The sequence below is a fragment of the Staurois parvus genome, unplaced genomic scaffold, assembly GCF_062004578.1.
Source record: "Staurois parvus isolate SC_StPar_1 unplaced genomic scaffold, SC_StPar_1.0 ptg002108l, whole genome shotgun sequence".
Lineage (NCBI taxonomy): Eukaryota > Metazoa > Chordata > Amphibia > Anura > Ranidae > Staurois > Staurois parvus.
Genome location: NW_028319904.1, coordinates 87,774 through 159,862, shown reverse-complemented (window position 1 = coordinate 159,862; position 72,089 = coordinate 87,774). Strand labels below are relative to the sequence as shown.

Genomic DNA, 72,089 nt, shown 5'->3' with positions numbered 1-72,089 from the left:
CCGGCCCATCTAAACCCGCGGTGTGACGCGTGTAACAAGGCCACACCCAGCTGCACCCTACACAGCGATTGTCCAGCTAATGGACTACAATTGGTGCATGCAGCCTGAATGTGCTTGTTACTGGGTCGGGTTAATTACGCAACTAACCCTCTACCTGCCACCACCACTTTTGTCGGAGAATAAGAAACTCCCTTTATCAAATATACACGATAATGATTGAAATAATGATCTATACAACACGGTCCTCAGGCCCGTTATACAGAGATTATAACAAACAGTAGCATCTCTTCAAAGGCAGGAATTCGTGAATTGCAAGTAAGCGCTTAGGAGCAGTTTAACACTTTCAGAAAGAGAGATTTATTACTAAGAGTCAAACAGGTGCAATAAAATATTTACAAAAAGATGTAACTAAGATATATATATATACTTATACAGGAAACAGCATAGCCCAGCAAAGAGATAACAGAGAGAAGTTAAAGGGTTAAGTTACTTGCCGTTTTCAGCCTTAAGGTAATCAGATCCAAGTTGCAGAGCGGGAAGGATATTTGATCTCCTTCTGTTACGATGTTAAAATTGGGAGATGTGTTTAGCTTAGCTTTTTAGGCTTGCCAGCCTGTCTTTTAAAGTCCCCCTGCAAGGTGGGGTGGCTCTGAGTACTGGTCAATACCCTGTTTTGGGAGGGATGTCGGGCGGACTCTGAATTAAAACCAACAGCTTCATAATCCATGATATGAAACATAGGTGACAACTGGATCTTTTAAAACTGTTATCCACTTTGTGCTTCTGGGGAATGCCTTGAACTCTTGAGAAGGCCCTGTTATCTTTCCCCGAGGTGCGAAGTTACACAGGTTTTGGGACAGAGAGTCTGCTGTCTCTATGGGGGGGCTTTGTAGTTCTGAGCCCCCCTGCTGTTCCAGCCTGGCAGCAACTTTTAACACTTACACATCTGTCCCTGTGCCTCTCAGGAAGGGAGGGGGTAGGGAATGAAGGATTGAGGAATACTTCCAATAAAAAAGGGGAACTCCGCGTCCATCTCTAATAAGCAAGTTTGCTACAATAATAATTACATATAACAGCCATATTTAATGGGATGAAAACAAGAAGGTCACGATGCTAGAACAATAAACTGCTACCTGCCTATATTCTAAACAGAGACTAGTGCAGGGATAAATGTACCAGCTGCTAAATATATTGATACATAGGTATTACAAAACCAGAACACAATAGAATTAACCATAAAAACTAACTCCTATGCTCTACCCATATACAAAATATATATAAAAATTATATTGTATATAAAAAATGCAAAATACATAAAATATCATATAAAAACTTTAAAACGTTTAAAATCAAATCTAAAACATATACCAAAAAAATATATATGAATAAAATGTACAAGTCAATCATGCTAAATGTGTAAATTAATATTTATTATTACTATAATAAATGTAATTAAAATCATAGTAAATGTCAATGTGGAACGATAGCCTGATGTACAGTAGATGGGTTTATATGAGCCTGTATGCTAACAATTTAATTTAATAATAACTTATGAAGCAGTTGAGTTGAAATTATACATTCAGTCCATGTGATCTAAGAGTATTGAAGGTGAAGATCCATTTTGATTCTTGTTGGCTAAGCATTCTGATCTTATGACTTCCTTGCCAGTTTTTCTTAACTCTCAATCTCCCCAAACTGGGAGATGGATCCTTATTGTGAAATCTGGTAAAGTGTTTGGATAGGTTATGTGTGTTGTATCCTTTTTATAATTATCTGTATATGTTCTTTGATTCTGACTTTCAAGGGCCTTTTGGTTCTGTCCACATATTGGTAAACCACATGCACATCCCAGAATATAAACCATTTCTTTAGTATGGCAGACAATTATTAATTGGATACATCATTCCTGTACTGGTGGACATGAATTCTGTTTTTTTGATATTGTAATTGATTGTTAATTGATATTATAATGTTAAAATAAAAATGATATACAGGCAGCACCAGTAAACATAAAACATAAAATATCATGCAAAATCAATGCTGCGCCAATGGTACCTCAATATTGCATATGAACTATAACAGGCAATTTCTTGCATGTGCCCTGTGTCGCAAACGCGCGAATCCGAGATGGACGCGGTTTAGCCATTTTGGTTTCAGACTCCATCTTGCTAAGGGTATCCATTTCTCTTCTACCCCTCCCTCTCACTGAGAGGGACATTTTGGCCAGTGTGTGTGTGTACTGTTTATGGGTCACTGGCCGGCCAAGCTAGGTGCCGAGCAGTCTGTGAAGCTGTACCCTTTATCACCTAGGCAAGATAAGGCCAGTGTTCCCAAGAGAGCTGGAGTCCCACTGTCCTGAGAACCTGTGTAATTTCAGCCTCGAAAAAAGAGATAAGGCAGCTTTCCCAGGGATTGAAAAAGGTTTTAGCCTCATAAAACCTAGCAGCATAGGTGACAGAATTAAATGAACACTCCTCAAATCAATTTTTATCCTATGTCTCATATCTTGGAATATGGAAGACTTACACAAAAACCGAGCACCTCGTCAGATGGCCAATGAGCAGATGAACAGTTTGACGGGTCACTCATTTATCTCGGGCCATCAGGGAAGCCGGAACATAGAACTCACGAACCGTGCCACATATAATTTCATAATTCATATCTAAATAATCCTCAGGCTTATCTGCATGATAATATACCCGCGGGAGGACTGTCGCTTGTGCAGATGGAAAGTTATAGACCAGAATATGAATTAGGAAAGATGTTGGTTCCAGTTTAGGGTTCCACCTGACGATCCCTCCCTAAACAGGGGATTGTTCTTTCACTTCAGAACCACCCCCTGCTGGGAAAATTTAAAACAGGCTCCCAAGCCTAAGGAAGTTAAGTTAAAGACATCTCCCATTCTTAACATCAATATACCACCTGGGGAGACCTGTGCCTTTCCCTCTGAAACATAATCTGCTTCCATTCAAGGCTTAAATGGCAAGTAACTTAACCCTTTAACTTCTCCCTGTTATCTCTTTGCTGTGCTGTGCTGTTTTATATATATGTATATATATATATCTTAGTTATATCTCCTCTGTAAATATTTTTATTGCACCTGTTTGACCCTTTTAGTAATAAATCTTCCTTTCTGAAAGTGTTGAACTGTTTCTATAGCCCTTAATTGCAATTTACGAATTCCTGCCTTTGAAGAGACGCTACTGTTTGTTTAAACCTCTGTATAACCGGCCTGCGGACCATTTTATACAGACGATTATTTTAATCATTATAGTGTTATAACTGATAATGCGAGTTTCCTCTTTCTCTGTACAAAAAGGAGGTGGTGGCAGTGTAAAGGGGGTTAATTGCATAATTAACCTGACCCAGTAACAATCACTCAGGTCGCAGATACATAGATTGTAGTCCATTAGCTGGAAAATCTTTGTGCAGGGTGCGGCTGGGCGTGGTATTTGTTACGCACGTCACATCACGGTTTGGATCGGCCAGTCCTTCGGTCACGAGTTTGGTAAGAAGGTCTGGGGTCTGACGCCGCGATCATGACATATTGTTGGCAGCGTACGTGGGATAATTGCATTAAGAGCTTCAGTGCAGTGTTAAAAATTGGCTCTGCACTGAAGGATTGTAACCTTTGTGGAAACAGTCCTTAGAAATAAGCGGTGCATATTTTTTTATATATATATATATATATATAGAGAGAGACATATAGCAACAGCTCCTTCCTTTTCCTACTTTCTATTCTATCTTTGCTTGCAATCATGCCTGGTGAAGCAGAATACAAGAAAATGAGCAAAGGTCATTTGAGTGCGGAATGTGCCTCACGAGGATTGGACATCGGTCGCAAAAATGGTGAAGATTTGATTAGTGATCTATTGGAGTATGATATCCGAGCAGATCAGAACTCAGGGAACTTGAACATGAAGAGGTTCCCGCTACCCACATTCCCAGTGACTCAGAGACGGCCTCGCAGGATGGGCAAACAGAGACTGACAGTGGAAGTGGTATCGTCACACCACCGCCTGAGCGGGCCAGCAGAGTGTCTGTAACCAGCAGAGAATCTCCTCAGATGCAGGAAGCCCTGAAACACCTCATGGAGACAGATCTTGAGGCATACCTGCGGTTCCTTGAACGCCAGGCTGACAGAGAAACTGCAGAACGCCGAGCAGTGGCTGACAGAGAAACTGCGGAACGCCAAGCAGCGGCTGACAGAGAGGAGCGCCAGGCGCAGAGGGAAGCTGATCGTTGGCACGAGTGGAATAAGCCACACTTCACTTAATAGTGGCAAAATTAACATTGTATCCAGTATATAAATTTTGCCACTGTTAATTTTGCCACTATTAAGTGAAGTGTGGTTTATTCCACACCGCTGTGAGTGGTTAATTCAAAGCCGCGATGCAGAGTGCGGGCGGTATATCTCGGGCTGACCTGACGTCTGCATTCAGACTGCCCCGTGAGGACGTCGTGGTGACGAAATGCGTAGGGCGTGGCCAGCTGAATGCAGACGTTGTGACACTTCTCCTGTGTCTGTCGGAGATGATCTGCGGTGAGCGGTGCAAGTGAAATTATACCCATGCTTGTGATGCTGGTGTCGGCTTAGACACCTTGTTTGAGAGAGAGGTGTGGAGAGCTATTTCATGATTATCTGGAATCAATCTGTAACAGAGTGGTGTTTTTTCATCCTAAAAGAGCCAATACTGCAGAATATTGCACCCTATATCTGGATTTGGAATACCCATCGCTCCCAGAGCAATAGCGCTGTTGCTGGTCTATGAATTGATCAGCATATAGCTCTAGTGAGTCACCCAACTTTATTTGGTGGTGGATTGCACATGGTGGTTTAAAATTTACATTTTGGGACTTTGGACTTTCACATATTGATTAATTGAACACTTGATTTATTTAATTATTTATTTTGTGAAATGTTTTGTTTGATTTTATATTGATTTATGCACAGTTTATTGGAGTTTTTTTGTCTTCAGCGCATTCCTATAGTTGAATTTATTTTGACCAAGATTATATTTTAATTTTTGGGTTTGGAGTTGCTGCTATATTAAGTAAGGGTGTGGCGCTTTTCTAAACAACATTCTACCTATTGACACATACTTACTGTCATTTGAAAAAACGTGCCGTCAGTACCATGTGCTCCCAACTCAATGGGCTCGTTACCTGACACCAGGGCTACGAGGCAAGGCCCTGGACGCAGTTGTTGAATTGCCAGAGGGGCAGGACAATGATTACGAACTTTTAAAAGATGCCATCATCCGGAAGTACCAGATGATTCCGGAAGTGTACCTCAAGCGGTTCAGGTCCATGCAGAAGGGACCTGAGGACTCTTACACGGATGTGGTGAGTTGCTTATGCACCACATTCCGACAGTGGACTAAGGGACTGAAAGCTGACTCCTACGAGTCTTTGGAAGGTCTCATGATACGAGATCAACTTTTGCACATTTGCCCGGCAGACGTCAGACAGTTCTTCTTGGAGAGAGAGCCAGCATCTACTAAAGCTGCAGCAGATCTGGCAGATACCTTCGTCCACACGCGGGTGTCTGACCCTCGCAAGGCTCCTCCAAACGGCTGGAAAGGGGGGAAATCACCCTTAGCAACCTCTCCTACATCGGTGAGTCAAGCTTCTCCTCCGCCCACACCTGCAGCCCCTGGAGCCAAGCCATTCCTGACTGACAACCGCAGATGTTTCACCTTTTGGAAAAGCAGACATCTCAGGACGCAGTGTCCTGAGCAGAAGCAGATGACATCATCTGGCCAGCCGGCCAGCAACTCTTCTTCTGTGCTGTTCATTCGCAGGAAGATGCGGGTAACCCCCGCCAACTTGCAGCAAGTCACCATGGGCAACCGGTCCATAACTGGTTTCCGGGACACCGGGGCAGAAGTCACCTTGATCCGTCCAGAGCTAATTGAGCCAAGGAACCTTATCCCAGGATAGTTCGTTACCCTCACCGGAGTTGGAGGGACCCGTTCACGCATACCCTGTGCAAAGGTATTCCTAGATTGGGGTGCGGGAAGGGGGATGCAGGAGGTGGTGGTCTCGGAGGAAATTCCCACACTTGTTTTGTTGGGTGCTGACCTAGGCACTCTTGTTTCTTATTATGCCCCTGCCGAGAATACCCGGAAGGGCCCCCTGGAACTCTCTGGACATGCCAAGGTACTGTGAGCAGATATTTGAGTAATGTCTGGGCCACCTGTGAATGGACAGAGGGAGGGGGCTGGGAAGGGAGTGGGGCTACAGGATTCTCCATTAGCTGGAGAACGAGAAGAAATCCCCTTGCCTGGGGAGGTATTGAACTCATGTGTCATTGATATTCTAAACGTGACTGTTGAGCATGGTAATGATGACAATGGGGATAATAATGTCAGCAACTTTGATGGTAATGTCAGTAATGTCACTGATAATGTCACTAATGTTGATGAGAATATTGGTAGTGCTAACGATGATTATGATATTCATGATGAAACAAATGAGGCATGTTCAGTGTTGGGGGTCACCTACAACGCTGTGAAGGGGGCAAAGATACAATCTCTGGGGGCTGAGCAAAGGGAGGGTCTGGATAGGCCTGTCCCTTGCCCAGGCTCAAAAGATTATGCCTTGATAAGTGCCCAACCGTTGGCCTTGCATAGGACTGGGCAGCCGGCTGAGACTTGTAGTTCCACACATCAGGCAGCACTGAAAAGCGATTCCCAAAGGAACATCAGAGGTCAGCTAGCTGTGAGTTGCCCTGCTAAGGCGGGTACACAACAGCCGACTGGGACTTGTAGTTCCACGCATCAGGCAGCACTGAAAAGCAATTCCCAAAGGAACTTCAGAGGTCAGCTAGCTGTGAGTTGGCCTGCTAAGGAGGGTACACAACAGCCGGCTGGGACTTGTAGTTCCACGCATCAGGCAGCACTGAAAAGCGATTCCCAAAAGTAACTTCAGCGGTCAGCTAGCTCTGGGTTGCCGCACTGAGGAGGGTAAACAGCATCCGTCTGGGACTTGTAGTCCCACGCATAAGGCGGCCCTGCCTATGGAAGATGGTGTCTGGACTCAGGAGGTGCAGGCTGAATGGGCCAAAGAGACCGACACAATGACGCAGTCAGGAATCCAGGGGTCAGCCAGAGTCTGGTCATCCCTGGTAGTCTCGATCCCCAAACAGAATCAGATGACCAGGCTTTCTGAGGACCTTGGAAAACTGAGCACCAGCCTTGTGGTTGTGGCCTTCCCCATGCCCAGGAGCCATGAGGTCATGGAGCATCTGGAGGGTGCCCGCTGTTTTACCATCATAGACCTGAGCCAGGGGTATGGGCCACCTTCTCTAACCCAGCAGGCTCAAGACGAGCCAGCCTTCACTAACCCATGTGGCTTGCCTGAATCCACGGGAGAGCTTGTTGGGGTTGAGAACACACCAACCGCCTCTCCAGGGGTCAGGAATGACCTGCAATGCGAAGTGGAACTGAGTGCAGTTGCCCACTTTAGGGGCCTTGCGGTGTTCGGCCCTGTCTGGGAAGAGCAACTCGGGCCCTTGTCACTAGTCAGTAACCAACTGCCCATGCCTAGTCTGACAGTAGAGAAGGGTAACTGTCAGAGAGGCATGTCAGTGGTTCAGTTGTGGAACACACTGGTAGGAAGAGACCCCCAGAGGCCTGGGCATGGGGAGACTGAGGCAGTTGTGGCCTGGTCTGCTCCCCAGGCCAAAAAACAAGTGACATCAGTTGTGGGCACCGCTGGCTACAGTAGGACGCCTGGGTGCAACTATCATGGCCCAGCTGGCCCTGTGACTGACCTAGCAGACAGGAAACTGGAGGAACTGGTGTTCTGGATGCTAGCAGGTAACGAGGACTGTCCATCTTGGATGAGGGTACCTGTGGACACCACTGGGAGGCGAGTTCCAGAATTCACCTGTCCGGTTCCAGTGCACACAGGCGCTACTGCCTTCAGGCCAGATGTACTCCTAGGCCTGAGGAAGAAGGTGGGAGAGGGAAATTTCTTTCTCTACCTCGACAAGAAGCTACATATTAATATGTTAGCAGGTGACACCCCTCGGCTGAAGTGCTTTGGGAACAGGTGGGCACCCCGGAAGTGGCCACGGCATTCGGACAGCCACAGCCGACTGGTGCCCACCCGTGACCACCCACTTGGTCGGCACAGCAGTGTTCCCGGGGAGAACAGATTCCTGTTCAGACGGACCTTGGTTCTCCCGCAGTGCAGCGGTACCAGGTCGACCCACGGTGAACCTCTGGGCAGAGGTCGGTTGCGTCAGGAGGGAACTTGTAGTTCCCTCCCATGCAACTACCTGAGGGGGAGGTGTCGCAAATGCACGTATCCGAGATGGCCGCGGTTCAGCCATTTTGGTTTCAGACTCCATCTTGCTAAGGGTATCCATTTCTCTCCTACCCCTCCCTCTCACTAAGAGGGACATTTTGGCCAGTGTGTGTGTGTGTGTGTGTACTGTTTATGGGTCACTGGCCTGCTAAGCTAGGTGCCGAGCGGTCTGTGAAGCTGTAATCTTTATCACCTAGGCAAGATAAGACCAGTGTTCTCAAGAGAGCTGGAGTCCCACTGTCCTGAGAACCTGTGTAATTTCACACCTCGAAAAAAGAGATAAGGCAGCTTTCCCAGGGATTGAAAGAGGTTTTAGCCTCATAAAACCTAGCAGCGTAGGTGAGAGAATTAAGTGAACACTCCTCAAATCAATTTTTATCCTATGTCTCATATCTTGGAATATGGAAGACTTACACAAAAACCGGGCACCTCGTCAGATGGCCAATTAGCAGACGAACAGTTTGATGGGTCACTCATTTATCTCGGGCCATCAGGGAAGCATAGAACTCGCGAACCGTGCCATATAATTTCATAATTCATATCTAAATAATCCTGCATGATAATATACCCGTGGGAGGACTATCGCTTGTGCAGATGCAAAGTTATAGACCAGAATATGAATTAGAAAAGATGTTGGTTCCAGTTTAGGGTTCCACCTGACGATCCCTCCCTAAACAGGGGATTGTTCTTTCACTTCAGAACCACCCCCTGCTGGGAAACTTTAAAACAGGCTGCCAAGCCTAAGGAAGTTAAGTTAAAGACATCTCCCATTCTTAACATCAATATAGCACCTGGCCTTTCGCTCTGAAACGTAATCTGCTTCCATTCAAGGCTTAAATGGCAAGTAACTTAACCCTTTAACTTCTCCCTGTTATCTCTTTGCTGTGCTGTTTTCTGTGTATATATATATATATATATATATATATATATATATCTTAGTTACATCTTCTCTGTAAATATTTGTATTGCACCTGTTTGACCCTTTTATTAATAAATCTTCCTTTCTGAAAGTGTTGAACTGTTTCTATAGCCCTTAATTGCAATTTACAAATTCCTGCCTTTGAAGAGACGCTACTGTTTGTTTAAACCTCTGTATAACCGGCCTGCGGACCGTTTTATACAGACGATTATTTTAATCATTATAGTGTTATAACTGATAACGCGAGTTTCCTCTTTCTCTATACAAAAAGAAGGTGCTGGCAGTGTAAAGGGGGTTAATTGCGTAATTAACCTGACCCAGTAACAATCGCTCAGGTCACAGGTACATAGATAGTAGTCGATTAGCTGGAAAATCTTTGTGCAGGGTGCGGCTGGGCGTGGTATTTGTTACGCATGTCACATCGCGGTTTGGATTGGCCAGTCCTTCGGTCACGAGTTTGGTGAGAAGGTCTGGGGTCTGACGCCGTGATCGTGACACCCTGCATTAAAAAAAAGGTATGGTTTTTGGTTTGCTGGCAGCCCATTTAAAATTGACGTATATTGAAGCATGTATGGCCTTTGACCTCCTTCACACGGGTTGTGCGTAACTGTAGGCCCGTGGGTAGCACAGGTGTTTCACGCATACTCATACAGGCAGTCCCATTCATGTCAATTGGGATGCAGCAGCTCCAGAATCTGTGTGGGGCCTTGCACCCACAAATATGTCACATTGGGAGCAGTGGCTGTGTCTATGCATCCACTGCATCTCAAATGATAGCAATGTGACTGCCTGACCAGGGATACAAGGAACGTGGTCCTCCACGGGCCCATGGTTACTTATGCCTCATGTGAATGAGACCTAATTCAACACAACCAGGCTGATGACACCATTTTCTCTGTTACGGTTGTAGACTGTAGAACAAATACAATGGTGTCCTTATTCCACTCCAAGGCTGTTCACTGGAAAGTGTTATCTTCACAAGGGAATCCTGCCACTGCTGTGGTTGATCCCTTGAACAAATGGCTTCTGTGATGGGTCACAGTTGTGATAGGCAGCTGGAGTTTTCATTTCCATCTTTGGCACGGTCAGATATACAGAAGCCACTTTGGTTAAAGTGCTGGACTGTGGAACGCATGTCTAAGAAATGTCTGACCTGCATGGCTTTTGAGGGACATTGTCTCTTCTAAATTAACTCTGGATGCCATTATCAAGTGCCCTACTGGTGGCAAGAGTACCTTCTTCCTCAGAGGAAGAAGCAAGAAGAACAGATTGTCCTTCCTTCCTTCCTGTTTCTTTCAGAAATAATGATTCTCTTTTTGTCATCCTGGATTATCCCCATAAGACTGGTTTCTCATTCCACTTTCTTTTGGCGGCTCAGACAGATCAACATCATAAGGATCAAGTTCCTGTCAAGGCACTCTCTACTGTTTATTATTATTATTATTATTATACAGTATTTATAAAGCGCCAATAGTTCGCTCAGCGCTGTACATTACAATGGGGGACAGAACATGTGACAGAACAACAACAATACAATGCAAAACATGAGGGGATCGAGGGCCCTGCTCTTTCGAGCTTACAATCCAAGAGGGAGGGGATGGTGGCACAGGAGGAGATAGCTGTGGGGGATGGGGTGGTAGGAAGAGTGGAGGAGGTTGGCAAGTTAGCAGGGGGTGGGGTAGGCTTCCATGAAGAGGTGGGTTTTCAGGGTGCGCCTAAAGGAGAGGAGAGTAGGTGATAATCTGATGGGTTGGGGCAGGGAGTTCCAGAGGATGGGTGACACCCTGGAGAAGTCCTGGAGGCGGGCATGGGAGGAGGAGACCAGGGAACTAGAGAGAAGGAGGTCTTGTGAGGAGCGGAGTGTGCGTGTTGGGTGGTACTTGGATATTAGGTCAGTGATGTAGTTCAGGGCAGTATGGTGGACGGCTTTGTACGTCAGTGTTAGGATTTTGAATTTGATCCGTTGCGCAATCGGAAGCCAGTGGAGGGATTGGCAGAGGGGGGTGGCGGAAATGGAGCGGTTGGAAAGGTGAATGAGTCTGGCAGCCGTATTCAGGATCGACTGAAGCGGGGATAGCCAGCGGTGAGGCAGGCCAGTAAGGAGGGAGTTGCAGTAATCGAGTCGTGATATGATGAGGGAGTGGATGAGCTGTTTAGTGGTTTCTGGGGTTAGGAACGTGCGGATTTTGGCGATGTTGCCGAGGTGGAGTCTGCACGAGCTTGTTAAAGATTGGACTTGGGGCTGGAAGGATAGGTTGGAGTCCAGAATGACACCAAGTACTCTGGCCTGCGGGGCAGGTTTGATGGTGTCGTTGTTGGATGTGATGGAGAAGTCAATGGGGGGTGGTGTCCGGGCTGGGGGGAAGACAAGAAACTTGGTTTTGGAGAGGTTCAGTTTAAGGAAGTAGAGCGACATCCAGTCTGATATGTCGCTCAGTAGGTGTGTGATTCGGGCGGAGACTGAGGTGGTGAGGTGGGGGGTTGAGAGATAGATTTGTGTGTCGTCGGCATATAGGTGGTAGTTGAAGCCGTGAGAGTGTATGAGTTGGCCAAGGGAGGAGGTGTAGATGGAAAAGAGAAGGGGCCCGAGGACGGAGCCTTGAGGGACCCCAACAGAGAGGGGGAGTGAGGGGGAGGTGGTAGCATTATAGGTAACGCTGGAAGAGCGTTGTGACAGGTAGGATGAGAGCCAGGAGAGAGCAGAATCTCTGAGGCCAAGGGAGTGTAGTTTTTTGAGGAGGAGGGGGTGGTCGACTGTGTTGAAGGCCGCAGAGAGGCCTGTTTACCTGTTTACCTGATTTGCAAGGCTGCCACCTAATCTTCTGTTGACGCATTCTCTAACTTCTACCAGGTGGATTTGGCTGCCTCATCTGAAGCCAGTTCATGGCATAGGATCCTTCAGAAGGATCTCTGAGCTGCCTCTCAATCTGTTGATTTTTCTGGGGCCTTTTAGCTTTTGTTTTCTTTAATTGCCCACCCCTCAGTTGGACTGCATTTCATTGTACCGAAGATGAAAGACTTCAATTGTCCCTCCAATGGAGAAGAAAGAAGGATTTTTGCACTTGAAATAAAATTATTTTCTTGGAGTCCATTGAGGGACACAGATCCCACTCCCCTGTGTTAATGATTGCGCTATCTGAGCTGCTTTGATACACTGAGGCACAGCGGGTAGAAAGGGTTATCTTGGGCTAGCCTACAGTTTTTTGTTTGCCAGTGTCCAATCCTCCTACGTGGCAGTATATCCTAAAATTGATAGACTTCCTGTGTCCCTCAATATAATCCAAGAAAATTATTTTATGGCAAATACAAAATTACCATTTTTTTCCCAAATACCTAGGTAGGTACCTTCCCTTTTTGCACATACTTTTTAGCAGGTGATATTTACAGAGGGAGGAGGTCTGGACATTAAGATCTCATTTACACTTGCTTCAACTTTAACACACATCAAAGCACCTACTGCTTCAACATGCTTTGTTTGATGTTTTTCATGCTTCTGTGATGCTTTACTGAAGCATGTGAAATGCCTTGCGTGTTGATTTTCTACTTGTTCCAAAGGGACCCAGAAGAACCTTGACTCAGTAGTGCCACAACTCAGCAGACCCCCAGCTCATTAGTACTCCCATTCAGCAGATCCCTAGCTTATTAGTACCCTAGTTCAGCAGATGTCCTGTTCAGTAGTACGCCCAGCTTTGAGGATGCCCACCTCAGTATTACCCCTAGCTTTGCTGTTTCTCCGCTCAACAGTAATTCCCAGATCTGTGGATCCCCTCAATAGTAACCCCCAGCAACATGTGTGTGGCGGTGCTCACCCTTTCACCGCACTCTTCCAGGGATCAGTGTACGGATCGGAAATGGGGCGGGCGGAGTGGAGGACCACACAGGAAACCTTGTGGCTCCCTGGACTCTAGCCCGGGCCGTATTAGTCCAGTCTCTAACCCTGGATGTTGTGATTCCCATTGTTACTGAAAAAGCAGCTATATGCTGCGAAACATGTAGAAATACATCACCTGTGAAAAGCCTTCTCGTGCATCGTTGCAGCATTTATTCTATGGCATCTGCTGATATATCAAGTAAAATGTTTGTGATAAATCATTTATGAATATCTAACGCATGGATATGGCTTTACAGTTTATATGGGAATCCACGTAAACGTGATTGACTTCATGTTGTTTTTAATAGAAAATATCTTTTTGTATTAAAAAGTGTTGTTTTGATTTTAAATATATAAGGGGTGCGGCGCTCAAGCAACAATCAAAACAATAAAGTATAATAAAATATGATAAAATATAGATAAAAACTAGATAAAATCCATAAAGTGACTTGTGACAAAGTGCCAACATATAAAAAGTGACTTCAGTGATGTCATATGTTACTATGAAAGTGACTCCTGGTGATCACTAATGATGAAAATAAATAGTCCAAATGCGAGTATGGGAGATCGAAATATCTCAAACAATAGGTGCTCTGTTCAAGTCAAATGATGAGGTGACCGGTATATATGGTAAAGCTCTGCACTCACCAGATGCACAGTTAATCTGCGCATGTAGAGACAATGCTCCTGTGGGGGACGCTCCAGGCTCCCGTAATAGATCGGTCTGGTCACTTATTCCTCTTACTTCTCTCCTCAGCTGGTAGTATGGCCTTACTTCCTCCTTACCAGGGCTCTGTGGGGTGTTGATGACTCACAAAGAGCCCAGAAAAAAGGAGGCCAATAGTGTAATACTGTTTGAGGGGTTTTTATAAATCTTAGGGACTATGCATAGTACAGGTAATCTAGGAGCTGTGGGGCACAAAAACTCTTTTTCTTTTCTTTTTTGTTTAGAATGTGATCATGATATCCTCTGGAGATAAGTGTCTTCAGTGATTTTTTATATTGTACTAGGGGGTTTTTACTCAACAAATGATAAGTTTCATTATCACTGAGTATAATATATACTTCCCGTATGTAATCACTCTTGTCCATCACCACAACACCCCCTCCTTTATCCGCTGGGCGAATTACCTTCTTTATCCTTTTTATCAAGGAGGGACTTAATTGCTTCTCTGGAGCGGTCATGATTGTTATGCACTCTCATGCCTGTCAGATCCCTGAGTACAGTTTCTTTAAAAACATTTATATAATTTAGGGATTGAGGAGGAGGGTTAAATAATGAAGCATTCTTCAAGGTAGAGTAGAGTGCATTGTTTGGGGTATTGCGTTCTATAGGGTTATTATAGAAATATTTTTCCAGAGATACTTGTCGTATAAATTTATGTATGTCAACGTATGTTTGAAATTTATTAAATTTATTAATGGGTGTGAACTTGAGTCCCTTGTCTAATTAATCTCCTGGGATGATAAATTTGTACTGCTCAGATTGAAAATCCCCTTTCCCTCTACATCTTTCATTTCTTGGGGTTTGTTGACCCTCTTGCCTCCTCTCTTTCCTCTGGTTGGGCACTTCTTTTGCGCACGCGACCCTCTCCTAAAAATGGACCGGTGTTTGATTATAATGGTGTTGTTCCCCTCGATAGTGATTAGAATCTCTGTGGGGGGATGGGACATAATTGTTATTGTAGTGTTGCTGTGTTTGGGGTCTATAACCAGGATTACCCAGTTATTCGATCTATGAGGTGTTTGGGGTTTATAACCAGAATTACCCCAATTATTCGATCTGTAAGGTGTACCACCATTACTCCTGGATGGGAACATATGTTTACCATGTTTATAACTATTAGATGAGTAGTTTTTAGTATAAATAGACGCTGCTTTCAGTCACACGCTGAAGCACACCCCCTATGATTATGTGCAGTTAGCACAAAACGCGTCAGTGAAGGAGCAACAGCGTTGTGACAATACGCCGCCGGCACCACGTGGGTCCCGGCGGCCATTTTACTCATCATCACACGGTCAGTGTAACTATCTTTTTCCTTGTACTACTGCCTTTGTATGGAATAAAAGCACATATGCTCAAACAGTATTACACTATTGGCCTCCTTTTTTCTGGGCTCTTTGTGAGTCATCAACAACCCACAGAGCCCTGGTGAGGAGGAAGTAAGGCCATACTACCAGCTGAGGAGAACAGTAAGAGGAATACCTGACCAGACCAATCTATTACGGGAGCCTGGAGCGTCCCCCACAGGAGCATTGTCTCTACATGCGCAGATTAACTGTGCATCTGGTGAGTGCAGAGCTTTACCATATATACCGGTCACCTCACCATTTGACTTGAACAGAGCACCTATTGTTTGAGATATTTCGATCTCCCATACTCACATTTGGACTATTTATTTTCATCATTAGTGATCACCAGGAGTCACTTTCATAGTAACATATGACATCACTGAAGTCACTTTTTATATGTTGGCACTTTGTCACAAGTCACTTTATGGATTTTATCTAGTTTTTATCTATAGTTTATTATACTTTATTGTTTTGATTGTTGCTTGAGCACCGCACCCCTTATATATTTATGTTCTGAAAGGTTGTTTGGTATCCTTTGGTGCATTGGCTGCTCTTTTTTGATCTATAGCGCTCGCTTTTACCTTGTTTTGATTGTTTTGATTTTGTTCACCAGCACAAAGAAAATCCTATTCCCTCAAGTATTACATTTTCTCTTTTGTTCATTGACGAACACAGCTCTTCAGATTGTTGACCATAGGGTTATATCACTACCTAAAGGAGAAGGACACCAGGCAGACACAAGATACCAGGCAGAAAAGAACTCAGCACCACCTATGGGCAGTTACTTAATAATTTTAATAAATAAATAAAATCCCTCAATCCTCATACACTAAATAATGATGGATCCATTCTATTATAAAAATAATAATAAAATTAGAAATAAAAAAATAGATCCAGATATAATTATAATTGAAATGGTAAAAACCTCTCATGAATAAACTAAAAAACTCTCCACTCAAAAATATATTAAAAATTAGAAATAAAATAATTCAGATCCAGGTCTACATTTAACCCATAGGGTCTCAAGGTCCTAAGCTCGAATATCCAAAAAGTCTCATTTTGGGAGAGGGCTTTTGGTTTATCTCCACCCCTCCAGTGGGCTTCCATCCTGTCTATCCCACAAAACTTCAACGTACTCGGGTCGCAATCATGACAATCCCTAAAGTGCCTTGAGAGACAGTGATGATCCTTTTTCCCTTTTTTTATGTTAGTTATATGTTCCCCTAATCTGATATGTAGGGACCTTGACGTTCTTCCTACATACTGAAATTTATAGGAACATTCCAGTAAATATTTCACATATTTAGTGGAGCATGTAATGAATTTCTTGATTTTAAAATTTGCCCCTGTATTACTAGATGTAAATTCAGATATAGATCTCTTAGTCATATTGGTGGCCTTGCACGTAGTGCATTTTTTACAGGGGTAAAACCCTATAAAATCAAACATACAGTCATGGCCGAAATTGTTGGCACCCTTGATATTTCTCCAGGAAATCATGTATTTCTCACGAAACGTATTGCATTAACACATGTTTTGCTATACACATGTTTATTCCCTTTGTGTGTATTGGGACAAAACAAAAAAAGGGAGGAAAGAAAGCAAATTCGACATAATGTCACACAAACCTCCAAAAATGGGCTGGACAAAAGTATTGGCACCCTTTCACAACTGCGGATAAATAAGAATGTTACAAGCATGTGATGCTCCTGTAAACTCACCTGGGGCAAGTAACAGGTGTGGGCAATATAGAAATCACACCTGAAAGCAGATAAAAAGGAGAGACGTTCACTTAACCTTTGCATTGTGTGTCTGTCTGTGCCACACTAAGCATGGACAACAGAAAGAGGAGACGAGAACTGTCTGAGGACCTGAGAACCAAAATTGTGGCAAAATATCAACAATCTCAAGGTTACAAGTCCATCTCCAGAGAACTAGATTTGCCTTTGTCCACAGTGCGCAACATTATCAAGAAGTTTGCAACCCATGGCACTGTAGCTAATCTCCCTGGTCGTGGACGGATGAGGAAAATTGATGAAAGATTGCAACGCAGAATAGTCCGGATGGTGGATAAGCAGCCCCAAACATGTTCCAAAGACATTCAAGCTGTCCTGCAGGCTCAGGGAGCATCAGTGTCAGCGCGAACTATCCGTCGACATTTAAATGAAATGAAACGCTATGGCAGGAGACCCAGGAGGACCCCACTGCTGACACAGAGACATAAAAAAGCAAGACTACAGTTTGCCAAAATGTACTTGAGTAAGCCAAAAGCCTTCTGGGAAAACGTCTTGTGGACAGATGAGACCAAGATAGAGCTTTTCGGTAAAGCACATCATTCTACTGTTTACCGAAAACGGAATGAGGCCTACAAAGAACAAAACACAGTACCTACGGTAAAATATGGTGGAGGTTCAATGATGTTTTGGGGTTGTTTTGCTGCCTCTGGCACTGGGTGCCTTGACTGTGTGCAAGGCATCATGAAATCTGAGGATTACCAAAGGATTTTGGGTCGCACTGTAGGGCCCAGTGTCAGAAAGCTGGGTTTGCGTCCAAGATCCTGGGTCTTCCAGCAGGACAATGACCCCAAACATACGTCAAAAAGCACTCAGAAATGGATGGCAAAGAAGCGCTGGAGAGTTCTGAAGTGGCCAGCAATGAGCCCAGATCTAAATCCCATTGAACACCTGTGGAGAGATCTTAAAATTGCTGTTGGGAAAAGGTGTCCTTCCAATAAGAGAGACCTGGAGCTGTTTGCAAAGGAAGAGTGGTCCAAAATTCCGGGTGAGAGGTGTCAGAAGCTTATTGATGGTTATAGGAAGCGACTGATTTCAGTTATGTTTTCCAAAGGGTGTGCAACCAAATATTAAGTTAAGGGTGCCAATACTTTTGTCCAGCCCATTTTTGGGGTTTTGTGTGACATTATGTCATATTTGCTTTTCTGCCTCTGTTTTATATTTGTTCCAATACATACAAAGGGAATAAACATGTGTATAGCAAAACATGTGTTAATGCAATACTTTTTTTGTGTGAAATACTTGATTTTCAGGAAAAATATCAAGGGTGCCAACAATTTCGGCCATGACTGTATGTATTTTATTACATTTTGGAGGAGAAACAATACTTTTGACTAAAACATCCCTTAAATTGGTATTTTTCCTATAAATAAAAGAAGGCTTTTTAGGTAAAATAGGACCCAATACCGAGTCCTTCATTAATACCGGCCAGTATTTGTAAAAGACAGATTCCATCTCTTTATACTGGCAGTTATAACCGGAAATAAAGGCATATTGTGCCTTATCTAACTTTTTCTTTTTATTAGGTACTGTCACGGACTGCCAGTGCCTCTCCCATCCCCCGCCATATCCCTCCACCCCTCCCTTCCCCCTTGTACATTCCAAGGTCTGTGGGGCTTCCATGGACAGGGCTGGACCGGCCGTTGCCGAGGCAACCTAGCCGCGTCCCACATGATCTTCAAGAGACCCACACAGGAAGCAGCCCTCTCTCTGTTCCTGTCCATGCGGCTGGAATCATCTTGCTCCCAGAAAGATGCTGGGAGGCTCGGGTGAGGGGGACTGAGCCTCCCCAGCCATCCCCCCTGTGCACGCTGCAGACCCCCAAAAGGTCAGGACTGTAGCCCTCTGCAATACCCCAGGGTTGGGAGTCTCCACAGCTCTGCATGAGCCTTCTCCTCAAAGGTAACACCCCACAGCTGAGACCCTGCCAGTCTGTAAGCCTGTCTACTGGGCACCCTTGCACCCTGTCTGCTGCTGAGTGCCCTGGGAGCTGCTGCTGAGGGGCCCTGCACACTATCCGTTGCTGTGTGTCCCTGGAAGCTGTCTGCTGCTGAGTGCCCTGGGAGCTGCTGCTGAGGGACCCTGCACACTGTCCGTGGCTGCGTGTCCCTGGAGGCTGTCTGCTGCTGAGTGCCCTGGGAGCTGTTGCTGTCTGCTGATCGCTGGTTGTCCCTGGAACGCTGACCGTTGGTCGTCCCGGTCTGGAGCCGCCTGCCGCTGAGGGTCTGCCAGCTGCTTACCGTGAGTGTCCTGAACTGTCCCCGCTGTGTGCACCGACCACCCGTGTTCTGAACTGTCCCTGCTGTGTGCACCGACCACCCGTGTCCTGAACTGTCCCTGTGGTGCGCACTGACCACCCGTGTCCTGAACTGTCCCTGTGGTGCGCACTGACCACCCGTGTCCTGAACTGTTCCTGTTGTGTGCACTGACCACCTGTGTCCTGAACTGTCCCTGTGGTGCGCACTGACCACCTGTGTCCTGAACTGTCCCCGCTGTGTGCACTGACCACCTGTGTCCTGAACTGTGCCTGCTGTGTGCACCGACCACCCGTGTCCTGATGGCATGCCCGGAGTATAGCTACCTGTGGTGCCCCTGAGTGCTTGAGCCATTGCTACCCGTTGAGTCCCCGTGAACCCAATGACCCTAGAAAGCTGGGTGGGAGCTGTGCTGTGGCCAGTCTCCACAGCTAGAGTCCCGTTGAGTCCCCGAGGCCCCTGCCCAGTGGTAGGTTTCCGCCTGTTGCCCGAGACCCCTGCCCAGGGGTAGATTGCCGCCTGTTGCCCGAGCCCCTGCCCAGGGGTAGATTGCCACCTGTTGCCCGAGGCCCCTGCCCAGTGGTAGGTTGCCGCCTGTTGCCCGAGGCCCCTGCCCAGTGGTAGGTTGCCGCCTGTTGCCCGAACCGCTGCCCAGGTGTAGATTGCCGCCTGTTGCCCGAGGCCCCTGCCCAGTGGTAGGTTGCCGCCTGTTGCCCGAGGCCCCTGCCCAGTGGTAGGTTGCCGCCTGTTGCCCGAGGCCCCTGCCCAGTGGTAGGTTGCCGCCTGTTGCCCTAGGCCCCTGCCCAGGGGTAGGTTGCCGCCTGTTGCCCGAGCCCCTGCCCAGGGGTAGATTGCCGCCTGTTGCCCGAGGCCCCTGCCCAGTGGTAGGTTGCCGCCTGTTGCCTGAAACTCCTGCCCAGGGGTAGATTGCCGCCTGTTGCCCGAGGCCCCTGCCCAGTGGTAGGTTGCCGCCTGTTGCCCGAGGCCCCTGCCCAGTGGTAGGTTGCCGCCTGTTGCCCGAGGCCCCTGCCCAGTGGTATGTTGCCACCTGTTGTCCGAGGCCCAGTGGTAGTTTCCCGCCTGTTGCCCGAGACCCCTGCCCAGGGGTAGATTGCCGCCTGTTGCCCGAGGTCCCTGCCCAGTGGTAGGTTACCGCCTGTTGCCCGAGTCTCCAATCCGCTGTCCAGTCATGGAGGGAGCTCGGCTGAGGCCCCAAGCCTAGGGGGGAGACTGCCTGCCTGTCGCTGAAAACCCCCCGTGCCAGGAATCGTCCCTGGTTTGTGCACACATCACCCTCCCTGCCATTTCCCCATTGAGTGTCTGTCCTTTTGTTGCTTCAATAAAGCTTTGTGTGTTCCCCATCTTCTCCGTGTGCTCTGTCCTGCCTGCGCTTTCATTACAGGTACTCTTCTTACTTTTTTTCTCCTACATAATTTTTGCTGAAACCTAGTTTGCTCCAGCACATCAGGATCGTATCCCTTTTCCACAAATCTATTTTTTATGATCTCTGTTTGTTCTATGAATTCTTTCAATCTCGAACAATTCCTCAGAATTCTGATAAATTGTCCTTTAGGGATACCATTGATCCAGGAAGGGTGATGACAGCTACTAGTCGGGATATACCCGTTTCTATCTGTCTCTTTAAAATATGTCTTAGTAAGTAAAACCCCATTTTCTTTACCCACTTGACCTCCAGAGGATTTACCCCCCTTAATGACCAGGCCTCTTTTTGCTACTCGGTGCTGCACTAATTCAACTGATAATTGCGCGGTCATGCAATGCTGCACCTAAACGAAATTTACGTCCTTTTTTTCACACAAATAGAGCTTTCTTTCGGTGGTATTTGATCACCTGTGCGCTTTTTATTTTTCACGCTATAAACAAAAAAAGGCCAAAAATTTTGAAGAAAAACAATATTTTTTAATTTCAGCTATAAAAAATATATAGTAAACTCAAAGTTGGTTATAAATTTAGGCCAAAATGTATTCTGCTCCATGTTTTTGGTAAAAAAAATCCCAATAAGTGTATATTGATTGCTTTGTGTGAAGTTATAGCGTCTACAAACTATGGTATAGATACTGCAATTTACGCCATTTTTTTTGCTATACAGCGCTGTGCTAGTTTAACGGACAATTGCGCGGTCATGCAATACGGTACATAAATGAAATTTACATCCTTTTTTTTCCCACAAATTGAGCTTTCTTTCGGTGGTATTTGATCGCCTGTGCGGTTTTTATTTTTTGCGCTATAAAAAAAAAGGCTGACAATTTTGGGGGAAAAAAACAATATTTTGGACTTTTTGCTATAAAACATGTCCAGTAAAAAAAAATGTAAAAATCAAATTTAGTTATAAATTTTTGCCAAAATGCATTCTGGGACATGTCTTTGGTAAAAAAAAAAACCCAATACGTGTAAATTAATTGGTTTACGTGAAAGTTATAGCATTTACAAATGGCGGGAAAGATACTGGGATTTTTAGGTTTTTTTTATACTAATAATGGCGGCGATCAGCGACTTATGGCGGTGATCAGCGACTTATGGCGGGACTGCGGCCATTCTGACATTGGGGGGTACTGACTTGGGGTCACTGACATCCCCAGTGACACCAATACAGTGATCAGTGCAAAAAAAAAACACTGACACTGTACTAATGGCACTGGGGAGGAAGGGGTTAACTTTATTTTTCAGGGAAGGGTTATCTGAGTGAGGGGGAGTGTTTTACTAGGGGGCAGGGGTGTGTACTGAAGGGAACACCGCTGATCGGGAGAGAGAAACTCTTCTGTTCCGGTCAGCGTGTTCTCGAGCTGTCAGGGAACTGACAGAAAGCACAGCTACTGCAGCTGTGCTCTCTGTCAGCTATTGCCGCAGATCGCCAGGTCATAGCCGGTAAGGACCGGCTGTGACCCGGCGACTGACTGACCCCCTACCTGTTTATAAAACACACATTTTAAAACGTGGTTTTGCCTGCCCGTGCCGCCCTGCCGCCGTATTTCTACAGTGGCAGGGCGGCAAGTGGTTAAAAATACTAAGATCTAAAAAATTTACTGATGTCATGTCCATATGGATAGAGAAGCCTAAATTGTGTTCATTTTTCTCAATAACTTCTAAAAAAGCCTTCAATGTCTCCATCGGGTCTTCCCAGATAACAAAAATGTAATCTATATATCTTTTCCACAGGGTAAGACCCGACCACTTATTGTTAAAAATCACCTTCTCCTCCCATTTACTTAAAAATAGTTTGCTAAGCTGGGCGTGAACTTCGCGCCCATCGCTACGCCTTTCCTCTGTTCTTAAAAATTGCCCCCATACCAAAAATAGTTCTTTCCCATACAAAATTCCAATAGTTTTATAATGAGTTTCCTCTGTTTCACATGGAGGTCTGTAAACTTTTTTAGGGCCCACTTAATAGCCCTAATCCCATCCTCATGTTTAATATTGGTATATAAAGAATTACCATCAATGGTCACCAATATAGTGTTATCAGAGACTTTCATATGTTCCACCAGGTCGATTACATCTTGCGCAAACCCTCAGATAAGAGGGCATTTGTTTTACTATGGGTTGTAAATACCAGTCGATATACTCCCCCATTCTTGAGTGTATAGATCCTATAACATTGATAATAGGTCTTCCCGGGGGGTTCGTTAGGCTTTTATGTATTTTGGGCAAATAATAAATTACAAGCATTCTACAATGAGACGGAATAAGATACTTGGCTTCTTTAGTATCTAATATCCCATCTAGGGGCGGACTGACCATTTGGAAACTTGTGTACTGCCCGAGGGCCTGGGTCAGTAGGGGGCCCCATGAGATGCCCCGGTACCTTTTTCATAGGCTTTTTTGAGTTTGGGCAAGGACACAGGGGCCCCTTGATCCCCTATTGAGGGTCCGGGGTCAGTAGAGGGCCCCATGAGATGCCCCTGGTACCTTTTTCATAAGCTTTTTGAGTTTGGGCAAGGACACAGGGGCCCCATGATCCTATTGCCCGGGGGCCCCATGAGTTGTCAGTCCGCCCCTGATCCCATCCTTCTTAGCATTTTGGCAACAATTATATTATATTATCAAAGGTAATACACTATGTTAGTTTTTCTTTTTTTGGAGGTTTTGATCTCAGGAGCCGCTTTGGAAGTATCTCTCAACTGGAAGGTTGTTGTGGACTTACTGAAAGACTATAGTTTTGAAGGATTTTTGGTTTATTTCTGAATTCTTATTGGTACATACTGCTCACCTTTTCTGCCAGCATATATTTATATGAATAAAGAAAACCAAAATATTTTTGTACATAGTTGCATAGTTAGTCTGGCTGAAAAAAAGACAAAAGTCCATCCAGTTCAACCATTAAAAAAAATGTTATAATCCTATATCCACAGTTGATCAGAGGAAGGCAAAAAACCCAGCAAAGCATGATCCAATCTGCTCCTACAGGGGGAAAAAATCCTTCCTGATCCCCCAAGAGGCATTCGGATATTACCTGGATCAACTTTACCTATAAATGTTATATCCAGTTATATTCTGTGTATCCAAGAAAGAATCCAGGACTTTTTTGAAGCAATCTGGCCAGAACCAACTCTTGAGGGAGTCTATTCCATATTCTCACAGCTCTCACTGTGAAGAAACCTTTCCGTGTTTGGAGATTAAATTTCTTTTCCTACAGATGTAACGAGCGCCCCCTTGTCCTCTGTGATGACCTCAGGGTGAATAACTACACCGAGTTCACTATATGAACCACTGATGTATTTATACATGGAGATCATACCCCCCCTTATGTATTATACATGGTGATCATATCCCCCCTTATGTATTATACATGGAGATCATATCCCCCCTTATGTATTATACATGGAGATCATATCCCCCTTATGTATTATACATGGAGATCATACCCCCCCTTATGTATTATACATGGTGATCATATCCCCCCTTATGTATTATACATGGCGATCATATCCCCCCTTATGTATTATACATGGAGATCGTATCCCCCCCTTATGTATTATACATGGATATCATATCCCCCTTATGTATTATACATGGTGATCATATCCCCCCTTATGTATTATACATGGTGATCATATCCCCCTTATGTATTATAGATAGAGATCATATCCCCCCTTATGTATTATACATGGTGATCATATCCCCCCTTATGTATTATACATGGAGATCATATCCCCCTTATGTATTATACATGGAGATCATATCCCCCCTTATGTATTATACATGGTGATCATATCCCCCCTTATGTATTATACATGGAGATCATATCCCCCTTATGTATTATACATGGAGATCATATCCCCCCTTATGTATTAAACATGGAGATCATATCCCCCCCTTATGTATTATACATGGAGATCATATCCCCCCTTATGTATTATACATGGAGATCATATCCCCCCTTATGTATTATACATGGAGATCATATCCCCCCTTATGTATTATACATGGTGATCATACCCCCCCCCCCTTATGTATTATACATAGAGATCATATCCCCCCTTATGTATTATACATAGAGATCATATCCCCCCTTATGTTGTGGTGGTTTATGTAAGGATATATATTATTTATAAAGGGCGTGTCCCTTTCCCTTAGATGAAATATTACAGTGCCTCCAGCCGTTAAAATACGGCAAATATTTAGTAAACCAATAATTTGGACACCTTGATAATTTGATCACCACTTATTATTATACCTTGAATTCTTTTAGCCAATATGATTTCGTACCATACACACAAAATTTGTCTTATAATAGATAAATATAAAAATTTATTTATGTACAAAAATTATATATATATTAACACAAAACGCAAAAGACTGGTGATAAATGAATATTGGTACACACGATCAAAAATATATCCTACCAATGTAAGACACAATAATACGGTCTCTAACTAATTACATCAATATCACAATTTTTAAATGATCTGATTATTATTAAATTTATTAATAATTAATAATTTCGAGTATCTCAAAGGTTATATTCTCACAAGCCGTGGCCATAGGATTGCAAGAAGCTGGCCCTTGATATTTTATACTCTGGTTATTAATATTCAATAAATTATGAAATATAAAAAAAATTATAATATGGCAACAAACAATTTTTAACAGTAAAACAGGATCTCTCTACATATATCTAACTACCCAATATTGTTGTGATACACTAAGGTAATTTTATGATTCCACACAACAGAGAAAATAGGTAATACAAAATCAAATAAACAATCTCACCGCACCCGGCATTCAGACTAGGCAACTCTCCCGTGGATTTAGCTGGCAGTGGAACGCCTTTAGAAATGATATTATAGGGCAAGTGATAGATATTTAGTATGGGAGAATGTAGGAAGTTATAAGGATAGAGGTTTAGAAATTTAGTAAAGTTTTAGGAAGTTTGAAAGTATGGAAGAGTAGTTATTCAGAATCAGGTCTTTCTTCAGTCAGGTTTTCTTTTGCTGAGGTCTTTTCTTTTGATGAGTTTTTCCTTGATCAGGTTTTTTTCTTAAAGGTACAAGGGCTTTTATACCAACTAATCCATTGTTCTAAGATACCTTCCCACCAGGCTTCTTGATTGGCTAGTTGAGAAATGTGTGTACATAAGCTATTTCTCACCTGCCCGCCAGATGGCAGTCATGTATCATAGAACAATTTGAGTATTTGAGATGACTCACCTTGGGTGGAATCTTAAAGTAATTTCAGGAATTAAATATACGGCTTTTTCCAGATATAGAAGTGATCATACCTATAGTGTTCTAAATAGGGACCATGGAATATAGGTGTATATTCAGTTATTCCTTCTGGAAATACCATTCTGTCTGTTTCCTGATAAAACATGTAACTAATGCTAGTTTATAATACATCTTACTTTCCATCATCTCAATACTCAAGTTAGTGATATATAGTTCCCATTGCTGAATATTTGGTGGTGTGTGAAACCTATCCTTTATAACATCTCATTTATAATATGTTTTTGTAGTATATCTTTATAGTTATATACAGTCAATTTTTAGACTTAAATGTCCTGAATTTAACTTCTTTGTTTTAGAACCAACATTTTCTATGTGTAGGGAAAAACTCTCTGTTTGCCTGGCTCTTGTATTGTAGTCACGGTAAACAACTCTTAATACTTTCACCCTTGGTGGACAATAGTATATTGTGATAGTTTCAGAGGTCTGTTGGTTTATCACACTCTACAAGGTTTGGGTAAGCTCTCAGACAATCAGTTTGGTTCCTCTATTGTCATGTCCAGACCTTGTATATGTTTACCTGCTTATTGAAGTCTGAATAATGGTGTTTGACCACCTGTAGAACTTCAAAATAGTAGATTGTCTCTAGGAGGAAAAAAAAATCCCTTCACCCACCGTCTACATCTCTCCAGCCAGATGGTCATTCGACTTTCCAACCAAGACAAATTAACCCCTTAACATCCGGCTATGCTGACTTGATGTTATATAGGATTATGTCTTGATAAATCATGTTTTTGAGACATAATTCAAAAGGTCCACAACAATGTATTATACATGGAGATCATATCCCCCCTTATGTATTATACATGGAGATCATATCCCCCCTTATGTATTATACATGGTGATCATATCCCCCTTATGTATTATAGATAGAGATCATATCCCCCCTTATGTATTATACATAGAGATCATATCCCCCCCTTATGTATTATACATGGAGATCATATCCCCCCCTTATGTATTATACATAGAGATCATACCCCCCCCCCCCATGTATTATACATGGAGATCATATCCCCCCTTATGTATTATACATAGAGATCATATCCCCCCTTATGTATTATACATAGAGATCATATCCCCTCTTAATCTCCTTTTCTCATAGAGAATAAATTCAGTTCCTCTAATCTTTCCTCATAGCTGATCTCCTCCATGCTTCTTATCAGTTTGGTTGCCCTTCTCTGTACTTTCTCCAGTTCCCCAATGTTCTTTTTGTGAATTGGTGCCCAAAACTGAACTGCATGTTCCAGATAAGGTCTTACTAATGATTTGTACCGGGGGAAATGATATCTCTCTGGAGTCTATACCTCTTTTAAGCACTTGCCTACCAGGCATTTATACCCCCTTCCTTACCAGGCCAATTTTCAGCTTTCAGCGCTGTCGCACTTTGAATGACAATTGCGCGGTCATGCAAGATTGTACCCATATGAAATTTTTATATTTTTTTTCTCATAAATAGAGCTTTCTTTTGGAGGTATTTAACCACTAGCCGCCCAGCCACTGTATAAAAACAGTGACAGGGCGGCACGGCTGGGCAAAAGCACGTTTTAAAACGTGCTATTGCAAAACAGGTAGGGGGCGCGCGCGAGGCGCGCCGCCGCCCTCCCTTCACCGCCGATCTCAGCCGCGGGTGTCAGTCGCCGGGTCACAACCGGTTGTTATCAGCTGTGTCCCAGCGATTTGCGGCAATCAGTGACAGAGAGCAGGGCTGCAGTAGCTCTGCTTTCTGTCACTTCCCTGACAGTTCCTGACAGGCAGACCAGGAGAAAAGAGTTTCTCTGTCCCAATCTGCATGTCTCCCTGCAGTACACACCCCCGCCCCCTAGTAAAACATTCCCCTCATACAGTTAACCCTTTCAGTGCAAAAAAAAGTTAATCCCTTCCTCCCCAGTGCCATTAGTACAGTGTCAGTGGGTTTTTTTTTTGCACAGATAACTGTATTGGTGTCACTGGGTATGTCAGTGACCGCAAGTCAGTTCCCCCCAGCGTAAGAATGTCCACCGCAGTCCCGCAGTCCTGCCATAAGTCGCTGATCGCCACCATAAGTCACTGATTGCCGCCATAAGTCGCTGATCGCCACCATTATTAGCATAACATTTTTTTTAAATCCGAGTATCTTTCCCGCCATTTGTAATCGCTATAACTTTCACGTAAACCAATTAATTTACACGTATTGGGTTTTTTTTAGCAAAAACATGTCGCAGGATGCATTTTGGCCGAAATTTATGACGAAATTTGATTTTTAAATATTTTTATACTGGACATGTTTTATAGCAAAAAGTACAAAATATTGTTTTTTTTTCCTCAAAATTGTCAGACTTTTTTTTTATAGCGCAGAAAACAAAAACCGCACAGGGGATCAAATACCACCGAAAGAAAGCTCAATTTGTGTGAAAAAAAGGACATAAATTTCATTTATGTACCGTATTGCATGACCGCACAATTGTCCGTTAAACTAGCGCAGCGCTGTATAGCAGAAAAATGGTGTAAATTGCAGTATCTATCCCATAGTTTGTAGACGCTATAACTTCACACAAAGCAATCAATATACACTTATTGGGATTTTTTTTTACCAAAAACATGGAGCAGAATACATTTTGGCCTAAATTTATAACTAATTTTGAGTTTACTATATATTTTTTATAGCTGAAAGTAAAAAATATTGGTTTTTTTTTTTAATTTTTGGTCTTTTTTTGTTTATTGCGTGAAAAATAAAAAGCGCACAGGTGATCAAATACCACCGAAAGAAAGCTCTATTTGTGTGAAAAAAAGGACGTACATTTCGTTTGGGTGCAGCATTGCATGACCGCGCAATTATCAGTTGAATTAGTGCAGCGCCGAGTAGCAAAAAGAGGCGTGGTCAGGAAGGGGGGTAAATCCTCAGGAGGGCAAGTGGTTAATCGTCGCTAGGTGTTTTACTTTTTGCGCTATAAACAAATAAATTGCAAAAAAATGTGAAAAAAAAAAGCTTCTTTGTTTTTATTATAAAATTTTGCAAACAGGTAATTTTTCTCCTTCACTGATGTGCATTGATGAGGCAGCAGTGATGGGCATTGATAGGTGGCACTGATGGGCACTGATAGGCAGCACTGAAGGGCATTGATAGGCAGCACTAATGAGGTGGCATGGATAGGCGGAACTGATAGGCAGCACTGATAGGCGGCACTGATGATGGGTACTGATAGTCAGCACTGGCGTCACTGCTGGGCACTGACTGGTGGCACTGCTGGGCATTGACTGGTGCAACTGCTGGGCACTGACTGGTGGCACTGACTGGCGGCACTGCTGGGCTGCACTGATGGGCACTGGTGGGCACAGGTGGGTAGCAGTGCTTGGCACAGGTGGGTGGCACAGGTTTGTGGCACTGCTGGGCACTGGTGGATGGCACAGGTGGGTGGCACTGATAAGCACTGGTGGGTGGCACTGTTGGCTGGCTGCAGAGAGGCCAGGTGAGTGGTGCAGGTTCATAAGCCGAGCCCACCTTCCCCTGTTCTAGAATTGCTAATCCCGCCCTCCTGCCTCCCGCCCGAGCCCTGCCGAGCTCTCCCGACCTGCCAAACCCTAATCTCTTGCCTCGCGGCAGATACGCCCCTGCCCGGCGGGCCGGATAAATGTCCTCGGCGGGCCGCATGTGGCCCACGGGCCGTAGTTTGAGGACCCTGGCCTAACCGGTCATGACTGACTGAGTTATTGTTTTACAATCGGGCAGAGGAAAGTGGTTTTTCAAAGAAGACCCCCTGGGACCAGACTAATTAGTGGTTTACAGCCATGGAACTCATCTAGCTGTGTTTTTTAGGATAAGTGGCCCTTTTGACCTCTGTTCACTTACAGCCTCACATTCCATTCAACAGGGAGGAGGAAGGACAGGAGGTAACATGGCCGAGACTGAACAAGATGGCTGTCATGTACAGTGTCCTTGCCTCTATGCGCACAATTGTCACACACCGCCACCCCTCTATCCAAGTATACCACGTCCCCCGCCATCCCTCTGTCCAAGTATACCACATCCACAGCCACCCCTCTGTCCAAGTATACGACTTCCACCGCCACCCCTCTGTCCAAGTATACCACGTCCACCGCCTCCCCTCTGTCCAAGTATACCACTTCCACCGCCACCCCTCTGTCCAAGTATACCATGTCCACCGCCACCCCTCTGTCCAAGTATACCACGTCCACTGCCACCCCTCTGTCCAAGTATACCATGTCCACCGCCACCCCTCTGTCCAAGTATACGACTTCCACCGCTACCCCTCTGCCCAAGTATACCACTTCCACCGCCACCCCTCTGCCCAAGTATACCACTTCCACCGCCACCCCTCTGCCCAAGTATACCACTTCCACCGCCACCCCTCTGTCCAAGGTTTTGCTCACCTCCTCATAAAAAGAAATTAGATTTGTTTGACAACTTCTGTCTTTCATGAATCCATGCTGTCTGTTGCCTAAAATATTTTTTTTCCAGCAAGAACTCATCTATGTGGTCTTTTATTAAACTCTCCAGTATCTTCCCAACTATAGAAGTTAAACTAACAGGTCTATAATTACTTGGTAAAGATTTTGATCCCTTTTTAAATATTGGCACCACATTGGCCTTACACCAATCCAGCGGTACTATGCCAGCCATTAAAGAGTCCCTAAAAATCAGAAACAATGGCTTTGAAATGACAGAGTTCAATTCTTTAAGGACACGTGGGTGTATGCCATCTGGTCCAGGGGCTTTATTCACCTTTAGTCTGTCTAAATATTTTTGGATCAAATTGTGAGCCAATGTGGATCATCTGGAGCTGTGTCAATACCATGTCCATTATCAACGAGCTCCCCCATGCTCCTTTTATATACACAGAGCTGAAGAAGGGATTTCATACATTTGCCTTCTCTTTGTCCCCAGTCACCCCCTCTAGATGATTCTGTAAAGGGCCTACATTGAAGAGGGACTTATTTCTCAAATTACTATAATGTATACTTTTTGCTCTATATCATTCTTCATAATCGGATTCTGGGCATAATATTTTTTATGTTCAAATTTCTTATTAATTTTTGTAAGCTCACATAAGTTTCTAACTTATTTAACCTCCCTGGCGGTATGATTCTTTCCGATTTTTGGTGCTGAAAGCGGTACCATTTTTTTGTATGGAAATATGTATTTTTTTATTGTAGGCTGTAATTTTTAGGAATAACTCACTGAAATCTATCCGAAAAAGAGTTTATTAAACATTCCGGATATGATAAAACTTGAAACACGAAATCATAAATTATAATTTAATAAATAATCATAAAAAATAATAATATAATAATAAATTTAATTCAATAATATAATCAAACCAAAAACACTGAAATTTGAAATACAGAGGCAAATTCGCACATCGCTGAGCAAAGTCGAAAAATTGTTTTCAGTGTCTGATGACGAATTTCCCCACAAATCATTATCACTCAATTCTGCAAGTGGTTCTGATTTACTATCGCTGTTCTAAAACCGCTTTTGACGTAAAGGGACGCTTTTTGGACGCCATGGACTTTTCTAAGTTTCCAGGCAGAAAGAACAGTCAAAATGCAGGCAGGGCGCCGGACAAAGCAGTGGGGACAAAATGTATGTGAAATGCAGTGAAAAAGCAATGACAGCAAAAATGTCATTTTTTAAAAATTTCAAATTTCTCGCCGGTTCCGCCGCCCGTATGTCCCGACGTCACAGGGACCGGAACACGGAAGCCAGATGCCGGCATCCACCGGAGGAGATGGACGGGGACGCTGCAGGGGACCCATCGTGGGAGCGAAGGACAAGGTAAGTGCTGCAGGGACCCCCAGAGAACGCTGCATGGTAAGCCCGAGTGTAGCTCGGGGTTACCGTTCTTGGTATAGAAATTCTACCCCGAGCTACACTCGGGATTACCGCCAAGGAGGTTAATCCATTTGTAGATGCAAATTTTAATCTTTTATCCAATACATAGATTTCCTCATCTTTTAAAGGGACCCCGCTCATTAAAAATCCCCTCTCCGTCTATTCCCTTCTTCTTTTTCTGTTTATACCTTCTTGCTTCTCTTCTACCTCTCTTCCGGATTTTACTTTTAAATCTCTCTTCTCTGTGGATGGATACTGATTTCACCCTAAAAAAGGATTAGGTAAAGGAGAGTCTGATTCATCTGACTCCAATGGTGAGTATCTATTGTATTGGGATCAGGGCTTTCTTTCTGCCGGAACGCGGCGGTACTGCGTTCCGCCACCTTTTTCTTCTTGTCCCCGCTCACCGACTGCCTCTGCAGAGCTGACAAGCTATGCAGAGCAGCGAAAGTGACAGGTGCCGGACGCGGCTTGTTTATGTCATGCTTGCGCGTGCCCGGCACCTGTCACTGCCGCTGCTCACAGCCGGTGAGCGGGGACATGCACGCTTCACCCCCCCCCCTCTACCGCCAGCGTGTAAACATCGGGGGCGCGCGGCCACCCCCATAGGAAAGGTGTATCTTAGTACACCCGGCGGTGCGCGCTGACGTCATCACGCCCTCTGCTCGTCGATCCTACCATAGCGCGGATCGTCAGCATCAGGTAAGGAGCGGCGATACAATTTTTCTCGCTTTTCTTGCTAATGTGGGGGGGGGGCAGTGTTACTCGCTATTCTTACTAATGTGGGGGGGGGGGCGGTGTTAATTCCATACATTTACTTTTATAGCCCCTCCCAAATTTTACTTGCATTCCTGTTCTCTAAAGGGGTGGTCCTAGGGTTTGATGGGGGCGTGGCCAGGTTTGGGTGGGGGAGTTCCACCACCTTTCCTCTGAGAAAAAAAGCCCTGATTGGGATATAGTATACGGTTTGGGTGCTTGTTTTCTATAATATGATCTTTGTGGTTTAGGGTAATGTTGTTCATAAGTATAATTTCTCTGTTCTAGTGTTCCATGCCTTTTCTGTGTATGGTATTCTTGATGACCTCTATAAGGGGCTGCTAGAATAATAATTTTATTGAGGTCTACCTCTTGGGGGATATGGTGCTCTATACTGGGTTGGTTGATATGCCTGATACCTCCATTGATAATTGTTGGGATTCTTTCTATATTGGTGCGTTGTGTATGCATTAATATGTGATTGTACCTTATCCTTTATAATTTTCCTTGGTGTTAAATTATTAGGTGTTTTGAAGCCAATGGATTTCTTTTTAGGGGATTTGAAGGCATCCAATGGTTTCTCTGGTGTGGTCTCTGTAGATTTCAATCCATTTGTTATTGCTTTCATTTGCCATTTATATACTTGTTTTTGATTATAATCCTGAGTGACTCTCTGGAATTTTTTCTTTTTCTTAATCTCTGAATCCCTTTTTTGGACATTTTTATTTAACTCATTCATATATTTACTAAATTCTGGATGATAAAGGGTTAATATACCTAAAGAATCCTGGTGGATGAATTATCATATTACATCTATAATCCTTTCTGCATAGAGAAGCTGAATTATCCTGTTATCATTTGGTCACAAAACTGTTTTGCCTAACTGTGTTTTAGGTTTATATGGAGGTGAGCGCATATTGATATCATAGCTTGCTGAGTATAATCACAGAAAGTGAACACCTGACCTGGATTACATTAATTGATTTTGGGAGATTCACAACTTATTTTTATATATATATTATATTTTATTTTTTACATTTCTTTCACAATTTTCATTTTTCACCGGATGGACTTTTAATTTTATTTTTATTATAATTTTTGTATTTAATTTATTACAATCATTTGGATTAATAATTTATATTTATTTGAAGTTGATTATTTATCATGTTTGAAATTAGCACAGCATTAAGACATTAATTAACTAACACCTGAAGGTGATTCATGTTTTCACAATAGGAGCGCAACACAAGTGTGATTTTTTTTTTTATGCTAAATTTCTTTTAATATGCAAAAAAAGTGCCATAAGATGTCACCAGCACCAATATTAAAGACAAAATCAGTGTCATGGATGGACTGTATCTGTGGCTGGCAGTGGCTGGGTGACAGTTGCAGTGAGTGGAGGATGATGAATCCACACTCTGACAGATCCCAGGCTGGAATTCCCCATGCAATGGGGGAGAACTGAGCAATCACAGAGTGACAGATCTGACACAACACTACCAGCGTTGACACAGATCAGCAGGCACTAGAAGAGCAGGCTGTGGGATCGTGATGATGTCATCACTCACTGACACATTGCACATGGGATGGATGGACGGACGGTCAGGTCACACTCACACAGACACATCAGAGTCAGACATTACCTTCCTCCGCAGGCCCAGCTTCACCTCCACTGATAAATGGGAAGAGAAGGGCTTGAACTCCACAGTGATCATCAGCCGCCAGCTGGCTTGCAGTAAGTGACTAATGTGATGAGTGTGCGCAATAGAGGCATGGACGCTGTATGTGACAGCCATCTTGTTAGGTTGCAGCCATGTTCTCTCTCCTGTCCTCCCTCCTCCCTTTTGAATGAAATGTGAGTCTGTAAGTGAACAGAGGCCAAAAGGCCCTCTTATCCTAAATAAAACACAGCTAGATGAGCTCCATGGCTGTAAACCACTAATTAGTCTGGTTCCAGGGGGGTCTGCTTGAAAACCACTTTCCTCTGCCCGTTCGTAAAACAATAACTCAGTCAGTCATGACCTGTTAGGCCAGAAGAGCTAGAGTGTACCATAAAACGTACATTCCACATCAGTCATTTTTCATACAAATTCATACACTTCATCAGGAACTGGGCACATTAATATGAAGTACATAATCGGATAGGTCATTTTGATATGAGTCACATGAGTCCCTATGTTAGCACTTACAAGAGAGTAGAAAGCCATTTCTTCTATCCTGAGTGGCAGGATATGCTATGTTTGGTACCCTTGCGTTTTGAATATAATTCTAAATATTAATCTACCAGTTGCCAGGATGCTACCTGTACCCACTGAATGTTATTGACCGTAGTATGAAATTGTAAAGGATTTGGTCATAACCTTGGTTACCGCCTAACACCCACTCCCAAACGGAATGATTGGTCATTTGTTCTCAGGAGACACCCCTTTGAGATGATAGAAAAAGACTGACAGCCTGGAGAAAAATAGGAGCTATGCTTTTAACATCGATCACGAACCATCTAAGAGACTTGAGAGCAAAGGCAACCTTTTGTTTGGACAAATCTTTGTTACATCTTTTTCTGTAAATATTTTAATTGCACCATTTTGACCTTTTTAGTAATAAATCTTATTTTCTGAAAAGTGTTAAACTATCTCTAAAGCTTTTAATGCAAACTAAAGAATCCGTCTCTTGAAGAGTGCTACTGTATGTAATAATCCTCTGAATATATCTGTCTGTGGTGACAGTGTGTATTACAGACGCTTATACTAATATCATTGTGTTACTTCTAAGATTTGTGAGTTTCCTCCTTCTCTGTAAAAAGGTGGTAGTGGCAGTGTGAAAGGTTAATTGCGTAATTAACCTGACCCAGTAGCAATTGCTCTCAGGCTGCTGGCACATAGATTGTGGTCCCGCGAGCTGGAAAATCATTGTGCAGGGCGCAGCTGAGAATGGCATTGTTTCGCAAGTGACAGCACGGTGCGAGATCGGCTGGTCCTTCGGTCATGAGTTGGTGAGAAGGGCTGAGGTCTGACGCCACGCACCGTCACAACTAAGTCTGAGAGGAACACTGGAAGAAGCAGCAGCTTAACTACTACACTAGCCCCAGACACCTGGCATCTTCCTCTGTCTTTTCTTCCTCCCCTCTGCCGCCCCTCCCCTCAGCTGAAGGATCATTCATGACTTGGCAGCATCCCACACAGACAGAAAGCCTGCCTATGCTGCACCCAGGTGTCCCTAGGCGGCTGTGTGCCCTAGTTTAGCTAATAGAAGCAGCCTGCTTACATAGTGCCAAGCTGGACCAATGTAACTATGCAATGCAGATAATTCCTGGAGTTCAGCTTTAAAAATAATGGAGTTATTCTGAAGCCTAATCGATGGCTTCTTCACAGTTTTATGTCCTGGCTCGATGGGGTCATTCCATATCATCTGTAATGCAACAACAGACCACATCTTGTTCTTTCTGCCATAATGGAATGCTAGTACTGTGATAACTGAATGGAGTGTCTGCTGTAGTACCAGTGTTCTGTATCTCCAATCTAAGCATTGATAGTGTGATCTCTGTAACTTACAGATGTGATGAGATAGCGATAACTCCAATCTTAGTTGGATACCAGTCAGTGACTCAATCGATAAGACATCTTGTAGATCTTTTGAAGTTTATTCCATAAACTGAGAGAATCTTACAACAATGAACATTTGATAGGTCAAAAGATCATAATGTTTCCCGCTCCATGACATGAGGCTAGAGCTGCAATGCATTTCTGGGAAAGTGGGAGGGCTATCTATACAGCATTAACTAAACCAAATGAATGGGAGGAGCAAAAAAAAATATAGAAACACTTAAAGGCAAATGACAGTCAATATGACAGTCATGTGAAGCATGACACTCCCCGTCGAAATCTATGATTTCTATTATAATAAACTTTAGTTCAAGTCCAATATGAATAATGAAGATTCTTTCCAGGAACATCTGCAAAACAAGAGGGAAGGGAAGAACAAAGGAAAACAATGCCAACATTTAGCATAATACTTGCAGATGTTGGTCACAAAAGTCCAGGCTGAGACACGGAAATCCATATTCAGAGGAGAAGGCAGCAACATGCACATTCCTTCTTACCTCCCTTTAATTCAGGTTGATGACTTGTCTTCCTCTTTGGGCAAAAGAAGTACTAGTTACTTTTATAGGCCTGAAGTAAAGGTGTGCAGAACCTTCTTTCATGGTGGTTATTGCAAAGATGTGTCCCAAAATGCAGTAGTAGGTACTGCACGACTGACGCGGTCAGCAGGGTTGAGGCTTGTGGGAACATAGTGCCATTGTTCAGGCGTAGAGAAGACATGAATCTCTCTTCTGGTGGCATTCTTTAACCACTTGAGCTCCTGAGGATTTACCCCCCTTAATGACCACGCCTCTTTTTGCTACTCGGCGCTGCACTAATTCAACTGATAATTGCGCGGTCATGCAATGCTGCACCTAAACGAAATTTACGTCCTTTTTTTCACACAGATAGAGCTTTCTTTCAGTGGTATTTGATCACCTGTGCGCTTTTTATTTTTCACGCTATAAACAAAAAAAGACCAAATATTTTGAAGAAAAACGATATTTTTTACTTTCAGCTATAAAAAATATATAGTAAGCTCAAAGTTAGTTATAAATTTAGGCCAAAATGTATTCTGCTCCATGTTTTTGGTAAAAAAAATCCCAATAAGTGTATATTGATTGCTTTGTGTGAACGTTATAGCGTCTACAAACTATGGGATAGATACTGCAATTTACGCCATTTTTTTGCTATACAGCGCTGCGCTAGTTTAACGGACAATTGCGCAGTCATGCAATATGGTACATAAATGAAATTTATGTCCTTTTTTTTAACACAAATAGAGCATTCTTTTTATGGTATTTGATCACCTGTGCACTTTTTATTTTTGGCGCTATAACCAGAAAGTTTTGAAGAAAAAAATTTTTTTTTGAAAAAAACAATATTTTCTCATTTTGGTCATAAAAAATATCTAAAAAAAATAAAATTTCGTCATAAATTTAGGCCAAAATGTATTCTGCTCCATGTTTTTGGTAAAAAAAATCCCAATAAGTGTATATTGATTGCTTTGTGTGAACGTTATAGCGTCTACAAACTATGGTATAGATCAGGGGTGGGCAAAATTTTTGACTTGAGGGCCGCAATGGGTTCATATATTGGACCCGGGGTCCGGACCAAGAGTAGATGAATGATGTGTATGTGTCATCCATAGTAAGTATAGTAATATTCCCCCATAGTAAGCATAGTAATTAATCCCCCATAGTAATTAATCCCCCATATAGTAATTCATCCCCCATATAGTAATTCATCCCCCATAGTAATTCATCCCCCATATAGTAATTCATCCCCCATAGTAATTCATCCCCCATATAGTAATTCGTCCCCCATATAGTAATTCGTCCCCCATAGTAATTCATCCCCCCTATAGTAATTCATCCCCCATAGTAATTCATCCCCCATATAGTAATTCATCCCCCACATAGTAATTCATCCCCCACATAGTAATTCATCCCCATATAGTAATTCATCCCCCATATAGTAATTCATCCCCCATATTAATTCATCCCCCATATTAATTCATCCCCCATATAGTAATTCATCCCCCATATAGTAAGTCCCCCATATAGTAATTCATTCCCCATATAGTAAGTCCCCCATATAGTAATTCATTCCCCATATAGTAAGTCCCCCATATAGTAATTCATCCCCCATATAGTAAGTCCCCCATATAGTAATTCATTCCCCATATAGTAAGTCCTCCATATAGTAATTCATTCCCCATATAGTAAGTCCTCCATATAGTAATTAATTCCCCATATAGTAAGTCCCCCATATAGTAATTCATTCCCCATATAGTAAGTCCTCCATATAGTAATTAATTCCCCATATAGTAAGTCCCCCATATAGTAATTCATTCCCCATATAGTAAGTCCCCCATATAGTAATTCATCCCCCATATAGTAAGTCCCCCCTGTGTCAATTCACTTACCTTTGGTCCGCGCGTTCCTCTCGTATTCCCGCGCCGTTCTGGTCTTCAGGGAGGACTGTGAGAGGAGTTCGTCACGCTGCCCCGCCTACATCCTGGCTGCCCCGCCTACATCCTGACAGCTGCAGAGTCCTGACGTCCGAGAGGAGGGAGGGGGGCGGCCATCCGAGAGGGGGGGCGGCCATCCGAGAGGAGAGGAGGGGAGAGGAGGAGAGGAGGGAGGGGAGAGGAGGAGAGGAGGGAGGGGAGCGGGCGCCCGGCACACAGGAGAGCCGCATCTAAATTTGTAAAGAGCCGCGGCTTGCCGACCACTGGCCTTGCGGGAGCCTAGCTCCGCGGGCCGGATTAAAAGGTCCGCCGGGCCGTATACGGCCCGCGGGCCGTAGTTTGCCCATTGCTGGTATAGATAATGGAATTTACACAGCTTTTACTTTCTGACTGCCCATCACATTTCTTGAGGTGCTAAAATACCAGGATAGTACAAACACCCTCAAATGACCCCTTTTCGGAAATTAGACACCCTAAGCTATCTGCTGAGAGGCATATTGAGTCCATGGAAGATTTATTTTTTTTCCACAAGTTTCTGGAAAATGACAAAAACTGTTTTGTTTTTTTTACACGAAGTTGTAATTTAAATGATTTATTTCTCGTACAAGCCATGGGTATATGTGGAATTACACCCCAAAATACATTCTGCTACTTCTACTGAATATGGGTATACCACATATGTGAGACTTTTTGGGAGCCTAGCCACATACAGGAGCCTGAAATCCAATGACCACTTTGAAAGCCTGAAGGTGCATAACTTCCTCATTACACTTCCTCACTACCTATCACAGTTTTGAAGGCCCTGACATGCCTTTCTGGAAAGTAGACACCCCAAGGAATTTAAAAAGAGGCATGGTGAGTATTTTGCAGATCTCATTTTTTCTCACAAGGTTTTGAAATATAAAAAAATAGAAAAAATATGTTTTTGTTTTTTTTCTTTATTTTCCAAAAACTTGCGGCAACAAATGATCTGCAAAATACTTACCGTGCTTTTTATCAAATTCCTCGGGGTGTCTACTTTTCAAAAAGGGGTAGTTTGGGGGGGTTAGGTGCTATACTGGCATTTCAGGGCCTCTGAAATTGTGATAGGTAGTCTGGAAGTGTAATAAGGAAATAAAGCCCTTTAAAAGCCTGAAGGTGCTTATTGGATTTTGGGGTCCTGTACTTGGCTAGACTGCCAAAAAGTCTCTCACATGTGGTACCCCCATACTCGGGAGAAGTAGCAAAATGTATTTTGGGGAGTAATTGCACATACACCCATGGCATGTGTGAGCAGTAAATCATTTAAGTGACAATTTTGTGTAAAAAAAAAAAATATGTATTTATTTTTGTCATTTTCCAAAAACTTGTGGTAAAAAAATAAATTCTTCTATTGATTCAACATTCCTCTCAGCAAATAGTTTGGGGTGACTACTTTCCAAAAAGGGGTCGTTTTGGGGGGTGGGGGCGTTTTATGCCCAGCATTAGAAGTTTATGCCACACATCATTCACTCTTCTAACCACCTGAAGACCAAGCCTTTTTGTTCACATGAAAAAAATCAGTATTTTTTGCTAGGAAATTAATTTAAACCCCCAAACATTATATATTTTTTTAAAGCAGGCACCCTAGTGAATAAAATGGTGGGTAGTACAATTTTTATTAGTATAAAAGATAGTGAGCGCTCTCTAACAATGTCAGCAGCTAGAACACTATAGGCAACCACAGTACCTCAGAAATATATCAATATGACCTTAAAACAATAAAGTGCAGCGCTTAACCAGGTGAAGAAGACAATAAATAGGTAACCACAGTGAGTGCTTAACCAAGTAAAAAAGTCATTGTATAGGTATCCGCAGTAAATCACTGCATGGATGCGAATTCCCACGGCCTCCACTCTGTCAAAATAGTAGAAATGCGCACTCACCGGAAACGCATAGGATATGCGCATGTGTGATTATGCATCACAGGCAATGGGAACATCAGAGGTTAGGCAGCCAGGCATCTCCCTCATGGTGGGTCATCACAGACTCTTTGATAAGGTCCAGGGGTCCCCTTAAGGTCAGCCAGGTGTTGTAAAGGAATCTCCTCTCAGGATGGCAAAAGTGTTTTCACTGTGGGAATGAAAGCTCCAATAGGAGCCCCAGAAACAGATGCCAGAGATAGTGTAGTATGTCCAAAAATCAGTGCTTTATTGATAAAGGTAACAGGGCAGTAACAGGGCAGTATGCATGTAAATCATATATTAATGACATAGATATGCAGCAGTACTGACCCTTAGTAGTGATGGCCGCCGGGCCTCCTCGTGGCTCCGGCGGTGGAATGACGTCACGCTCTGCACAGCTCCTCCTTAGGCCTTTCGTGCTACAGGCACATCATCAGAGGGGAGGCTGTACAGAAGCGTGACCGACGTCAGTGTTAAAAATAGGAGAAACGGCACATGCGCAGTTAGCCGCGGCCATTTTCCCGGAGAAAGCGTGTACTGCGCATGCGCGAGCACGGCAGCGCCATTTTGCCGTGGATCCGCGATCGTACAGAAAGCAAGGGGGAGACACAGAAGTCTCATAACACAGAATCCCAGTGCCGTTTGCTAACTATGCCGCAGACCCCAGGGACTCTATGTCAAACATTATTATCCTCAATACAGTGCAACTAAAATAGCAGTACCTGTGCGCATGATGTATGGGGTACAAAGATCCCCCTCAGTGATTGGCGTAAGGTTGCAATAACGGACCACGGCAAGATGAAGAACAACATAATAAATATAATAAATGAAATCATACAAAGACTTGAATAAAAGCAATGGAGGTAAAAACAAGGCATAAGATCTAGGCAGTAAATAACATACTTAGTGATATACTACCCAATCAACCAGAGTGAATGTAATAATTATATACATTACAAATACTCATGATAAATATGTACAAAACAAAAAGGGGATAAAAAGAGGTAAAAAGACCCTAAAAATAGCCCATAAAAAGCCGTCATGATCATTCCTGCAACCGTCTTAAAAATTGGGAAGTCAAACGGGGCAGAAGGAAAAATCATAATAATAATAATAAGACCAATAAATATTAATCAGTCAGGCTGAATGAATGTCCGAATAAAATTAAAAGATATTCAAACACATGGAGAAGAAGCACGCTAAGAGTGCAACTTAATGCAGGGAATAGGATTAATCAGCAATATATGTCAGATAAAAATAGGCTCAAAATACATAAAGCAGAAATGGGAAAAAGACATAAACCAATCAACTGTTAGCAATGAAGCAGTTGACGTCTACCTCAATGTTATGGCCTAAAGGGTGTAAAGTTTGGAGCTCAAACACCCATTTAGTCTCGGCTTGGGAAACCGCCCTGGTTTTGTTAATACCCCTCCAATGGTTATTAATCACATCGATACCAATGAATTTCAGTGAAGATGGGTCACTATTATGGTGAAGGCGGTAATGGTTCGATAATGAGTGCTCCCTAAACCCCTTCTTAATGTTTGAGACGTGCTCACGTAGTCGATCTCATAGACGTCTTGTTGTCCTGCCAATATATTGTTTGCGACAGGGACACTGCAACAAATACACTACAAATTTACTATAACAAGAGATAAAATGCTTAATGTTGTATGTTCTACCCGTGATAGATGATTGAAATGTGCTGACTCTCCTTTTTCTAGTATTATCACACTTACAAATAATGCACTTGTTACAGGGGTGAAACCCTTTCAAATCATTAAACAGAGATGTATTTTGAGGAGGGTCAACAACATTTGGTGTAATCATATGCCTAACAGCCGTTGCCTTCCGAAATACAATTTCAGGCTTATCTGGTAAAATTGTTGTTAAAACTGGGTCCATTTTTAGAATGCCCCAATTATCATTCATTATTTTATTTATCTTCTTATATTGAGTTGAGAAGGATGTGATGAAGGGGCATATTTTCCTTTGATTACTCCTTGATTTATCCATCAGCATGGTGTTTCTATCCATCTGCGCTATTGTCCGTATAGTGTGATCAAGGGTTGCCCCATTGTATCCCTTCTCTAAAAACCTATGCTTTAAAATGTCGGCCTGAATATGGTAAGTCTCATCCTCTGTACAATTACGCCTAATTCTCATCATCTGTCCTTTAGGGATATTGGACAGCCATTTAGGGTGATGACAACTCCCAAGAGGGATGAAACTATTGCGATCTGTTGCTTTAAAGAATGACTTAGTAATGATTCTACCCATGTGATTAACAAGTGTCAAATCTAAAAAATTTATTTCTTCATGACTATAGGCATATGAGAGCTTAATATTAAGGCTATTATAATTCAATGTATTAAAAAAGTTCTTAAGAGACTCCTCCTCCCCATTCCATAAAAGCAAGATATCATCAATATATCTTTTATAAAACAATAACTCAGGCCAATCTCTGGAGAAAATGAGGTCCTCCTCCCACCGGGCCATGAACAAGTTTGCCAGGCTGGTGGCAAACTTAGCCCCCATAGCCACACCTCTAATCTGCAAAAAATATTCTTTATTGAACCAGAAATAGTTCCTAAACATCGCGAATTCCAATAATTCTAAAATGAAATCCTTCTGGGTGGTATGTAGGGAGCTGTATTGCGTCAAGAAGAAATCAGCTGCCTCCATACCATCATTATGATTGATGTTCGAGTACAAAGAAGCAACATCGGCTGTTACTAAAAAAGTATCAGGTGAAGTGACAATGGTGCTAACCTCATTGAGAACCTGTTTAGGTATGCTGCAGTTTGCAAAACAAGCGGTTGAAGAAAAAAGTCCACATATTCGCCAATCCTAGAGCAAAGTGAGCCAATACCGCTTATTATTGGCCTCCCCGGTGGTTTTACGGGGCCTTTGTGGACCTTCGGCAGTATGTATAGGACTGGTAGTTTAGGTGCTGTTGGAACTAAGAAGGCTTTTTCCTTTTTATTCAAAATGCCTTTTTCATAACCTTTGTTGATGATCATTTTAAGAGACCGTTTGAATTCAATCTTGGGATCCTTAAGTAAACGGACATATGTAGTGTTGTCACTCAGGATATGGTTGACTTCACTAATGTAGTCCTCCTTATTGAGAACAACCACACCGCCACCCTTGTCAGCTGGCCTGATCACCAGATTGTTCCTTTCTAATAATAGTTTGATAGCTTTAGAGTCACCTGATCTATCAAAAGATCTCTTATCTGGTAATAATGTTAACTCTTTCAAGACTTTATCCCTGAATAAATTCACGTATGTGTGGGTTTGCGGAGGAGGGTTATAAGTGGATGCATTGTGCAAGTTGGAATGAGTATATCTATCAGTTGGGGCATCCTTAGTGATAGGATTAGTGGTGAAATACCTTTTCAAGGATAATTGTCGTGCAAACTTATGTATGTCCATATAGGTTTCAAATTTGTTCAGTTTTTTGGATGGGGCATATTTCAATCCTTTATCCAGTAAGTGAAGCTCTTTCTCTGTAAGGTTAGTCCCACTAAGGTTAAAAATACCTTGTGCCTTTACACCCTCCTTTTCTTGGGTGTGTCCATTTGATCTCTTCCCTCCTCTCTTTCCCCTCCGGTGTCCCTTCTTTTTCGTGTGGTACTTACCCCTAAAAAAGGCTGCCGGGGATGATTTGTAGTTTGCTGATAATTTGTAGTTTGCTGATAATAATCCGAATTTATTCAATTTTTATGGCACATAGTACTCGCGCAGCGATTTTTCAAATGCAATTTTTTTTTTAAAAATACACTTTTTTTACTTTTAATGCACAAAAACACAATATATTCGCCAATTGTTTGGTAACATATAAAAGATAATGGTATGCCGAGTAAATAGATACCAAACATGACATGCTTTAAAACTGCACATGCCCCGTGCAATGGCGACAAACTGCAAACATTTTTAATATCCATAGGCAGCGCTTTAAAAGCCTTTAAAAGCTACCATTTTAGATTTACAGAGGAGGTCTAGTGTTTGAATTACTGCCCTTGATCTGATGTTCACAGCAATACCTCACATGCATGGTGCAACCGCTGTTTACACAGGGTCAAGGCTTGTGCACGCATGGGAGGGGCAATTTCTTTTAATTATTTTGATTTTTTTGTTTTTTTTTTTACACTGTACCTTTCATTTTTTTTTTTTTTTTATCACTTTTAATGCTATAACAGGGAATGCAAATAACCCCTATAACTTCAATGGGCATTGTCATATTCTTTTTTGAGAAATCTGGGGTCTATCAGACTCTGGATATCTCCTCTGCCCTTACATTATCTAATCAAACCAGGATCGGTGTGATCAGATGCTTTCCCAATTTACAAATGGCGCTGTTTATATCCTGCGAAACTGAAGTGATGAAATGCTTGTAGCTTCCGAATTCTTAGACTACAGAGATGATTGGCACCACTCTGGTCTCCAATCAGCTCTATGGTCAGCTGGCAGAAACACCGGCTGCATTCTCAGGTTCCCCTGATGGCACGGGACTGCCCGAGAAGGCCGTGGAAGGCAGCGGGGGAGGGGGGACATCATCTCTCACTGCTTGTAAAAGCAATCTTGCAGCTAATTAGCCACTAGGATTGCACTTACATGAAGGCCGGCTGAAAAAAACGATACCAGGATGATGCCTGCAGCTGTAGGCATCATCCTGGTATAACCATTCAAATCCAGTGATGTACCAGTACGTCGCTGGTCCTTGTTGGTTATATATGCTATGTTCTTTTTTTTTTTTGTATGCAGCCTGTGGAATGAATGAAAAAATGAGAAGAAATCTCTGCCAGAAAAAGTGTGTGGTATGCCCACCATTAGAATATACCGCCCTGCATCCACCCACTTCTAATGGTGGGCACACATTAGGTCACAATTTGCCACAAGTGTCAGTTCCAAGATTGAATAAATGTCTAAATAGTGGCACGCTTGAATAAAAATTGTCCACGTATATGTGGTACCCCATATGGAGAAATGATGACACCAAGTCCCAAACTATCTTGCCACTGCTCCCCATGTAGTCTGGGCATCCGGGGGGCTCCACGTGACTATCTTTTCCCTCGTAAATCCGAAACTTATAAGTATAGCCTGTTGTCCTCTCACAGGTCTTCTACATCTTGACCCCATATCTGGCACGCTTGCAGGGGAGAAATTGTTTGAATGCAAGGCGGCCAGAAAAATTAATAAGGAACTCATCAACGCAGATATTTTGCTGGGGAGTATAGATATCTGCAAATTTTAGGTTACGGTGATTTGCGAGGGGCTGAATTTTGTGGAGCCGGTCAAATTCAGGGTCACCCCAAGGATGACAGAGTGTATTGTCGCTGAAATGTATAAAACACATTATACTCTCATATCTATGCCTAGCCATGGCAGGAGAGAACACGGCATATGATGAATCGGGTCTGCGGACCAATACAACCACAATTCATTTCTTTTAGTAATGCCCATGTTGAGGGTTAGGCCCAAAAAAAATGTAAATTTGAAAACCGTAATGAGTCTCCATGCGACTGGTCTGGCAAGGTTTGAATTTGGGTTGGCGGCAATAAATTGTTGTGCATATAAACTGCTTTGATCCACAATCAACGCATACAGATATTCCGTGAAAAACAGCTCCAAAAATCAAGGAGGTATGTGAAAGACCAGGATGTACTAGACCGCTGGTACTCGCCAGTTCACCAAAAGGTAGAGCGACACTAGTACTGGCACTCTGCTGCATATGAGTGTCATCAAAATTCACCGGCAAGTGCTAACAGAGATCAGGCCTGATTCTGCCAACACTGCGGTTTTGTGTGCAATGTATCAAGTGACAGGGACCTACTGACACTGCACTTGCTGGGGGAGAAGGGGGGGTAAGCGTAGGCGCTAAATGTAGGTGTTGGCAGGTGCTGGGGCTGATCCCGCTAACGCTGCGTTTTTGGGGACGCTATAATGTGAACGCTGGTATAGTGCTGACCTGATCAAAGATATTGACCCGTTCAGACACTATACTAGCAATGGAGGTTTATTGTACATGAGTGTGCTCCTGGCAATCAAGGGGTTAAATGTGATGACTGGTGTACTGACGGGCAATCTGACGCTATATGGGAGGGGTGTGAAAACCACGGGAGCGCGAATCACGTATATATATGTGCACCCATGCCACCCTGTAGCAGTATTTCTGCTGTAGGGTGGTCAGGAAGCGGTTACAGAAGAGGTTTGTGTTACGGCGCTGCGTTACTTTAACTGACAATTGCGCGGTCATGCAACCCTGCATGTAAATTAAATTTACATCCTTTTCTTCCCATAAATTGAGCTTTCTTTCGGTGATATTTGATCGCCTGTGCGTTTTTAATTTTTTGCGCTATAAAAAAAAAAGACAATTTTGAGAAAAAAAAAAACAATATTTTGGACTTTTTGCTATAAAAAACATGTCCAGTAAAAAAAAATTAAAAAATCAAATTTTGGCACAAATTTCATCCAAAATGCATTCTGCGACATGTCTCTGCTAAAAAAAATCCCAATACGTGTAAATTAATTGGTTTACATGAAAGTTATAGCATTTACAAATGGCGGGAAAGATACTGGGATTTTTAGTTTTTTTTATACTAATAATGGCGGCGATCAGCGACATATGGCGGCGATCAGCGACTTATGGCAGGACTGCGGGACTGCGGCGGACATTTTGACACTGGGGGGGAACTGACTTGGGGTCACTGACATCCCCAGTGACACCAATACAGTGATCAGTGAAAAAAAAACCCACTGACACTGTACTAATGGCACTGGGGAGGAAGGGATTAACATTTTTTTTTCACTGAAAGGGTTAACTGTGTGAGGGGAGTGTTTTACTAGGGGGCTGGGGTTTGTACTGCATGGGGACACGCTGATCGAGGGAGAGAAACTCTTCTGTCCCTCTTCAGCTTGTCAGGAGCTGACAGGCAACTGACAGATAGCAGGGCTGTGTGTAAACAATGCAGCCCTGCTCTCTGTCAGCGATTACGCTAATCACAGGGAAACGGCCGGTAATGACCATCCGTGACCCAGCGGCTGAGACCCGCTGCTGAGACCCGTGGGACAGGTAGGGCGGGCGCGCGCCTCACGCGCGCCCCCTACCTGTTTTGCAAAACTACGTTTTAAAACATGGTTTTGCCCAGCCCTGCTGCCCTGCAAACGTACTAATGCAGTGGCTGGGGCTGAAGCGGTTAAGCATGCTTGGGTGTAAGAATGTGGTATCTGGAGTTGTTCTAATGCTTTTAGAGACTGCTTCCAGGATTCCCACCTTTGTTGTTTCTGCTTGAGTAAGGGGGTATCCCAGACTGAGCTTTCAGAAGTAAGTTGTCTCAGCAGTATCTTACCCTGAATGGTGAGAGGTGTAATGAAACCTAAGGGATCATAAATGCTGTTTACTGTAGACAATACTCCTGGCTTTGTGAAGGGCTTGTCACAGGCTGATGCTTGAAATGTGAATGAGTCTTGTTTAACATTCCAAAGCAATCCAAGACTGTGTTGTGTAATGGAAAGGTCAGATCCTAGTTGGAATTTCTTCACACTGACTGCATGGTCATTAGAAGGAAAGGCTATCACGACCTTGTCGCTGTTAGAAATGATTTTGTGAAGTCTGAGGTTTGCAGTGGCAAACATGTTCTGAGTTCTAGTAAGAAGGTCAATAGCTTCTTCTTCATTGGGCAGAGATTTGAGTCGGTCGTCTACATAGAAATTCCTCTTGCATCAGATCCAAATTCTTTCTCACCCTCTTGAGCTGTTTTCCTCAGTCCATAAATTGCTACTGCAGGGGAAGGACTGTTACCGAAAACATGTACCTTCATTCGATAGTCTATGACTTCATCGTTGACATCATTATTGCGGTACCATCGGAACCTGGGGAAGTTTCTGTAGTCTTCACGGACGATGAAATAGTGGAACATCTACTGAATGTCAGCCATAACAGCAATTGGCTCTTGTCTGAAGCGAAGTAAAACTCCTATGAGATTGTTGTTCAGATTAGACCCAGTGAGAAGATTGTCATTGATGGAGACGCCTTCATAACAAGCACTTGAGTCAAAGACCACCCTAATCTGATCAGGCTTGCAAGGATGGTAGACACAAAAGCATGGTAGATACCAACATTCTTCTCCTTCCATAAGAGGAGGTGCAGGCTCAGCATGATCTCTCTCAAACACCTTCTGCATAAAGTCCACAAAGTGCCTTTTCATCTCAGGCTTCTGGTTCAAACTGCCATTTAAAGAAACAAACCGTGATTCTGCGTGTGCCCTATTGTTTGGTAGTCTCTTTCTTTGGGTATAAAATGGCAGAGGTGCTACCCAACTGTTGGAGTCATCTTGGTAGAACTCTTTACTCATGGTTTTCAAGAATTCTTTGTCTTCTATGGTAGCTGCCAACTCATTGTCTTTAGTGGTTGCCTTGAACACTGTTGCCGATGTTGTCATCCCAGAGATTAAGAGCTTTCTTATTGTCTTGTATGATGTGCTGTTGTGCACCTTTTTCAAATAGTCTTTCTTTCACAATATATTTATGTGGTCGTTGTGCAGAACAAGTTGTTTGTCCATTTGACAGGATATGTGTTTTAAAGGAAGAGACTGAGTAGGATCTCATGTCCTTGTCTAGGCAGACATTGCCTATGATGACCCAGTCTAGATCCAGACGCTGAGCATATGGTGCATTGTGTGGACCATTGATTTGATGATGAAATTTGTGCACCTTTAGGATGTCTCGACCAAGTAACAGCAGGATATCGGCACTTTCATCGAGGGCTAGTATTTGGTTGGTTATGTGCTTTAAGTGAGAATGGTAAAAAGCAGCTTCAGGAGTAGGGATCTCCTCTTTGATGCTTGGAATCTGCTTGCGTTCACTGATAGTGGGCAAAGATATTTCCACATTGTCATTCAGAGGAGCAACTACAAGACCACAGGCTCTCCTACCTAAGACTTCTGTAGTGCCGGAACAGAACACCCTGAGATTTTGCAAGTTCTCCAACTTAGAAATCATGGAGGGGTCTGAAATTCACATTGTAGGTGCATTCCCACTCTGAGAGACAGAATTTTAAAAAAAAATCAGAAAATCACGTTGTATGATTTTTAAAGAATTTATTTGTCTTGCACTGCTGAACATAAGTATTTGAACACCTAAGAAACAGCAAGAATTCTGCCTCTCAAAGACATGTTACTGCGCCTTTAAAAAGTCCACCTCTACTCCACTCATTAATCTAACTTAGTAGCATCTGTCTGAGCTCTTTAAAGACACCTGTCCACCCCACAGTCAGTCAGACGCCAACTACTACCAATGGCAAGACCAAAGAGCTGTCAAAAGACACCAGAGACAACATTGTGGACCTCCACAAGGCTGCAAAGGGCTACGGGGCAATTGCCAAGCAGCTTGGTGAAAATAGATCAACTGTTGGAGCAATTGTTAGAAAATGGAAGAGGCTAAAGACGACTGTCAGTCTCCCTCGGACTGGGGCTCCATGCAAGATCTCACCTCGTGGGGTATCACTGATGATAAGAAAGGTGAGGAATCAGCCCAGAACTACAAGGGAGGAGCTGGTCAATGACATGAAGAGAGCTGGGACCACAGTTTCAAAGATCACTGTCGGTAGAACACTACGCCGTCATGGTTTCAAATCATGCATTGCACGGAAGGTTCCCCTGCTCAAGTCATCACATGTCCAGGCCCGTCGGAAGTTTGCCAATGACCATCTGGATGATCCAGAGGAGGCATGGGAGAAAGTCATGTGGTCAGATGAGATTAAAGTAGAACTTTTTGGTCTAAACTTCACTCGTCGTGTTTGGAGGAAAAAGAAGGATGAGTTGCATCCCAAGAACACCATACCTACTGTGAAGCATGGGGGTGGTAACATCATGCTTTGGGGGTGCTTTTCTACGAAGGAGACAGGACGACTGCATTGTATAAAGGAGAGGATGAATGGAGCCATTTATTGTGAGATTTTGAGCAACAACCTCCTTCCCTCAGTCAGAGCTTTGTAGATGGGTCGTGGCTGGGTCTTCCAACATGACAACGACCCGAAGTACACAACCAGGAGAACCAAGGAGTGGCTCCGTAAGAAGCATATCAAGGTTCTGGAGTGGCCTAGCCAGTCTCCAGACCTAAATCCAATAGAACATCTTTGGAGGGAGTTGAAACTCCGTATTGCTCAGCGATAGCCCCGAAATCTGACAGATCTAGAGGAGATCTGTGTGGAGGAGTGGGCCAAAATCCCTGTTGCAGTGTGTGCAAACCTGGTCAAGAACTACAGGAAATGTTTGACCTCTGTAATTGCAAACAAAGGCTTCTGTACCAAATATTAACACTGATTTTCTCAGGTGTTCAAATACTTCTGTTCAGCAGTGCGAGACAAATACATTCTTTACAAATCATACAATGGGATTTCCTGAATTTTTTTTTAATTCTGTCTCTCAGAGTGGGAATGCACCTACAATGTGATTTTCAGACCCCTCCATGATTTCTAAGTGGGAGAACTTTTAAATACTTCTGTTCCTCACTGTAAAGGCAAATTGTCTTGAGGTATAGTATGTGCAGAGAAGAGACTTTGAGTAGTTTGGCTGTTGTGACAGGGAGTTGACGTTCTGGAGAGGTGTGTGAAGAATCTGAGACATAAGATACAACTGAGTGTCTGGAACTGTTGTCTCTTTCGTTTTCACTAGCGGCTTGTTCTAAGACCCTTAACCTTGCCATGGCTGTAGCATGCTCACATTGTTTTTCCAAAACTTCCATTTTTGCCTTTTGGCGTGTGTCAGCAGCTTCTATTTCTGCGGCCTGAGCCTCTATTTCTGCTTTGTTTTGGGTGAAAGCTGCCTGAATTTTAGAAGCATCAGCATGGGCGTTTATTAGTTTTTAAAAAAATGGTAAAGTGAGCGCTCTAAATTAGCAGCTGTAACACTAAAAGGTAACCACAATAAACCTTCAAACGACAATAAGAAATATAAAGTGCAGCGCTGATAAATAGCCATAAAACATATGAATATGAGTTCATCCAATTTAGGAAATTAATTATAAGTAGGTGAGAAGTTGATAAAACGTGAATAAATGATCCTCTTTGCAGCAGATTTCTAACAAGCTTGTGACTGGAACCAACAGTAAAATTGCACACTCACCGGAATCGCATAGGTAATGCGCATATAAATATAACCACCAAGAATCTCTTAGGTAGGCGGAATGTGTCAGGTGAGCTTCCTTCTATGGATTGGTGAGGTATATAGTGAGCTTCCTTCTATGGATTGGTCAGGTATATGGTGAGCTTCCTGCTATGGATTGGTCATAGGAGGAAGCTCACCATATACCTGACACATTCCGCTTGCCTAAGAGATCCTTGGTGGTTATATTTATATGCACATTACCTATGCGCTTCCGGTGAGTGCGCAATTTTACTGTTGGTTCCAGTCACAAGCTTGTTAGAAATCTGCTGCAAAGAGGATCATTTATTCACGTTTTATCAACTTCTCACCTACTTATAATGAATTTCCTAAATTGGATGAACTCATATTCATATTTTTTTTTTGACTATTTATCAGCGCTGCACTTTATATTTCTTATTTTATTAGTTGTTGACTGAGTGTAGAAGACCTTGATTGTATGGATTTGGAAGATCTTGAGGAGCGTCTAGTAGATGCAGAGCGATAAGATCTGGATTCATGGAGCCGTGTTATTCTCACTTCTGCCTTTGTCTTTGTTCGCACCACTAAATTGTCTCTTTCAAGATTGAGCTCCTCAAAACTCATTAATTCTTCCAATGGCCTCTGAGTGTTGTACAACTATAAGAGAGCAATATATTTAACACAGTCTTTGATAATTCTCATAAGCAACATTCAATTGCTGGATAGCGCCTTCTGGTTGTATTGGCTCATGAGATTGTTGGGGGAGGGCAGACATGCATTTAACAGTATTAGACCACAAGTCATTAATATTAGACAGCAATTCTAACTTGTCAGCATTAAGATTTAAGCGTTTTTCTCTTTTATCTAAGTCCTGCTCTGGATGAAGCTCTGATTGTGGTTGTGTATTAGCTTCCCCAGACTGTATATTACTTTCCTGAAACATCATGTTAGCAAGGAGAGGGGTTGATAGAAAGTTTACAGAGAAATGTATCACTTTTTCTGTGGGTGAGTTCAGGTTTCCTAGGCAATGATTGCAGGAAGGTTCTCTTTTTCACAGGCAAGCCATGTGGTAATGCATACAGATGCAGTGAATAAACTTGCAGTTGTAAAACATTCACATCAATAAGTTGTCCTGACGCTGATGAGTGTTATGCTGGGATATACTTGGAGTCATGTACAGACATGTGTAGAGCTGGCTGCACACTCTATAGCTGTTATATCCAGTATCCATGTAACATCTCACTGTGTATTCTAGCTAGCAAGGATTCTTATGAAGACATTTCACTGATCTTTTGACTAGCCAGGACCCTATGAAGCATTCCACAGATCTTTTGACTGTTCTGTCTCTCCAAAGCATTGTCAGTGTGATCTCTGTAACTTACAGATGTGATGAGATAGCGATAACTTCAACCTCAGTTGGATACCAGTCAGTGACTCAATCGATAAGACATCTTGTAGATCTTCTGAAGTTTATTCCATAAACTGAGAGAATCTTACAACAATGAACATTTGATAGGTCAAAAGATCATAATGTTTCCTGCTCCATGACATGAGGCTAGAGCTGCAATGCATTTCTGGGAAGGGGGTGGGCTATCTATACATTAACTAAACCAAAGGAAAGGGAGGAGCAGAAACAAAATATAGAAACACTTAAAGACATATGACAGTCAATATGAGAGTCATAAGAAACATGACAACCAGACTTCCCAAAGGTGGAACAAGACATTTCAGCTCCTGGTGGAATGAGACGGCTGCAGTTTATTACTGAAACCCCCAGCAGTGATATCAGTCCAGTTATTATTGAGGACTGCAGAACCCCACCCCCATCTCATCAGGTGTTCTGTAGTTTATTTCAGTTGTTTATTTAGTGATGACAATTATAAGTAGTGCTTTACATACTATATATTCACATCAGTCCCAGACCTCAAGGAGCTTACAATCTAAAGGTCCTTATCTCACATACATACGTGGTGTGACAATGTAATTCCCAGAATGGACTGTGAAAAAAATGTTTTCTTGCCTATACACTAGTGCCTGTTGTCACCTTTAAAGTAGTCCCCTTGTGAAGCGATGCACTTTTATAGAAGGCTGTGCTACTGCCGGATACATTGCTTGAATTGTTCTGGAATGGTCCACAGTATCTTTGCCGCAGTGTGCTAGATGTCCAGAAAGTCCTCAAATCTGTGTCCATTTAAGGCATCTTTTATGTTTGGAAACAGCCAAAAGTCGCAGGGTGCTTAGTCAGGGGAATAAGGTGGTGGGTCAAGTTTCAGTATGGGTTTCTGGGCCAGGAACACGCATCATGTGCAGGAGCATTGTCATGGTGGGGAATCCACTTGTCAGGCCAGAGTTCCGATCTTTTCCTCCAAGTAGATTCCTGTAGCCTTTATCATTTTCCACATTTGCGTCCATCCTATGCATTTTTGGTTGCCCACTTTTTGCACCGTCATGTACATCTTCCCACCCTTAAACCACCTATCTCATTCAAAAACATTTGATTTCTTCATAGAATGTTCTCCATAAGCCTACTGTAACAGAGCTGAAGATTCACTCACACTTTTGCCCATTTTCACACAAAATGTGATGTAAATCCTGTGCTCCAGATTCCTGTCACTCATTTTCCACCAACAGGGCAACACACACACGTGTTATTTCTTCTACTACTCTGTAAAGACTGAGCCCACTGGTGTGTGACCCGGGAGAGAGCAAGTTAGAACATGACTGAGTGTGAATGGCTGTGCGACTCACCACCGTAGTGCTACACATTCCGGGAATTCACTTGTCACACCTCGTACATACATGCACACAAATACTAAAACCAATTTAAACAGGAGCCTATTAACCAACCCGTATGTCTTTGGGGTGGAGGAGGAAACCCACACAAGTGCAAGCAGAATATGCAAACTCCATGCAGAGTGTGTGCTGACTGGGATTTGAATTGAGGACCCCAGTGCTGCAAGACAGATGTGCTGACCACTTTATATAGAATATGTATTATATTAAAAGATTATAAATGCTTTCACAAATTCTATTCACAGGTTGCTGGGATGCCTGGTCCTAACAACGAAAGACCATGCCACCCTGAAAAAATCCTCTATAGCCTTCAAGAAGCAGGCTATGGCTTCTCACAAACAGTTCAAAGAGATGGTCAAACAAGTTACTGCAGCGAAACAGCATTGTGAGGAGGCAATAATGGCAGCTCAAAGTTTTGTGACCTATAATGATGAGCTGAAGGAGGTATGAGGCACCTACATACATGAAATGTAACTTTGTCTAGGCTTTTATTGTCTTTGCCCCCAGTGAGAAGATCCCCGCACTCCCTGTTAGGAAAGCCCCTTTTCAGTAAAATAGGGAAGGGTTAGAACCTCTGTCAGGCCATTATTGCTGCATGTATCTTCCTGTCCTAGTGACAACTCTTCTCATTCCTTTTCCTTCTGTCAGTCACTGACAGATTGCACCAGTAGGTGGTACACCAAGTGAATTGTTTCTGTCCTAGGAGGAGGGATGGACCCCTTGGAACTTTAATTTCAGAGTTCCGTTTGTTATATCTGACCTCCTAGCGTTCCCTTCTGTCTTGCACAGTTGTGCCGGCTCCTCTCCTGCACTGAAATGGCTTCCTGTGATCTTCTCACATGGTGCATTACGGCTGCATTCACACCAATTCATGATTCTGCCCGCAATTTCAAAACGCTCCACTAAAATGGCAAAATGCACAATGCAGATTTTAGATGCCATTCAAAATGCCAGGAAAGTACAAATATCCCCCAAATTACCCCTTTTTAGAAAGTAGATAGTCCAAAGTATTTGGTAAGAGGCATGGCAAGTTTTTTGAAGTAGTATTTTTTTGTCACAATTTTTTGGAAAATGAAGAAATACATTTATTTTTTTTAAAAAAAATCTTTTTTTTACCTACAGCCCTGGCCAAACGTTTTGAGAATGACACAAATATTACATTTCTCAAAGTCTGCTGCTTCAGTTTTTAGATCTTTTTGTCAGATGTTACTGTAGTACACTGAAGTATAATTACAAGCATTTTAGAAGTGTCAAAGGCTTTTATTGACAATGACATTAGGTTTATGCAAAGAGTCAATATTTTGCAGTGTTGGCCCTTCTTTTGCAAGATGTCTGCACTTCGCCCGGCATGCTGTCAGTCAGCTTCTAGGCCACATCCTGACTGATGGCAGCCCATTCTTGCAGAATCAATGCTTGGAGTTTGCAGTATTTGTGGGGTTTTTTTTGTTCATCCGCCTCGAGGATTGATCACAAGTTCTTAATGGGATTAAGGTCTGAGGAGTTTCCGGGTCATCGACCAAAATGTTGATGTTTTGTTACCCAAGCCGCTTAGTTATGACTTTTGCCTTATGGCAAGGTGGTCCATCTAGCTGGAAAAGGCATTGTTTGCCCCAACTGTTCTTGGTTGGTTGGGAGAAGTTGGTCACGGAGGATTTTTTTGGACCATTCTTTGTTCATGGCTGTGTTCTTAGGTAAATTGTGAGTGAGCCCACTCCTTTGGCTGAGAAGTGACTCCACACATGAATGGTCTCAGGATGCTTTACTGTTGGCATGACACAGGACTGACGGTAGCGCTCACCTGTTCTTCTGCGGACAAGGTTTTTCTGGATACCCCAAACAATCTGAAAGGAGATTCATCAGAGAAAATGACTTCACCCCAGTCCTGAGCAGACCAATCCATGTACCTTTTGCAGAATATCAGTCTGTCCCTGATATTTTTTCTGGAGAGAAGTGGCTTCTTTGCTGCCCTTCTTGACACCAGGTCATCCTCCAAAAGTCTTCTCCTCACTGTGCATGCCCATGCATCACACCTGCTGCTGCCATTCCTGAGCAAGCTCATCACTGGCGGTGCCCCAATCCTGCAGCTGAATCAACTTTAGGAGATGGTCCGGACGCTTGCTGGAATTTCTTCGGCTCCCTGAAGCCTTCTTCACAACTGAACCTCTCATCATGATGTTCTTAATGATCCAATAAATGGCTGATTTAGGTGCAATCTTAGTAGCAGCAATATCCTTGTCTTCAAATCCCTTTTTGTACAAAGCAATGAAGACTGCACGTGTTTCCTTGCAGGCAAGCATGGTTAAAGAGGGACTTTGCAATTAATTGCAGTTCATCTGATCACTCTTCATAACATTCTGGAGTACTGTATATGCAAATTGCCATCATAAAAACTGAAGCAGCAGACTTTGTGAAAATTAATATTCGTGTCATTCTCAAAACTTTTAGCCCGGGCTGTACTGTCACTGGTGCAGAGTTATCTTATGTCTGGTGTGGCGGTGATCAGGGACACTGACTGCTGACAGCATGTAAATACAAATATTTTTTAATTCATTTGTTTTTTCATTTAAATTTTAAATATTTTTTACATACTTTCATCAGAATAGATCAGAGTCACCATACTAACACTGTACTACTCTGAGGGGTGATTAGTGATTTTTTGTCACACTTTGCTATTACAATGAAAACTACCAACAATGTTTTGAACTGACATGAATGGGTTACAGTCATGACAGCTGCGACAACTAGTGATCTGTGATTGGCTACAGCTAATCACATAGTACAGGGTGCTGTGATTGGACCAGGCACCGTGTGATAGCTGTGGGCCAATCACAGCGCACTAGTAAAGGAAGCAGAGCTGATATGAATGACATATATTCATAACAGCTTGATGGCATTGTGATCGCACAGCACTCATATGATCCCTGAGCCGCTTGCAGCAGCCTAATTGTTATTATTATAATAATACAGGATTTATACAGCGCCAACAGTTTGCGCAGCACTTTAGAAAATGAAGGTAGACATTACAGTTACAATACAATTTGGTACAAGAGGACACAGAGGGCCTTGTTCCTGGGAGCTTACAATCTAGGAGGAAGGGTCATGTGATACAAAAGGTAATAGCTGTGGGGGGGAGGAGCTAATGGAGGAAACAAATCGTGGTTTACTAGGTATAAGCAGAATAGGCTTCTTTAAAGAGAGAGGTTTCAGGGATCGTCTAAAGGTGGATAGATTAGGATACAGCCGGAGAGACTGGGTTAGGGAGTTCCGTAGGATGTGAGAAGCCCAGGAGAAGTCCTGGAGGAGAACATGGTAGGTGACATGGGAACTAGAGAGAAGAAGGTCTTGGGAGGATCAAAGAGAACGGTTTGGTTGATATTTTTAGACCAGGTTGGTGATGTAGCTGGGGGAAAAGTTGTGGATGGCTTTGTAAGTTGTTAGTATTTTGAATTTTATTAGTTGAGAGAGTAATGCCAGGAGCTGCAATCCGCTGGATCCGGGGAACATCCCGCTCCTAAACCTGTGCAGGCTGGATGATGTACACGTATGTCATACAGCCTGCACGTGCCGCCTGCCAGCAGTAAATGTACTGTGGAGATCAACAAGTGGTTACTAAAGGTATTTATATAGTGCAGGCCATTAAATAAAAGGGTTTCCGTACTACACATTGTCATCAGTCCTTGATCTACAGGGGCTTACACCCTAATGTCCCTTGTATACATGCGCTCACATACTAGGGCCAGTTTAGACAAGTGAGAGTAAACCTAATAGCATGTTTTGTAACATGGAAGGAACTTGGAGTACCTGGAGCAGACCCACACAGGCACATACAAATTCCATGCAGATTATTGTCTTGGTTGAGATTTTAACCGATGACCCTAGTGCTGCAAGGCATACAGTTGTGACCAAAATTATTCAACCCCCAATGCTGTAAAGGGGTTTAGGGACTATAGTGTACATTTGGAATTGTATTCAGAATCAAATCCTACAAGGACGTTGTAACTACCCAAATGCAACTAAAATGACATCAATTGTTTATGTAATACAGTAGTAAATGGTTCTTATGTGGTTTCTTCATTGCCACAATTATTCAACCCCTTAAAGACTACCACTCTGAAGAACAGAGGTTCATACAGGTGCTTTCCATCAGGTATTGAAAACACCTGTGGATGTCACCGAGCAGCAATCAAGCATAATAAGCACCAATTAGGCAGCTTTAAAATGACTGTGATACTCAGCTCCTTCTAGACATTTACTGGTGTGGTTACAAACATGGTGAAGGCAAGAGAATGGTCCAGGAAGACAAGAGAAGAGGTGATTTCTCTTCACAGGAAGGGCAATGGCTATAAGAAGATTGCAAAGATGTTAAACATACCAAGAGACACCTTAGGAAGCATCATTCGCAAATTCAAGGCAAAGGGCACTGTTGAAACGCTACCTGGTCGTGGCAGAAAGAAGATGCTGACTTCGACTGCTGTGCGCTACCTGAAGCGTAGAGTGGAGAGAAGTCCCCGTGTGACTGCTGAGGAACTGAGAAAAGATTTGTCAGATGTGGGTACAGAAGTTTCAGCCCAGACAATAAGACGCACACTGCGTAATGAAGGCCTCCGTGCCAGAACTCCCAGGCGTACCCCCTTGCTGTCTCCAAAGAATAAGAAGAGTCGACTGCAGTATGCCAAAAGCCATGTGGACAAACCACAAAAGTTGTGGGATAGTGTTCTGTGGACTGATGAAACAAAATTAGAACTGTTTGGGCCCATGGATCAACGCTATGTTTGGAGGAGGAAGAACAAGGCCTATGATGAAAAGAACACCTTGCCTACTGTGAAGCATGGTGGAGGGTCAATCATGCTTTGGGGCTGTTTTGCTTCTGCAGGTACAGGGAAGCTTCAGCGTGTGCAAGGTACCATGAATTCTCTTCAGTACCAGGAGATATTGGATGGAAACGTGATGCAGTCCGTCACACACCTGAGGCTTGGGAGACGTTGGACCTTTCAACAGGACAATGATCCCAAGCATACCTCCAAGTCCACTAGAGCATGGTTGCAGAGGAAAGGCTGGAACATTTTGGAGTGGCCATCGCAGTCACCAGACTTAAATCCGATTGAGAACCTCTGGTGGGACTTAAAGAAAGCAGTTGCAGTGCGCAAGCCTAAGAATGTGACTGAACTGGAGGCCTTTGCCCATGAAGAATGGGCGAAGATACCCGTAGATCGCTGCAAGACACTTGTGTCAAGCTATGCTTCACGTTTAAAAGCTGTTATAACTGTAAAAGGATGCTGTACTAAGTACTAAGATTGAATGTCACTTGGGGGTTGAATAAAACTGATAATGCTGTGAGCACAGAAAAGACATTTGTGGTTATTTCATTATAACTGTTATGTTATATTTGTCTGACCTACAAGTGCCTCTTTAATGTAAATGTAAGCAAGATGACTGAATGATCAAAAGCAATGTCAAACTGGCCAAAACACTCAATTTCAGTGGGGGTTGAATAATTTTGGTCACAACTGTAGGTGCTAACCACTAAGCCACCTTGTGTTTTACATCACATTACTGCAATGGAGAGCGCTTTGTGCATTGTGATGGAGTCATGCTGCATTTCAAGGAAGTCATTGGGCAGACTGATCACACTACAGTGGCGGTGTGTACCGGAAGTTCAGAGCTCTCTAGATTTCTGGCAGGGTCAGTGGTATTTTTCTGTAGTTACAGAATTAGTCTGGCTGAAAGACAAAAGTACATCCAGTTCAGCCATTAAAAAAACAAAACAAAAAAAGTTATAATCCAACACCCACAGTTGATCCAGAGGAAGGCACAAAAACGCAGCAAAACATGATCCAATTTGCTCCTGCAGGGAAAAAAATCCTTCCTGATCCTTCGAGAGGCATTCGGATATTCCCTGGATCAACGTCTACTATAAATGTTAGTAATGTTATATTCTGTGTATCTAGGAAAGAATCCAGGACTTTCCTACAGCAATCCACTGAGCTGGCCACAACCAACTCTGGAGGGAGTCTATTCTACATTCTCACAGCTCTCACTGTGAAGAAACCTTTCCGTGTTTGGAGATTACATTTCTTTTCCTCCAGACGTAAAGAGCGCCCCCTTGTCCTCTGTGTTGACCTCAGGGGGAACATCTACACCGAGTTCACTATATGAACCACTGATGTATTTGTACATGGAGATCATATCCCCCCCTTATGTATTATACATGGAGATCATATCCCCCCTTATGTATTATACATGGAGATCATATCCCCCTTATGTATTATACATGGAGATCGTATCCCCCCTTATGTATTATACATGGATATCGTATCCCCCCTTATGTATTATACATGGAGATCGTATCCCCCCTTATGTATTATACATGGAGATCATATCCCCCCTTATGTATTATACATGGATATCGTATCCCCCCTTATGTATTATACATGGAGATCGTATCCCCCCTTATGTATTATACATGGGGATCGTATCCCCCCTTATGTATTATACATGGAGATCGTATCCCCCCCTTATGTATTATACATGGAGATCGTATCCCCCCCTTATGTATTATACATGGTGATCATATCCCCCTTATGTATTATACATGGTGATCATATCCCCCTTATGTATTATACATGGAGATCATATCCCCCTTATGTATTATACATGGAGATCATATCCCCCCTTATGTATTATACTTGGAGATCATATCCCCCCTTATGTATTATACATGGAGATCATATCCCCCCTTATGTATTATACATGGAGATCATATCCCCCCTTATGTATTATACATGGAGATCATATCCCCCCTTATGTATTATACATGGAGATCATATCCCCCCTTATGTATTATACATGGAGATCATATCCCCCCTTATATATTATACATGGAGATCATATCCCCCCTTATGTATTATACATGGAGATCATATCCCCCCTTATGTATTACACATGGAGATCATATCCCCCCTTATGTATTACACATGGAGATCATATCCCCCTTATGTATTATACATGGAGATCATATCCCCCCTTATGTATTATACATGGAGATCATATCCCCCCTTATGTATTATACATGGAGATCATATCCCCCCTTATGTATTATACATGGAGATCATATCCCCCCTTATGTATTATACATGGAGATCATATCCCCCCTTATGTATTATACATGGAGATCATATCCCCCCTTATGTATTATACATGGAGATCATATCCCCCCTTATGTATTATACATGGAGATCATATCCCCCCTTAATCTCCTCTTCTCAGTAGAGAATAAATTCAGTTCCTCTAATCTTTCCTCATAGCTGAGCTCCTCCATGCCTCTTATCAGTTTGGTTTCCCTTCTCTGTACTTTCTCCAGTTCCCCAATGTTCTTTTTGTGAATTGGTGCACAAAACTGAACGGCATATTCCAGATGAGGTCTTACTAATGATTTGTACCCGGGGGGGGGATGATATCTCTCTCATCTCGAGTCTATACCTCGCCTAATACAAGAGAGGATTTTGCTCTCTTTAGAACCCGCAGCTTGGCATTGCATGCTATTATTAAGCTTGGGATCTACCAGAACCCCCAGATCCTTCTCCACCATTGACCCCCCCAGTATGTATGATACATACATATTCTTAGCCCCCAAGTGCAGAACCTTACATTTATGAACATTAAACCTCATTGGCCACATAGTTGCCCAATTACACAGAGCATTGAGGTCGGCTTGTAAATTGGAGACATCCTGTAAGGACGTTATTCCCCGGCACAGCTTGGTGTCATCTGCAAAAACTGAAATGGGATTTTCAATCCCAGACCCTATATTGTTTATAAATATATTAAAAAGGGTCCCAACACTGAACCCTGGGGTACACCACTGATGACCCCGGACTATTCAGAGTATGAATCATTAACCACTACGCTCTGAATACCATCTATTAGCCAGTTGTACTTGGAGTATCTTTAATCCCTTCGCACTGACCATCTCCTGGACCTTGTGTGATTGGCTGTGACATGATTGGAACTATCCTGATCAGAAGTATGAATTCAGAGCTTACCGATCCCCATTGGCCACCATGCTGGGAGCTCTTGGCTCGGTATAGTCATATGTGTCCAGCCTGCGCCAAGAGTTTAAAGATGAACTTTAGATTGTTTTTTTAAAAGTCAGCATCCACAAATAATGTAGCTGCTGACTTTTAAGGCCTCATGCACACAGGGCGTTTGTCTAGCTTTCCTAAATACCCTTCCTCCTGGCAGCAGCGTTTTTGGCAGATAAAATGCTTAAAGGATAAGTTCACCAATGGGAACATGTTACATGTGACACCCATTTTTAGGGTGGAATAAGTAACATGTTCCTATAGCTGCAGCCGCGCCTGCCACCTCCTGTCTCTGACAGATGGTACTTCTCACCATACTACTGGTCAGATTTGAAAACAGCGTGGCCCTGTGGGGCTCCGCCCACACAGCTGTGTCATTCACACGGACTTCCGTGAATGAATGAGCTGCAAGTCCCGACAGCCTTTGCGGCATAGTTTTCAATGAACTATCATGGTGCTGTGGAACGCCGTGGTAGTTAATTGAAGCTTCCTGTCAGTATATCTGCTTACTCATACATCCCATACGGCAGGCAGATATACTGAGAGGTGTGCAGGAGACCTTAGTGTCATCAGCCATCTACTGATCAATGGTGCAATGCTTTCCAGGCTCCAGCAGACAACAGTAATAAATGCACATTTTTTTACCTGCAAAAAAAAAAAGTGCATTTATTATTTTTGTAAAAAAGGTGAACTTATCCTTTAACACAGTGGTCTCCAAACTGTGGCCCGGGGGCCAGATGCGGCCCCTGTGCTTGCTTTTATCCAGCCCTTGGGGCATTATTTCATCCACTGATACCAACAATGGGGCATAATTCTTCCCAATGACACCAATAAAGGGGCACAATTCCTCCCACTGCTACCAATGATGGGGCACCATTCCTCCCACTGACACCAAGGATGGGACACCATTCCTCCCACTGACACCAATGATGGGTCGCCATTCCTCCCACTGACACCAAGGATGGGGCGCCAAATCCTCCCACTGACACCAATGGTGGGGCGCCATTCCTCCCACTGACACCGATGGTGGGGCGCTATTCATCCCACTGACACCAATGGTGGGGCACGATTCCTCCCACTGACACCGATGGTGGGGCGCTATTCCTCTCACTGACACCAATGGTGGGGCGCTATTCCTCCCACTGACACCAATGGTGGGGCACGATTCCTCCCACTGACACCAATGGTGGGACGCTATTCCTCCCACTGACACCAAAGATGGGGCGCTATTCCTCCCACTGACACCAATGGTGGGGCACGATTCCTCCCACTGATACCAATGATGGGGCGCTATTCCTCCCACTGATACCAATGATGGGGCACTATTCCTGCTACTGACACCAATGATAGGGCACTATTCCTCCCACTGATACCAATGATGGGGCACTATTCCTCCCACTGATACCAATGATGGGGCACTATTCCTCCCACTGACACCAATGATGGGGCACTATTCCTCCCACTGATACCAATGACGGGGCACTATTCCTCCCACTGATACCAATGAGGGGGCACTATTCCTCCCACTGATACCAATGATGGGGCACTATTCCTCCCACTGACACCAATGATGGGGCACTATTCCTCCCACTGATACCAATGAGGGGGCACTATTCTTCCCACTGATACCAATGAGGGGGCACTATTCCTCCCACTGACACCAATGATGGGGCACTATTCCTCCCACTGATACCAATGACGGGGCACTATTCCTCCCAATGATAACAATGATGGGGCACTATTCCTCCCACTGATACCAATGATGGGGCACTATTCCTCCCACTGATACCAATGAGGGGGCACTATTCTTCCCACTGATACCAATGAGGGGGCACTATTCCTCCCACTGACACCAATGATAGGGCACTATTCCTCCCAATGATACCAATGATGGGGCACTATTCCTCACACTGATACCAATGATGGGGCACTATTCCTCCCACTGACACCAATGATGTGGTACTATTCCTGCTACTGACACTAATGATGGAGCACAATTCCTCCCACTGACACCAAAGATGAGGCATTTTTTTCAGACTGTTGTTGGGACCTTTTCTACTCCCAGTGGCCACAATCCAGCCCCCTTGCTGTCTGAAGGACAGTAACCTGCCCTTTATTTAGAAATTTTGGAGACCCCTGCTGTGTAACTTGTCAAGTGTTTGGGAATGAATTCAGTTCATTAGGCAGAATAATCATTTATTCTGTCCATTAAGATACATTAACGCTCAAGTGCCCATCATGCCTCGCATTATTTTGCACGTTTAAATGCGTTTACATGCATCAAGTGTTTTTCTGCCAAAATGCTGCTCCTGGATACACTGACAGTGTTTTTTCTGCTTCTAAACACCTATAAATGCCTATGTGTGCATGGAGACATAGGCTAACATGCAGGGCATTTAAAGGCAAAAACACCAGACGCCCCTAAAAGCAGCTCTTTTAATGCCCAGTGTGCATGAGGCCTAACAATCAGGAACTTTCCAGTGCCTGGGGTTTAGCGCTGTCTTCCTGCAGCCAGTTCTTCTCTCTGCTGTGGGTCCCCGGCACCCCATCTTCGATAGGAGAGCTGGCTGTGGCTTCCTGAGAAACCAGTTTACTCCCCACTGTGCATGCGCAAACTCGTGCCGCATTTTGTGAATCATCCTGCAGGCTCTCGGGACATGTGATGTGTCCCGGGAGGGATCCGGGCAAAGGACACTATCTTCGCCTAGCCAGGGATTGTAAAGGGGGGTGAGGCAACCAGTAAAAAGTGGTACCCCCTCATCTAAAAAAAAACAAGAAACATATCTTGGTTACAGGCCGGGGGGAGGGAGCAAACCAGCGGAACATCACTTTTTGAGCGAAGTTCTATTTTAAAGGGATAAAAATGCGCATGTGTTCATGAGCTGTACAATAAAATATAGTACATACATCGAATTTAAACTGACCAATGCCTTTGTATTTAACCCCTTCACGCCGGCTCCTCCCGGCCTTTTAAGGTTTCTGACGCCGGGAGGCGGGGCGGGGTTTAGGGTCATGTGACCGCTGTGACATACCATCAACGGCGGTCACATGATCGGGAAAGGTCCCGATCGAAAGAGGAGATCGGGACCTTTCTCTGAGTACCGGGCATGTGTGCTGGGAGCGCGCAGGGCGCGCACTCTCAGCACATATGTCTTTTTTTAATAGAACGCAAATGTGCGGCCGCTCGACGTCTAGGCCCAGACGCTGGGAGGCCGCACATTTGCGTTCGGCCGGTGTGAAGAGGTTAATGCCTAGAAAATAAAAGCTGCAGAGCTTATTGTCTGCAATGTATTACAGGAAAACCAGGAGATGATTTCCGCCATGAACCTGTCCATACAACGTGGTGCGACACTGAAAGACAAAATAATAGACTTGGAAAAAAAAAACGAAGAAATTTTGGCACAGCTTGAAACCATTCAGAAAAGTAAGTGACACCAGAATATCACAAGATGCCCTCCCAGAACTGGCTAAACGTCATTTGGCTAAAGCGGGGTCCAGAAGTGGTTAAGTGAGAGATGGCAAAATATTTTCTTCCTCATTTTATATATCTTTTTTTTTTCTCCTAACAGGAAGAGATGCAGAGAAGAAAATGAAATAATCAGTTTGCAAATCTCTGTATATACCTGTTCCACAACCTTTCAAAATAAAATAAGTACATTTTGAAAACATTTCTGTAATTTATGTTTACTTTTAATACCAATAAAAATAAATTTTCAAAAAGTAAACAGTGCAACACGTGACTGTGAGTCAGTCCAACATGGACACAGTTAAATTACAGCCAAAAAACACAAAAAGGGAAAGATAATCATCAAAATACACCTGTGGCCCCACACCGCAGGAGAAAGCAAGGATGTATACCCACCCCACCTGTAATACATCAAGATACCAGAAGTACATATTCCACGTGTCCTCCATAGCTATAGAAAATGTGTACAGTTGCAAGAAAAAGTATGTGAACCCCTTGGGATTACGTGGAGTTTTACATGAATTGGGCATAAAATGTGCTCTGAACGTCATCTAAGTCACAACAATAGAACAGTCTGCTGAACATAATACTACACAAACATTACATGTTGCCATGGTTTAATTACACATAACATGTAAACATTCACAGTGCAGGGAGGAAAAAGTATGTGAGGCCCTAGCTTAATGACTTCTCTCAGAGCTAATTGAAGCCAGGAGTGAGCCAACCTTGACTCCAATCAGTGTGATGATATTGGATGTGTTGCTGACAGCTGTCCTGCCCTTAAAAAACACACACCTGTTTTGGGTTTACTGGTTTCAAGAAGCACTGTCTGATGTGAACCATGCCTCGCAGAAAGGAGCTCTCAGAAGACCTACGATCAAGAATTGTTAACTTGCATGAAGCTGGAAAGGGTTACAAAAGTATCTCCAAAAGCCTTGATGTTCATGTGTCCACAGTAAGACAGACTGTCTACAAATGGAGAAAGTTTAGCACTGTTGCTACTCTCCCTAGGCGTGGTCGTCCTGTAAAAATGACTGCAAGAGCACAGCGCAGAATGCTGCATGAGGTAAAGAAGAATCCCAGAGTGTCAGCTAAAGACCTACAGAAATCTCTGGCACATGCTAACATTTTTGTTGACACATCTACAATAAGGAAAACATTAAACAAGAATGGAGTACATGGGAGGACACCACGGAGGAAGCCATTGCTGTCCAAAAAGAATATTGCAGCACGTTTGAAGTTTTCAAAAGAGCACCTGGATGTTTCGCAGCACTACTGGCAAAATATACTGTGGACAGATGAAACCAAGATTGAGTTGTTTGGGAAGAACACACAACACTATGTGTGGAGAAAAAAAGGCCCAGCACACCAACATCAAAACCTCATCCCCACTGTGAAACATGGCGGAGGGAGCATCATGGTTTGGGGCTGCTTTGCTGCCTCAGGGCCTGGACGGATTGTTGTCATTGATGGGAAAATGAATTCCAGAGTTTATCAAGACATTTTGCAGGAAAACGTATGACCATCTGTCCGCCAACTGAAGCTCCGCAGAGGATGGGTGATGCAACAGGACAATGACCCAAAGCATACAAGTAATTCAACAAAACAATGGCTGCAACAGCACAGAATACACCTTCTGGAGTGGCCCAGTCAGAGTCCTGACCTCAACCCGATTGAAATGCTGTGGCATGACCTTAAGAGAGCGATTCACACCAGACATCCCAAGAATATTGCTACACTGAAACAGTTTTGTGAAGAGGAGTGGTCCAAAATGACTCCAGATCGTTGTGCAGGTCTGATCTGCAACTACAGGAAACGTTTGGTTGAGGTTATTGCTGCCAAAGGAGGGTCAACCAGTTAAAAAGTCCAAAGGTTCACATACTTTTTCCTCCCTGCACTGTGAATGTTTACGTGTTATGTGCAGTTAAACCATGGCAACATCTAATGTTTGTGTAGTATTATGTTCAGCAGACTGTTCTTCTATTGTTGCGACTTAGATGACGTTCAGAGCACATTTTATGCCCAATTCATGCAAAACTCCACGTAATCCCAAAGGGTTCACATACTTTTTCTTGCAACTGTATTTATTTACCGGTACCTCCAGGGTGCCCATCCTATATGTGGTTTCTGTATCTAGTGAGTCAGGTGTGTTGGTAGGAGTTTCTTCTTCTGGCTCCATGCTTGTTCTGGGTCATTGATGCAGTGATAGTGAGCTGATGCTAAGCTAAGCCAACAGGTTCTGGGGGTTTCCCAGTGCCCCCTTCACCCAGACTAAGAGTACAATTTTTAAAATCAGTACATCATTTTTTTTTTTTACTTTTAATGTATTTTTCTTGAAGCGGAGCTCCACCCAAAAGGGGAAGTTCCGCTTAAAGCCTTTGTCCCCCACTCCTAATTAAGGATTGGCACCTTTGAGGAGGGGGAATCAGAAGAAGGTTTCCTCCTCCCTCCCCGTAGTCTTCTGGGACATGTGACAGGCCCCAAAAGACTACGGGGCCATTCACAAAGCGCAGTGCTTCTCAGCAGTGGGCACCCAGCTGTGAAGCCTCAAGCTGTCACAGCCGGGTGCCCACACTGAAGATGCCGGTGCCAAGGAGAGAAGACAGCCGGTGAAACCAGCCGTGGTGAGGATACCGCGGGACTGAGGGACAGGTAAGTAGCTGTATTTTAAGTCAGCAGCTACAGTTTTTGTAGCTGCTTTTATTTTATTTTTTTTCAGGTGGAACTCCACTTTAAAGATATAAAATACCATACATAAAGGGTAAAGGTTGTTCTACAGATCCAGCCATGAAGGCCACATAAGTGTTCCAACAATGAGCCAACAAAGTAGGCTGAAATATCTTTAGTTTCGATTTCTCCAGAGGTTTTTCCTTTTCCCCAACTATTACATACAGTGCACTAACAGGATCTCTGTAAAGCTAATGTCCAGTCTAAAGAATGTCAACATTTCTGGATCACATAGCAACAGGTAGAAAAAAAAACTGAAAAGAAGAAAGGAAAGTAAGAAAACAAGAGGGGAGAAAATGAGGACGGGGAGGATACCAAGGACGGTACGACTGAACGACTTTGGCACCCAGATTACAAGAGTCACAGATTGACGTTCATAAGAATGCTGGTAAGTTTTTCATGAGTCGCGATCCACGAGACCTTCTGCCGTACCTGAGAAACAGGGACTGAAGCCTTCTTCCAAAATCTACTGATGGTGATCTTGGCCCCTATGAGGATGAAAAATATCAACCTGAGTGGCTTAAGATGCTTTCTCAAGCGATTCATTTAGCAGAGCTAACCATGGGGATTGCAGAATAGAGACTCCAGTCACTCACCTGAGGAGGACATAAACATTATTCCCAAAGCCTGGAAGTCGGGGACATTCCCACCACATATGGAACACTGTGCCTTGCATTTGACATCCTATAAAACACAGAGGTGAAGAGCTTGGATACAATTTCAACAAGCCAGTAGGAACCACCTAACTCTTATATTGGCCTCAAGCAGTGATACATTCAAAATGTCCTTCTAAGACCATTGGGCACAGGAGTGCCATGATTCCATGTCTATTTCCAGAGCTAAGTCGGTGTCCTAATGTCGGATCATTATATGGAAGTGTCTATCACCAGGCTATACATAGTGGAAATTCCCCTCAGACCTGTATACTGTGTACACTATTTCTCGTTAGGTGTGACCTTGGGGCCTATGCTGCTATCTGTCCACAATGTACGTAAAAAGGGAGAAATTTGATCAAAACAGAAAAATTTGTATTACAATAAGTCTACCAACGTCACATAGTAGGTTTAAAATTGGTATAAATACAAAACATCCCATATAATATCAATATTAATCCCTTTTTTTTCAATGGGTGCCGGTGTTTTAAATGGGCCGCAATGCCCGAGGCTGGTAGGAAGGGCTGCCAATCATGCGGCACTGCACGGTGCTAAGGTCCCGATCGTTGGTAGTTGACCATCAGCTGTTGGTAACAATTTGGTCACAGTTCTGGAGGCACTAATAAATCATATACTGCGTGTATATATACGGCAGTTAGTACATTTCCCCTAATATGTCTATATAGTGCTACTTAGTGGTCAGGTTTGGGATTTCAAAGCTGCCTTGTTCACAGCTGCAAACCCATTGTTTGCCTTTGGCTCCCACCTATTCAGCATGGCTCTATGGACTCACAAGGGCAGCCAGGGGGGCGGTAAAACAGGCAGTTGGACCGCATTGGACAGCCAATCAGTGCTGTACATATGTCATGGCTGTGATGCTTTGCTGCAAAACCTAAACCACATGTATGCAATGGGCATAACCGCCTCAGTATGCAACCTATGTTAGTGTTTGAGACCCTACTGCAACTGTGTGCAATGCATGTGAATCAGCATCTTGAGGGTTAGAAAAAAAAGAAGGTGATATGTTACCCTCTGAAAAGCAATCTTCTATATAGTCCAATGACGGGCATAAGGCGTTTCTCTCGTTCTGGGAGGACATCATATGACATCCTCCCATTCTAAGCGCGCAGCATGGCGATCGGCGGTGCGCTGTGTCCCTCGGACACAGCGGAATACCGATCAATGGAAAGACATTCCATGCCGATTATCGGCATTTCTCTCCTCATGAGCTGTCACGCTGACAGAGGAGAGCCGGTAATTGGCATTCCTCGGAAAGGACATGATGATCAGTGTGCCCTGATGATCTGTGTAGCCCCATCAGTGCCACCTGTCAGTGTCCATCAGTGCCAGCTGTCAGTGCTCATCCATGCCACCTGCCAGTGCCCATCAGTGCCACATTTCAGTGCCTACCAGTGCACATCAATGCCACATATCAGTGCCCATCTGAGCTGCCTTTCAGTGTCACTCATCTGTGCCAGTCAGTGCCACCTATCAGTGCCATATATGAGTGCTGCCTTTTAGTGCCCATCAGTGATGCCTGTCAATGCCCATCAGTGCCACCTACCAGTGCCTCCTCATCAGTGCCGCCTATCAGTGCAGCCTATCAGTGCCCATCAGTGCAACCTCATTAGCCCACATCAGTGAAGGAGAAAAATCACTTATTTACAAAATTTTATAACAAAAACTAGGAAAAAAACTTTTTTTTTTACATTTTCAGTGGTTTTTGGTTTAAGAAAAAATAATAAACCCAGAGTTGATTAAATAGCACCAAAATAAAGCTCTGTCACAAAAAAATGATAAAAATTTCACATGGGTACAGTGTTGCATGACCGCGCAATTGTCAAAGTGTGACAGCGCTGAAAGCTAGAAATTGGCCTGGACAGGAAGGGGGTATAAGTGCCCTGTAGGCTTGTGGTTAACATGTATTCATTAACACAGTGCAATGGAAGAGTATAGAGTGGAGGGGCCTTATTAGCAAATATCTTCTAAAGTAGTTCAATTGGACGATGTATTACTAAAAGAATTGTCATGTGATATGGAACACAGGTATAAAAACAGGTCTTGAAGTGGCTCTTCATCATTTCAGCACTCTCCCCTCCTATCCATTACCACTAATCCTACGTGCAGTGGTAATGGCCACCAAAAATATCGTCTTCCAAGTAATTAGTTTAATGGATGCCTGCTCCAAAGGATCGGCCAGATCCAATCTAGACCACTGGCGAGATAAGTCTCCGTTCTCCACCACCATAGGGACTGCTTGACCCTCCGAGGAAGAAGAACCCTGTCCTTCAGGGAGCCCCTTGTCCCATCCCAGGTCTGTAGCAGAAAGTGCAGCAGAGGTCTCTGGTGAAATCAGGCCCAAGGCACTGCCGGAACACATGCTGTCGTGAGACCCACAACTGCCGACATCTTCCGTGAGACCGGGAGATTCGATTGCAGGTGGGCTACATGGTAGCAGACTTTGTACTGCTTGTCTATGGGGAGAAACACCTTTTGCACCCTTGAATGTATTATGTACCCCAGGAACTTAAGTGACTGAGATGGAATCAGGTTTGATTTTTCCCAGTTGATCACTCAGTCCAGTGATTGTAGGTAGTTTTGTGTAACCTTGAGATCCCTCCGCAACTGTTGCTCGGAAGGGGCAGCTAACAGGAGGTCATCTAAATAAAGCACAACCAGAATGCCTTTCAGCCTCAGAGGAGCCAGAGC

The 72,089-nt window shown here is 43.4% G+C and overlaps 2 long non-coding RNA genes across 3 annotated transcripts in view; one reads left to right on the top strand and one right to left on the bottom strand.

Moving 5' to 3' along the window:
- The first annotated feature begins 18,700 nt into the window (after positions 1-18,700).
- On the top strand, positions 18,701-66,259 carry LOC149432796 (uncharacterized). The gene is made up of 4 exons (XR_016308967.1): positions 18,701-19,213; positions 54,699-54,897; positions 65,832-65,958; positions 66,104-66,259. It is a non-coding gene; the product is annotated as an uncharacterized LOC149432796 (long non-coding RNA).
- Positions 66,260-68,026: 1,767 nt separating this feature from the next.
- Positions 68,027-72,089, bottom strand: part of LOC149432793 (uncharacterized) — a 42,275-nt gene continuing 38,212 nt past the window's right edge. For both annotated transcript variants that reach the window (XR_016308965.1, XR_016308966.1), the window contains exons 3-4: positions 69,324-69,411; positions 68,027-69,215 (exon numbers count right to left, since the gene is read on the bottom strand). This is a non-coding gene — a long non-coding RNA (uncharacterized LOC149432793). The remainder of the gene's footprint in view (positions 69,216-69,323; positions 69,412-72,089) is intronic.